Consider the following 72089-nt stretch of genomic DNA (forward strand, 5'->3'; position numbering starts at 1 on the left):
TTCACATACATTAAAATATATTGTGATTTTTTCATATATTTGGATACATGCTGGACTAAATTCTTTGGCCTGCTAAAGTTACTTGGCATAGCATTAAAGAACAGACAGATACAAAGGTATGCTAAGATGGTAAAAAGGTGGATAGAGACAGTTTGCTTTCTAGAAAGATGTGAGGGTTTTTTTTTCTTTTCTGCACTTTAAACTCAGATAGCCTTATCTAGTTTACCTTTGGCACAAATTCTAAATCAAGATATGTTGTTTTAAATCCCTTTCTCTCTACACTTTAATCTTTAATAAATCTTGATTTATAAAGAATTTGGCTGTTGGAAGTTCATGTAATTCTACCTCATCAGTCTTACACTCAAGTAACCCCAAAATGTGGCCTTTAAGGTACAGAGTTCAGGAACCTGCGGCATTCCACTCATCTTGGTAAAAAGAGCATAGAAAGAAGGCAGTGCTTAATTTGTGCCAGGGCTTGCCAGGGCTGAGCCGTGGCACCTCTAGTCTTGTCAGTTCATAGCCCTGGCATCTGTGGGCTTGCTGCATCAGTTATGAAAGTAAAAATATTGCTTGAGCTCCAGACCTCTTTCATTACAAATTAAGCAATGAAAGAAGGGTATATTCACCAAGGCTATGAGCAGCAAAAGGGGAAAGTGGGCAATTCACAGAGGGAGGCACTGAGAGACCGTAGACACAGGGGTGGACTTGTAGGTAACAGAAGGCCACTGGTGATGGATCTACTACCTCCTACACCAGCTGTCCCTCAACACACACAGTGCAAGAAGGGAGGGTGTGGGACTGGGAGATGGGGGCAGTTAAATATAGGATGTAAAAAACTGTATCTGAACATATGGCATATATTTAAAATACCAGAAAATTAAGATATTTAAAATACATAATATGGCATTAGAATCTATATATTATACTTCAAAATACATTAAACGTATAACACATAGAGCATTTAGATCCCATAAATCCAATTCAAATATATCTCAGATTGTCATGCCTATTGCACATAGCTGTACATTTAATCTTAACAAACATAATAATAGAATATTAGAGGAAATGAAAAAAATGTTTTGAACATTAATTAGATTACTTCCTAAACCTAAAAGTAAACGTTAATTGACTGGTTTTTATAGGGATCAAGTGACACATCAGTTCTCAATTCCATATTCTGTGAAAGAGTGGAGTCTGGTTTGTTGTCAAATTGAGAATTCATCCAATATTATTATATAATATTCCTGAGAAAATTAAAAGGTAATTTATAAGGTGGTATAAATTGCACATAAGTAAATGGTATTAAGGTGTACTGGGGATAGTAGAGTCTAAGGTACCTGAAATCAGATGCAGGTAGGCAGACCTTCTTCCCTCAAAAAGCTCCATTGACATCAAGAGTAGGGTCATATGTCCTGTTTTGGCCGGGGCAGACACTTTTTTAAGCCCTGTCCCAGTCGTCCTGACTTTTTTGGGAAAAGTGGACATTTGTGGACCTTTCAGCATGTAAATAACACCAATTAGAAACTGTTTGATTCTGAATTTGGCTGACTGAATCTAAGGCAATTGAAGGAAGCCTAGTTGGTGTAACTTACAAGCTTAGGTGATCAAAAGGTGTAAGTTACACCATTTTAGTCTCCCTTGGAGTTTTCTTTGAATTTGGCCCATTACCTTAATATATATATTACAAAACACAAAATTGGTCACCTTCAAAAGAAGAGTCAGTTCCCCCATCTGTAAAATGAGAATAGTGATACTGACTTCCTTTGTAAATACCTTAAAGATCTGCAGATGAAGATCTGCTGATGCAAAATTTACACAGCTATTTTTAGTGTCATTGTGCGAGCCCTGCAGGCCTGAGTCTGTCCACTAAGATGCTGAGACTTGCTGGGGGCTGCCATGCACTGTGTAGACAGACCTTTAGAGCCCAATCCTGTGTTCGTTATGTATTCCAAAATTTACTGGCTTCATTGGGAATTTTGGGTGCACAATTAATGTAGAATCAAGCCTACAGTGGACATTTGAGAATGTTTACAAAAATGTGGATTTCTTACAGTCTCGTTTACTCTCCTTACAATCTTTCAGTTTTGGGTGGGGGGAAATACCACCCAATATCTTTCAGGTATTAGAACTTATATTCATTAATTTAGTGATATAATGACCTAGGGCCCCATGCTTACTCAATCTTTAATGAGGCAAAATACCCATTTAATTCTATGGGTGGAAAAAATACCTGGGCTCACAATGAGTTAAAAAAACAAAACCCAAAAAACAATATTGAGACATTTTATACCATGTAGAATCTTATTTGTGGTATTGTTCACAGATTCTAAGACATTACATTTGTTATGTGTGGTGCATGCCCTCTAAGTGTTGTATCACAACCGTTTCAATATCAGACTGAGGCTTAGAGAGTAGTATACAAGCTGCCACTATGAGATTTGGAGTAATTCTGTAGTTTTCTAATAGAAAAAATGTGTTCTTTTCTTGACCTGCTTTAGCTTTATATGATGGCATTATTTTGCCTTGGGTGCAACCTGACAAAATAAATTGTTCAACATATACATTAGGAGCAAGAATAATATCCTATTGTGATCCAGATTAGCACAATCTAGTAGATTTCGCCTGTAACTGCTTCAGGAAACTTGTCAGTGTTTTTTTGCTTGTAACCTTAAAGAATATCTCAGCTAGTCCTACATTCTAAGTAAGTGTTTTCTGTTTGTTATTTTAAATGGCTTTGATTGAGAGGACTGTCTTCTGATTTGCTTTACCTTAGCAGTTTTGAAAAAATCTTAAATGCAGAACAAGACATATCCATGCCAAACTTAGTAATGGAATGAGAATATAGAAAGGGGTAACACTTTATTGACAACATTAGCTTCTACGTGCCTCCATAAGACTTGTTTGCGTTGAAAGGGCAAGGAATCAGCTGGATACTTGTTGAAAACAAATAAAAATAATGAGGTTCTGTGGAAGGACATTAGTATTATATTTTTGTTGCTAAGAGCTCTGAGAATGTATAAAAGAGAGACACAAGTATATAATTCCAAATGTGATTTGAAGAGAAGGAGATAGCATCAATGAGGAATTGTGAGGTAAGAAAGATGTTTTGACCAACAGGAATGGTCAACGAGAAAGCTTTCAAAGCAGCAGTGGTGAGGCTATATGCAGGCTGCAGCAGGAAAGGAAACAAAGAGAGACAATGGTACAAATCCTGTTTTTCCTATGCATGCAAGTAGTCTCAAATATAATAGGCCAAATTTTCTGCTGCTTTAAATGACAAATCTCCATTGACTTTGTTAATGACTAAGAGATGAGGAGGATTTCACCCATTGACACTGAATCTGATTCTCTCTCTGTGTTTCAAAGAGGTAATCAAACATCTGGAGAGGGCCAGTGGAAGTTCTGCCTGGTCAGGAGAACTCTTTGCTGATATAAATCAGGTGGAAGTGATTCTGCCTCCTTTTGTGTCCGCACCCTTGGTAGAAGGGCAAGGCTGTGTAAAAGAAAGAAAGAAAGTAAAAGAAAGAAAGAAAGAATTGGAGTAAAAGAAAGAAAGAAAGAATTGAATTCCAAGGGTTGGGTATGGGCAAAATAGGGAGAGGAGGATATATCCTGTCAGTTATATCTGCCTGTGAGCAGATTTAACTTGCTGTAGCCCTAGTGGCTCTTAATCAGGGAGCTGCAAATTGTTCCCTCAAGCCATCACCCTCCACTGTATTTAAGCACAGCTTGGAGGGAGTGGAGAATCAAGGCCTGGTTCTTTATCTGCACACCTCTAGACTCATTCAATGCTTCATCAATAAATGTTGTCTTTGTTCCTCCCCTCCAACTCCTTGATACTTACCAGTGTTCTACTTGCCACTGAAACTACTCTCACCAAGGTTCCCAAAGAAGAGGAGCCTCTATTTTCTCCTCAATAATCTCAGCTTCTTTTGGCACCACTGATCTTAAAAACTCAGCTTAAAGTCTTCCTCTGATCGAGTGTATAAACCCCACATTGTAAAGGAATGGATAAGGAGCTGTTCTAGGCCCAGGTGGCCAAGCCCTACCACACCTGCAAAGCCAGCACAGGCTGGAGGAGGAGTTTAAATATGGAAGCAGAGTAGCTCAGGGGCAAACAGACAGTGGAGATAAGCTCCACTGCATTCTGAGCTCCTGGGAAGAAGTGCTACACAAACATGTGCTGCTGGAGGCCTGGCGATAGTGATCTGACCAAGCCTACAAAGGAGGGATGTGTGATTCTCTGAAGGTAGAGACCGTAACTTTGTGTTTTAGTTATTTACTTTACCCTGCGAGAAAAGAGGGGACTGGAAGGAAGTGGTCCAGGGTGCAGCACAGCATTGTAGCACCCCAGGGTGTAGGACTTAGTTGCCTACCTGTGGGCTCTGGATTGCAACTCAGTGGAGCAGGTGGTCCTGGGCTCTTCTACCAACCCCTAAAGCAGAGGTGGGCCAACTACGGCCCGTGGGCCACATCCGGCCCGCAGGCCCCTCCTGCCTGGCTCCTGAGCTCCTGGCCCGGGAGGCTAGCCCCCGGCCCCTCTCCTGCTGTTCCCCCTCCCCTGCAGCCTCAACTTGCTCCACTGCTGGTGCAATGCTCTGGGCGGCGGGGCTGCGAGCTCCTGGGACAGCGCAGCTGCAGAGCCGTAGCCTGACCCTGTGCTATGAGCTGCATGGTGGTGTGGCTGGCTCCAGCCAGGCGGCGCGGGTGTAGCACCACCAGCCACCGGTGCTCCAGGCAGCGCGGTAAGGGGGCAGGGAGCGGGGGAGTTGGATAGAGGGCAGGGGAGTTTGGGTGGATGGTCAGGGGGGTTGGGTGTGGATAGGGGTCGGGGCAGTCAGAGGGCAGGGAACAGGGGGGTTTAATGGGGGCAGGGGTGCCGGGTGGCAGTCAGGAAGGAGAGGGGGGGTTTGATGGGGCAGCGGGGGTTAGTCAGGGCAGGGATTCCGGGGGCAGTCATGGGGCAGGGAGAAGGGGTGGTTGGATGGGGCAGGCGTCCTGGGCGGGGGGCAGGAAGGAGAGGGGGGTTGGATGGGGTGGCGGGGGGCAGTCAGGGGTGGAGGTTCTGGGGGCGGTCAGGGGACAAGTAGCAGGGTTGGATGGGGCAGGGGTCCTGGGGGGGCCATCAGGGAATGGGGGGGGGTTGGATGGGGCAGGAGTCCTGGGTGGGAGGTGCTGTCAGGGGGCGAGAAGTGGGGGGGGGCTATATAGGGGGCAGGGGCCCGGCCACTCCTGGCCGTTTGGGGAGGCACAGCCTTCCCCAACCGGCCCTCCATAAAATTTCCAAAACCTGATGCAGCTTCAGGCCAAAAAGTTTGCCCGCCCCTGCCCTAAAGTATGACAACAGTGGAAGTCTATGCCTTGGCAGGGAACCTAATGGGGGAAACCCTGTAGATACAAGACCCGAGGCACGAGACTCTGACCCAAGGGGGAAACCCCAATTCCTGTGCTGAATTCTGAAGACTTCCCCATTATTGGACTCTTTATACATATTCTGAAAGGGGTGAACTTGAACTTTCTCTAGGGCGAAGTCACTGAAAGGACAGATGATTGCAGGATGGAGCTGTATTTAAAAATGCAGGAGGAAGAAAACCTGTCACACTCTTGTCTGACCACTAGGTGGCACTGGCAGTGAGTGTGCTCCCATCACACTTTGGTTTTCTTTGCATCAATTTCCCTATCTGAAAAATGGGGACAATGATTCTTACCTCTTTTTTTTTAGATGCTTTGAGAACTAAAGCCCTATATAACAGCTACATATTATTTTAATAAAAATCCAAGGTGATGGTAAAAATCTTCTCATTTGATTAAGACTAGCTTTAAGTAGTGGCTGCCTGATTTAATATTTAATAACATTATTTGTCTGGCTGACAGGGGTAGGTACATAGGTAGACTGGGTGCTGTTTATCTGGTTCCAACATATGCCTCACTATGATCTACTCCTCTTGACACTTATGTATGCTTTTGTTTATTAAGCAACCTGAATGATAATTTCATCCTTCCTGCTGTATTTCTACTTTCACCAGGAAGCACCACTCTTCAAAAACTCCGTATCTGCAGTGTATGAAGGCTCCTTTCACACCATATCAAAACATTTGGTGACCCTCCAGAGGGAAATGATGTTCTTCTGGGGAGGAATCAAACATAGATTCGAAATTCCTCAGGGGGGTGGAAAGGACAAGTTCTTGAGGAGACCCAATGATAAGTGAATTTGGCAGAGGGGCTTGTATAAAATATCAGGAGATCTTCAAGCAAATCTCCTCTGACAGAAGGGAAAGAACATGTCAGGAGAAAGGAAAGAAGAAATGGAAAGATGTTTGACAGGAACTCTCATAATACACCTCTACCCCGATATAACGTTGTCCTTGGGAGCCAAAAAATCTTACCGTGTTATAGGTGAAACCGCGTTATATCGAACTTGCTTTGATCTGCCGGAGTGCGCAGCCCCCCCCCACACCCCCCGGAGCACTGCTTTACCGTGTTATATCCGAATTCATGTTATATAGGGTCGCGTTATATCGGGGTAGAGGTGTATTTACATCTCATGGGAATAAAAGATCTATCATGGGGCAAATAATGTATTCCTTACTCAGGCAAAACTCCTACCTAATATGATGGAAGTTTTGCCTGAAACTTTTCCTTGTGTTATGAGTGAATGTTTGATTCCTGAATTGGTACTCAATTTTCATTAATGCCTTTCTTTCTTTACTATGCATAGCGCATGGACCACAGCAAAAACTATTTTTCCTTCTCTTTTAGAAACAGCATGTAGCACACTTGTTTAGATTGACACCCAAGGAGAGTATTAAGAGATGCTTATCACTAAATAAGGAGTGTGCTAGACTTAGTTCTGCCAGTCTCAGAATCCCAAAATGACTTGAAAGTATTATGTCAATATGCAAAACTTCTCAAAAAGAAGTAAATCTAATTTTGGAAGTTGCTGATGGTATTTAGCATACAATTGCTATAAATATGTGTGTGAACGTCATAGACATAGGTAGTGGGTCTCGGAAAAGCTACAAATATAGCTGCAATAGTAAAATCTTGGCATTTGCAGAGCCCTAAACAGTATTTCAGTGAAGCCATAATTACTACATTCATGACTTTTAATTACAATAGAGTGTGGTTTTGTTCTGAGTCATGCAGTTATTTCCAACACTGCACTGGTCCATCTGGCACTGTTTTCCTTCTGATAATGCCCCTAATGTTGTTTACATAAACACAGTTCCAAAAAACTAGCTGGGTTAACACAATTAATACCACTTCAGGGGAGGGGGTTGTCATTTGAAGGGGCCCAAACTTTACTTTTGTGAAGTAAGCAGGATTTGGGGTCCTAACCTGTACCCACTAAGCCAAAGGAATTTGTGTCATTGACTTCAAGGGGCTTGTTGCCCTGTAAGTGTAGGACAGTGGTCACCAACTGGTCGATCGCGATCAACTGGTCAATCATAGAGGATCTCCCAGTCGATCGCGATCTCTGGCAGTGCAGTGGGGCTGCTGCTAAGACAGGCTCCCTGCCTGACCCGGCACCACACTGCTCCCGGAAGAGGCCATGCGCTCCACAGCCCCGGTGGTGGGGGGGGGGGCAGGTGTCTCCCTCTGCATGCTGCTCCTATCTGCAAGCAGAAAGGGGCAGCACTCAGAGCCACATGCCGCCCACCCCTGCCCTCCCAGGGCCACAGAGGAGCATCATGGGGCAGGAATAGGCAGGGAGCCTGACTTAGCGGCAGCCATGCTGGACTGCCAACTGGGAGCCGGGAGGCCGCACTCCAACCCTCAGCCCTGAGCCCCCTCCCGGAGCCAGCACCCTAACCCCCACCCCAAGCCCCTCCTGCACCCCAAGATACAGAATTTAGGCACTTAACTACTTAGGCACCTAATCCCAGAATGGGGTCCCACTGGGATTCTCAAAACCACTGCTCAGATGCCCCTGGACTCTGTAGGCACTTAAACTCTCCCAACACCTGTTTTTTTTTTTTCCAGTAAAAGTTCCCTATGTGCCTATGTTTCAGCCTCTGAGCATGCACACCATAACCCCACTGATCTGTGGACTACTTAATAATGTACTAATATCACAATTGTTGTAAGAATTATTACTGGTATGAATTTGTTAACTGTTTTAATACTTGCAATTCTATTATAAAAAGACAGTTCTCCCTTTTTTGACAAAGGGTATCTCCTTTAGTGATTACTTTGGTTAGTCTGTTTTTGTACCAAAAAAAACAACTTTGAGTACACACAAAGATGAGCATAAATTATGTTTTTTTTTCCTATTGACTTAAAGGAGATGTGAATCAGACCTATTTAATAGTAATAAGTCACTCCATGAAGTCACTAAAGCAAACTTTTTAGAATTACATACAAAGTTGTGCACGTCAGCATTTATGCCCACTGGAATGTGTATGTGTGTGTGTGTGTGCAAACTTTGATTTGTGCATACCTGTTGTTATAGGCATTTATAAATCAGGTTTTGCCCACATGCACTGGATTTTTTAACCCTATAACTACGGGCTTGCAAAAGTGTGTGCACAATTTAGCACAGAAACTTCTAAAAATGTGGCCCTAGCTGAGTAGTATTGACATGAATGTGTTACCATTTTTTCCCCTGAGGTTTTTTCTTCCTATTGGCCTGTGAAATCTCAAGAAACTTTTGACAATTCAGTGATTGTATAAATGGTCATGTAAATTACTCTTGGTAAATGGGTGTAAAGGGCTTGTCTATACTTCTAGCTAAATCAGCACTGCTGCGATCGATGCAGCGGTGTCGATTTAGCGGGTCTGGAGAAGACAAAATAAGTCAATGGCAGAGCACTCTCCCCTTGACATCTGTACTCCACTTTCCCAAGAGGCAAGTTGGCAGGAGAGCATCTCCTGTTGACACAGCATGGTGTTAGACACCGCTGGAAGTCGACCTAAGTTACATCAGCTTCAGTTATATAACTTAAGTAACTGAAGTAGCATAACTTGAGTCGAATTACAGCTTTAGTGTAGACCAGCCGTTAGTAAGTGTTGAGTGTGTGTCTGTGTAATTTACAGGAAGAGCTGCAGGCAGAGTGTAAGGTTTCTGAAGCTCCTCCTCCCAGCTGCAAGCAGGGCTGTCTCTACTGTTTTTTCCGCCCCAAGCAGCACGGACGGCGGGGGCAGTCCATGTGCCGTTAGGGCGGCATGTGTGTTTTCGCGGCGGTGACAATTCGGTGGCAGCTTCTGTCTTCAGCCGGAAGACAGAAGCCGCCGAATTGCCGCCGCGGGCAGCTGAACATAGAAGCTGCCACCGAATTGCTGCTACCATGGAAACGTGCGTACCGCCCTAACAGCACAAGGACTGCCCCCGCCGTCCGCGGCGGCAATTCGGCGCACTGCTTGGGACAGCAAAAACACACGGAATGCCGCCCCTTGCAGATTGCCACCCCAAGCACCTGCTTGGAATGCTGGTGCCTGGAGCCAGCCCTGGCTACAAGAGAATACCCTCAGGGCTTCTGAGGAGGCAGTCAAAGCTTCCTCTCTATGACCTCCACTGGATCGCTCATCTCTACAGTGCCTTTCAATACAAGTGGTGGGAAGTAATAGGTGGTCAACACTGTTTTTCCCTGCCCTTAGAAGCAGCAAATTCCACTCCCAACTGGCACCAAGGGCATGAGGAACAAGACCAGGGAAGTTACAAAGAAATTCAAGGAAAGAAAGAACACAGAGGGAGCAGGAGGAGAGGGGGACTGGCACATGTTGGCAAGTCAGCGCAGTGGTTGAGGGAACAAGTACAGAGTATTAAACAAGAGGAAAAAAGTGAAGAAAATAAAATAGAGAGTGAATGGGAGGATATGAAACATTATAGCTGCAAATAAAGAAAACATGGCTTTTGTAAATGCTGTACAGGCCTGGGAGTCAAAACTCCTTAGTTCCATTCCTAGCACTGCCATTGATTCCTTATATGACCTTGGAGTCCATCCCTATTTTATATCACCCATGGAGCTAATGATACTAACCTACCTCTCAAGGTGCTTTCACCCACGTGAGATCTGAGAATGGAAATATTGTCAATAATTTATTGTTATTAGATAAGGGGAAACAGGCTGAATCAGAAAAAGCTTGCTCGCTTCTCATGCTCAGAGCTGCAAAGATGTCACTTGAAGATCTATGCAGAACTTGCCAGCTATGCTTCCCAGGGAGAACAAACTGTTGGAATACAGCCTCTTACTGAAGGCAGTCATTACACTAAGTGAGAGGGAAAGTGAAAATGAAGCATCACTCCTATGATTCTCACTGCATAAAAGCTACAGCTCCCAGCATGCTATAGTCACAAATAGTCATCTAGTTTTTAAAAGACATATCTGCAGAGGAAAAAAACACACAGCATACAGAACTTACAATATTATTTGAAACCTCAAACCAAAAAGAAAAAAAACCTATCAATTTTCTTTTATCATGTTTTGTGTAGTTCAATTATACCTCACTTTACTGTCAGGATGTTGACTGAAGAGTCAGCTGTAATCTCTAACTGCATGATAACACAAAGGCATTCATCAAAAAAATCCTGGAAGTCCACTGTCAAATCAGTACAGCAATAATGTAACAGGGTGGCTTGTCCTGAAGAGTTGGAGGACCTAGGTCTAACCACCCTGATTCTGAGGGAGCCACACCTAGGTTGGATCAGATGTTGCTACTAAAAGATGCAGCAGGAAGCTGCAGTTCAAGTGGGATTTTGTGAGGGTTGCTGAGATTGCCAGAAAGAGGAGGCCTGGAAGCAAGCTGTGCAAGTGATATCCCTGAGGCCAGAACTCAAGACCAGCAGGGTAATTGTTATGATGTTTTCAATTTTGTTTTCCTGTACTGGGAAATGAAAAAGGAATAAACCTGACTGGAAGGGCCTGTGAGACTGTTTGTTTGGTGAGAGTGGAAAAAGAAAAGGAACTGTTAGAGCACCACAGAGACACATCTGGCCATGAGGGAATGCAAGGGAGGTGGTCAATCCTACTACAAATAGGCTGAAAAAAGACAGAGTATACGCTCCATGAAATCTATGGGATTCCACATGAATGCAGGTGGTCACCCACAGGCAGCAAATTGTTGGATCAGGGCCACAGTTTTTTTTTTTTTTTTTTAAAGGTGGCATTTTCTTCTGGTACTGAAATGCAATTATAACTTCCATTTCTACAGTCAAGGAAAACTGATGTGACTAAATGCAAATCAAATGGGCAGTTATCACTGTTTTCAACATTCAACTCTCTTTTTATCTAAAAATTAATATGCATCTTTTCTGGTTCATGAACAGTTCTTTAATTTATACTTCCCAATTCTTTCAGCAGAATAGCCAAAAAGATAATTGGTAATCAACTGTATCATTCTTCTATCAAATGAGCTATTCAAACTCACCATCTGTATGGGATTCATTCAACTTAATTGGAATTTTAAATACTTATGGATACCGATAGTGGTGGGATTTGTATTAAAGAAAGTGCATAAACAGGTGTCTTTAGTTCATATTTAGTACCAAGTAGAATATCCAGCCACAGTCACAACTAGATAATTGTTTTCTAGTGTTAAAAATGTAAGAACAAATCCTGTGCTCATCCTGACTAACAAAACTGAGAATTAGGGAGTGCATAAAGGGAAAGAAAGTTTCCTTCTCAAACTGCGAAGTAGCACTGGGACTGACTGGATTATAGCAGCTGCTTTGCTCCCTCTCTGTGAATACAGGAAAGAGTACCCAGTGGACCCTTATAGTTGCTTTCCTGAAATCTGGTACCTGGCACCACAACATTCTGTAAATTTATTAGTTACTAGGCTAAACTTAAGTACCTTGTGATCACAAAAATAGATCAGAACCACTTAGATCCTCTGTATCAATACCTCATAGAACCAAGATGACTTTTTTTCCAATTGGAACATATTTCTGTATCTTAACATTCTTTTTTATGTAGCTTAGGCCTAGCCTGCACTACAAAGTTAAGTCAACACAAGTCACCTTGGGTTAACCTATTTGTGCATGTGTCTCTGCTCAAATGTATCGCCTGCTGCTGTAAGAACCCCATTACGGTCATGTAGGAAAAGCACCTTCCCGAATGGTGTGGAGTCATGGTTCACCAACTGAGGTCAATGTCATGCAAGTGTAGACACTGCATTACTGTGTTGACCTTAACAGCATCATAATGTCCCACAATGCTCCATTTCTTGTGACAATGACCACTCTGGTCACAATTGTAAACGTCACATCCCTGGGAGCACAGAGAGCAGAAGCCATTATCATGCTTTAAACATCCTGAATATTTTTGAAATGCTTTTTCCTAACTGCCCACCTTGGCAAGCACACCTAGCAGCTCACCCTTGTTTTGTACAACTGTCCAGCTGACCATGCCAGCTACATGCTCTATGGAGTAGACAGGCGGTGGTGAATCTCATTGGACTCTTCAGAGAAGAGAATGTGCAAGCACAGTTATGGACCAGTCATGGAAATGTGAACATCCATGAAAAGATTGCACACGGTTCCAGGCAAAAGGCTATGACATGGATCAGCAGCAATTCCATTTAAAAGAGGAAGAACTTCATCGGGCATACCACAAGGCCAAGAAGGACAACAATCACTCTGGTGCCGAGCCACAGACCACCTAAATTTACAACAAGCTCCATGCCATACTTAATGGAGGCCCCACCAGCACCCCCTAGACCACCTTGATACCCAGAAGCCCAAGCCAGAGACACCTAATATGAACAGGGAGGAGGAGGAGAAGGGATGGAGAGTTCCAGCAATGCCAGAAGCTTGGACCTATTTGATACTCCATCACAGTCTAGACAGTCCTGCCAGCCAAGCCTGAAGGAGTCCAATTAAGGGGAAGGAACTCTGGTAAGTGTGTGAATATATTTTTCCTTATAATGTTTAAATTTAAAGATGATGCCCAGCCCATCTGCAAGTTAACAAGACACAGGTATTGACTTTTAATTGTTCATCTCATATGAAAAGAGGTAGAGATAGATGGGAGGTGGGCATATGGAGCAGTTTGTTTGTGTACATAGGGATGTCCCTTGTATCCTCCTGAGTATATCCGGGAAAGTTTAATTGAGATCTGTCTGCAATCTTTTCCCAAAGGTTTCTAGGGATGGCTGACTAATCTCTTCCTTGATGGTAGGACACTTTCCCATGCCACTCTGCGATGAGTTCAGCTGGCATCAGTGCAGTAAATAGGCTAGTGTCATGTGGGCCCAGGTGGCTTCAGGATGCCAGTAGTAGTTCTGCTCTCTGTGCCTTTGTAACCTTCAGGAGTGAGATATCCACTAAAATCACCACTGCCTATGGAAAATCATGCCAATACTCAGAGCCATTGCCTGATATTCGTATCCATGAAATAGGGACCGAAATTTTATTGTTTTATATAACTAAAATTCCTTCAACCCCTCCTCTCTTCCCCCCCCCCCCCCCCCCGCGCCTTGCTCTGGTGGGCCATATTCACTATGGCTGGGTCTAGAGAGAAGTGCTGTGCAGAAACACTCCAAAGCTGAAGTGTCAATAAGCATGTCTTACTAAAAAAATTTATGGGAAGAAGGGAAGGGAGTTGTGAAACATATATCTTTGCCTTTCTGTTATGACTGTAAATACAATAATACATCTGTCTGTTTTTTATCAGAAGCTTCTAATGTTGCAGCCTTGAGGGCTACTTCCTCAACACCTGCAGAATTCTTGATCCTGATGAGGAGGAGAAAGAACGGACTAGGGAGGGCACATTCAGCAAGATCCTGGAAGCCAGTGCTGCATCAGACTGTGAACAAAGGGGTGGTGGGCGAAAATGGCAGATGGCATGGAGAAGAAAGAGTGGACAGGAGACGGGCACAAAAGGAGATGCACCAGGACATAGTCAGTCTTCTTAGGCAAGAAGCCCATATGCCTCAGAACCTGATTGACCTACAGGTCCAAATATCCGGCACTCCTCACCCTTTGCGGTCCTTGGAGAACTCCCTCGTAGCAGCTCCCTACAGCCCTCAATATACCATGCTGAATCATGGGCTGCATCCTCACCACTACCACTCCATGCCACGGGAAGGCAAGGAAAAACACAGTTTCCCATACTTACCTGTGAGAACCATGGTTGGTGTATGCATAACCACAATGGACTATATTTACGCACTGAAATTGACAGAAGTGTTTGCTGTCTTTCCAGTTTCAAAGTCCCATGCCACATTAAGTTATAGTTAAATTTTGTATTGCATTGCTGGTTGGTTGGGGGGTTTTGCACATTGCTTTGGTAGTAAAATTTATATTTTTGGAGAATGCAACTATCTTTAGAGAATACAACTACCTGCAGCAACACTTATTATAGAATGCATAGTGGCATTCAAAGCACACAGTATTTGTACATATAGAGCAAGCACTCCATAATTCATACCTTCATGAAAACACACACATTTATAAGTGTACAGTAAGCACTACACAATTCCTAGCAGCCCCCAAGGCAGATCCAGGTTCTAGTCCCTGCATTCTTACACAGTCCTGTGTGGCAGGAAATAATTAATGGTCCTACACACTTGCATGGCAATGTGCTCTACTGTGGATTTTGAAACTCCTAAATGATTTCCCACTCACCGGTATAAACCCAGTGTTGTAAACTTCAGGAGTGCAATCACCTCTCTCTTTTCCACTGTCAATTCAGTTCTTATTCTGGTGTCCCTGGGCTGAAAGGTTGGGGTGAGCTTGGCATGTAGATCCAGGAATGTGGCCTTTCACATCTGAAAGTTCCACAGCTACTGCTTGTCATCACAAACCCACATTATAATGTGATCCCACCAGTGAGTGCTAGTTTCTCGGTCCCAAAAGCAGCACTTCACCATCTGCCTACTCTGTGAATGCCACTAACAACATGGTTTCACTCTTGCTCAGCAAACTGTCCTCTAAGAAATCATGTTCCCCACTGTTGTGGTACTTCCTGTGGGCCTGCTAATACAGAAGAATCATGCATCCAGCATTTGCAACATTCATGAGAATAGTGCAGCACTCTGTAGACTCCATGCTTCTGTCAGAGATGACAGATGCTGAAAAGTGCCACACAGATTTGTGGGAATTTTTTTAAAGGTCCAAAAGTTACAGTATATGACATTATGGAATGGAGAAAGGTGGGCTACTTCCTCAACACCTGCAGAATCCCTATCATGCCAGCTGGGGAATGCTCCGGATAATAGCAACTGTAGAAACAGTTATGGAATGGAGAAAGGTGCATGCTGGGAACTTGATTCCCAGAGATTCCTGAGTGACACATTTATACCCCACAGCACATTGCAAAAAGTTCCCAAAAGGCATTGTACCTGATCGTGAAGGGTTACCTACCTGTGGTGTGCCATATTTCGCATCAACAAAAACACTCCTGGTGAATATATGCAGTGCTGACACAAGCAGCAAACTATGCTTATGCACAAGTGATGTACAAACTTCAGCAGCTGCATGCTGTGTTGATATGGAGTGTAGACAGGTCCTTTAGAACCTTTCTGTTGCAATTCACATAAACACCACCCTATACCGGAAACCTACTGACCGCTATGCTTACCTACATGCCTCCAGCTTTCATCCAGACATCACATAATCCATTGTCTACAGGCAAGCCCTAATATACACCCACATTTGCTCCAATCCCTCAGACAGACATAAACACCTACAGGATCTCTATCAAGCATTTTTGAAACTACAGTACCCACCTGGGGAAGTGAAGAAATAGATTGACAGAGCCAGAAGGGTACTCAGAAGTCACCTATTACAGGACAGGTCCAACAAAGAAAGGAACAAATGCCACTAGCCATCACCTACAGCCCCCAACTAAAACCTCTCCAGCCATCATCAAGTATCTACAACCTATCCTGGAGGACGATCCCTCACTCTCACAGACCTTGGGAGACAGACCAGGCCTTGCTTACAGACAACCCCCCAACCTGAAGTAAATACTCACCAGCAACTACACACCACACAACAGAAACACTAACCCAGGAACCAATCCCTGTAACATACCCCATTGCCAACTCTGCCCGCATATCTATTCAAGGGACACCATCATAGGACCTAAACACATCAGCCACACCATTGGGCTCATTCACCTGCACATCTACCAATGTGATATATGCCATCATGTGCCAGCAATGCCCCTCTGCCGTGTACATTGTCCAAACCGAACAGTCTCTATGCAAAAGAATATATTGACACAAATCAGATATCAAGAATTGTAACATTACAATTGTTTCAAGGGAGAAACCTTGTTCACCTTAGCCTCTAAGGATAGAACAAGAAGCAATGGGCTTAAACTGCAGCAAGGGAGGTCTAGGTTGGACATTAGGAAAAAGTTCCTAACTGTCAGGGTGGTTAAACACTGGAATAAATTGCCTAGGGAGGTTGTGGAATCTCCATCTCTGGAGATATTTAAGAGTAGGTTAGATAAATGTCTATCAGGGATGGTCTAGACAGTATTTGGTCCTGCCATGCGGGCAGGGGACTGGACTCGATGACCTCTCGAGGTCCCTTCCAGTCCTAGAATCTATGAATCTATAAAAACCAATAGGAGAGCACTTCAATCTCCCTGGACACTCAATAACAGACTTAATAGTGGCCATTCTTCAACAAAAAAACTTCAAAAACAGACTTCAATGAGAAACTGCAAGGGATGCTCTGGCTGCCGCTTCCAGCAGACCCCATTGGCCTGGAATGGTGAACCGTGGCCAGTGGAAGCTGCGATCGGCCGAACTTGCGGACGCTGCAGGTAAACAAACCGTCCCGGCCTGCTAGCTGATTTCCTTGACGGGCCGCATGCCAAAGATCGATCCCTGATGTAAACCCTGCTGCTGAAATAGCACTAGGTAAGAGCACACTAGGGAACATGAGCACAACATCAGGGTCCACCCGGGCATTAGTGCATGCCATGCTGGAGCACTATAGTTTCATACCCCAGCTTGCTGCTCACTAACTCACCATATAGCCATGTCCTTTAAACACCTCCTTTCACCTATAGATCACTAGAAAACTTCCTTCCTGGCCACTGTGATTATGCATTTGCCATCTCCAGGCTAGATTACTGTAATTCACTGTATCTGAAGCTGAGTATGAAGACAAAGAGCAGGCACCACTGATGTAGAATGTGGATCCCCACCTTTTCCAGGGCTTAGACTACCATGAGCATATCAGGCCCATAATCAAATCCCTCCACTAGCTCCAAATCAGCTTTCTGTGCCAATTTAAGGCTTTGGTCCTAATCTTTAAAACAGTTAATGGATCATGCCTCAGCTGTGTTAAAGACTGAATTTCCAAGCTATGAATTGCTGAGATAGTTACCCTCCAGAACAATGCAGATCAAAAGCCCATGATAAATCATGTGAGAGTTGTGGACAGAGCATTTTCTGTTGATGCTATTTAGCTTGTCTTCTCAGGCTACTGAAGTGCTTTTTCATTGTACAAACATTTCCTTCAGTGTTGTTGTTTGTTTCCACATGGACTATAATAAGTAGGAATTCCCCAGAATACATTTGGATAGATAACACCTTTAGTGTGATATCATTTGCCTTGACACGTGGAGGGCAACATACACTGTACTGTACTAGTCTGTTGTCTTCTTTTAATGGGTTTCAGATGTTTCTGGCCCAGATTCCTAACTCTGGAGTCACCAATCAGTATTTCATGCCTCTTTTTTTTCTTTATGGTGACTCCCTTTCAAAGCCTACCTCTTGATCTTCAGTTTTTGAGCTCTGTTCAGTTTGTCTCAATTTTAGAGGATCACTTTTTTGTAGTTATCTAGATTAAATGGTTCTCTACATATTTCTGCCTTTCTTTTCTTCTCATAGCCTTTTTGCCTATCACTATTCATCAGTCAGCTATTGACTTTAATTTTCCATCTTTCTTTCATTTGCTGTTTATCTGAGATATTTCAATGGTCATTTAGCCCCTCTACCTTTCCTTATAGAACAGAAACCAGCTTGTAGTTAATATGCATGTTACATTGTGAATGTTACATATTAAGTTCCCTTATATATTTCAGTAGCAATTCTTTGTAGCAGATGTTACTCCTTGCTTCAGGATATCTTTTCAATCACTGAAAATGTCAAAGTCGTCTTTTGATAACTAGTTAACTTTTAAAAATATTCTGTATTTACTAGCTCCATTTCTCCTAATCACTGTCATACTTTTCCTACTCAGCTATTAACTCCTGCATAGCTACAACTCCCTTAGTATTTTGAGTCATTCTGTTGCTGTTCTATTTAAATATTGTTTGGCTCCACTTCAGCTAGCCTCTCAGATGATTAGTGGGGTGTTAATGTAACAACTGTTTTACCTGATTACAAAATAAAATAATATAAATTATATATATATATATATATATATATATATATATATATATATATATATATATATGATTATGTCTTTCATTAGTTGAAATCTGTCTGTGAGTTATTTACACACATATATAACTCAATTTAAAATGGTAAAGCTTAATTTAAAACTTTAATGAAAAAACGTAAAGTTTTAAATTAAACTTTAACATTCCCTTTTATTTCAGCAATGAAACTATTTAGGGAGTGTTAAGAAACTACCTAGAGATGTATAATTTATAAACACTTAGGGCCAGATCAATCCACTTGGGGTAAATATCAGAATTATTCTATTTTTTTACTCCTGGTTTTGCTGAAGTATTTTCTTGTGTTACAGACTCAGGAACATCCCATAAATTCCACACGAAAAGCACACTAGTGACTTCACGGAGGTGTGTTCTGCCTATTTGCTTAAATTACTTGTGGTGTAATGTCCTAGCCATGCTGCACAGCAACCAGTAACCCCCAGATAATGAATATCATCTCACCCACCATCTCACTCCAATTGGCTTCCAGTTATGAAACATACAACTCAGCAGGTTAACTCTGTTTTCCTTCCTGAACTTTAATAGAGGATGTGCAGTGAAACCAGTAGATTAATGGGAGAGACCTATCATGCCAGCTGGGGAATGCTCCGGATAATAGCAACTGTAGAAACAGCCTCTGCGAGGTGCTATTGACATCACTTAACCACTCTAGCCATGAGGCTAATACAGCCTAAAGGTGTAGTACATTGTCAGGATTTATAACTCTATAAATTACTCTGGATTTGGATGACATGATATGGTATTTCTTGGGAGCCTTTGTCCCAGCCCTTCATTTACATACACCAACCAACTTTCCAGTGTGCCCTGCAGCTAATTCTTCATGCAAGAAAACAGGAAGAAAGGGAAACCAGCAGGGACAATGCTGAGTAAGCCAGTCTGAGTGACTTACCTCTAACTTTCACAGACATTTTAGAACTTAATTTATGTCCATAATGCACAGTTTAAGCCATTGGATGCTCTAGCCCTTATATTTAACACTCAGGTTTAAACTGACAAGTTTAGTCCTCAAGTCAAGTCAAGTAGAATTATGTTCACGATCCATCCATCTCTATGTCCCCTAGGAAGTATTTTGTATTTAAACATTAAGTTTAGATTTAGAAACAAATTATTGTACCTCTTCAGGCTGACATTTCACCATTAGCTCAAGTCATCCAGGAAAAAGAAAAAAAATAACAGAGGGTGAGAGATAATAGCACCGTGTTTTGATTTAAAGAGAGAGGACACGGTTCTCCTCTCATACTGGAATCTCTAATAATTGCAGTGACATTTCTCCTCATTTACACTAGTGTATGGAAGATCAGCATCAGGGCTCAATGTCAATCTTAACTTTGAATTCCCCATCTTTTGCAAGTTTGATACTATTATGGTTGCACAAAACAAACTAGAGATTTTGGGTCTTAATTTCCCCGTTGTGCCCCAAAATCCAATATGGATCTTGAAATACATGTCCTATATCTCCAACCTCAATTTCTCAAATGCATTCATTTCTATTTACACAGCATCAATTCTGCTGACATATAAAATGTACATAGGCTTCAGGTGTATTTTGACATTCCAAAAATCCCCAAAAGGTTAATTAGATTTATATATTGCACATTTTTTGAAATTGCACTTTCATAAGGTGTATTAAATAAATATACTTGATTGTCAAAAAGGTGCTGCTGCAGCATAAATGAGTAGATAAGGAACCATTCAGAACTAGTTAACTCTAAAGTGTGCAAATGTAGAAACTTTTGCAAGCTCTTGACCAGCTCCTGCAAAAAAAAATCTCTCTTATAGCAATGGCAATGTGCATCTGTAACAAATAACTTAACTTTCAAACAACTGAACAAATGCTTCCCGAGGGACTTACTGGCCGCCACTTCCAGCAGCCCCCATTGGCCTGCAGCGGCGAACTGCGGCCAGTGGGAGCCGTGATCGTCCGGACCTGTGGACAGGGCAGGTAAACAAACCGGCCTGGCCCGCCAGGAGCTTTCCTTACACAAGCGGCAATCCCAGTTTGAGAAACACTGATCTAGATATTTGCCTAGTTTTACAACAGGTTATGTAAAAAGCACTAGAAAAATTAGTACAAACTAAAATTTCATACAGACAATGACTTGTTTATGATGGTCTATATACACTATACACTGAAATGTAAGTACAATATTTATATTCCAATCAATTTATTTTATAATGATATGGTAAAAATAGGAAAGTAAGCAATTTTTCAGTAATAGTGTGCTGTGACACTTTTGTATTTTTGTCTGATTTTGTAAGCAAGTAGTTTTTCATTGAGGTGAAACTTGGGATACACAAGACAAATAAGACTTCTGAAAGGGGTACAGTAGTCTGGAGAGGTTGAGAACCACTATAATAGACAATCTGAAGTTATTCTGCTTTCTTCCCAAGGGCACAATTTGGTTATAAATGCCCATTCTAAAAATTCTTTCAAAATTTTCACGGAAAATTCACTACATATGTTGACTGGCTCAGTTTACAAATTAAATTAGTAGGAGGTTATTGGTTTTGTTTCAGAATTGTAACTGGAGCAAACTTGGGATTGTGACTCCTTTCAAAGTTAATAATCCGTACATCCAACATCAAAATTGGCCCAATATTGTTAATTTGGTTGAGTTTCTGATACTGATGTCCAGAAGTGTTTAAATAACATCCTCTTCGGAATAATCAGATCCATACCTGTTGAAAGATCTGATCCAAATCACTTTAAAGTCAACAGAAAGACTCTCATTGACTTTAACAGGCTTTGGATGAGGACCAATATGAATACAAATTGGGGATTACTTCAGAGTATATAGTTAGTACAGTCCCCATTTATGTGAATGGAAAAAAATCACATTTTTTCTTAAACATAATATGGTCAGGGAGTACAACATTGATTACTCTACTCTTCCACTGCGGAAGATTCACAGTGACACAAACTATTTTTAAAATAGTTTCAAAAGTGCTTTTAAAATCCTTAGTCTGTACATATTTCTAAACCATTTGGAACTCATTAATATACCCATTGGCCACCTTTACATCTAATATCTAATACTCTTAATGATTTTAATCAGGTCCTTAGCAGTTTAAATTTATTAAGCATCTTTGGGAATTACAGTTTTAGTCTTGATTAGATGACAAATCATCAGATATTCTTTATATAACTTCCATTAAAATGTATAATCCAAAAAAGATGGATAACAATATAAACTACCCTCAAATTTGTTAGGGGGATTATGGGATTAGAAATGGGATTTAAGGGGTTTCTAAGAGTTTTTCATGTGTACATTATTTTTGGCTTTAGAACAGGGATCGTTCCAAGGATGGGATGGCGTGGGCCGAGGGATGTGCTGGCCACCGCTTCCTGAAGCCCATATTGGCCTGGAACGGTGAACCATGGCCAGTGGGAGCTGCGAGCGGCCGAACCTGCGGACACTGCAGGTAAACAAACCATCCCGACCCGCCAGCGGATTTCCCTGATGGCCTTGTACCAAAGGTTGCCGATCCCTGCTTTAGAATTAGGGGGATAAAAAGATTGTTTATGTAGGCAGCACCAAAAACTCAATCCAAGGGCTAAAAAATAAATTAAATCTGAATTTGTCAAGTTTAATATATATTGGTCTTTTTGGCCTTTTAATTTGCATGTTTCAATGTGAGAATAGGAAAAAATTAGACCAAAAAGAACCTTCCTGATATTTTCACTTACATTCACTTTTCACTCATTTTTCTTCTATTCTTGTTGACCAGGTATCCATTCTATTGCATCACAATAAGGCCCTACAGAGATACACTGCCCCAGTAGGACCTCCAGGAGATTTAAGATTGTGTCAGTTCCAAAAATTCCCAGAACCCCAAGATGCACCATTGCTGCAGTGTAGTTTTACAGGATGCAGCATGTGCTCCCCCATATTGGGGAGAGAAAACAATTATTCCACCCTGTGATGGTCTTAGCTTGTGCGAAGAGCTGCCTAGTGGTCAGGGGCTTAGGCCATTTGACCGACTAAGGATTTTTTTGTAGAGGACTGCAGATCCTCCCACTCTACTGGACTCTAGCCTATGGCCCTATGAGGGGTGACAAAATGATCTGACACCCTGCCTCTGGGCCACTTCTTACCAACCCGCTAATGTCCACAATTCACAGTCTGTACAAGAAAACATGAAGGGGTGTAGCTTCTGCATGGCGCCTCTTCATGGCCTGGCATGACATTGCCTCTTTGAGCAGCAGTTGACTCCTCTTGTGCTTTGGCCCTCCAGCCAGGTTAGCTCTGAGTCTCTACCCTTCAGCGTAGTCCATAAATGAAACACAGGAAATCAACACAAATGAACTGGATTAGTGTGTGAGAGGAGGAAATGCCTCCCTCTGAGGGTCTTTCAGAAGCTGGTCCTCCCTTTCCTCAGGGAGGGATCTTCAGGCAACTGTGGATGGGAGAGATTCCTAGTTTTCCTTAGTCTTTTCTTTAGGAGTTGCAAGGTTAAGGCCTTTTCTCTTCCCTATCCTTTCCACAAGTGATCTGTTCTGCTCCTTTTTAACTGCTCCTCCAGTCTGTGAATCTCTTGCAGGTGTGGTGGGGTAGAGCTGACTGAGTCCAGAGCAGTTCCTTAACCCATTTTTGCCAAATCTGGGGGTTGTATTCCCCATCACATACCTCCTCCTCAAGATGGAACCTGGGGATCCAGGGCGCACAGATTGTTCCCCCACCCCCAGAGAAAAAGTCAGCATTTTAGGGATCTTTTCCTGCTCGTGCTGAACTTGGAAGGCATAGGGGTGGAGAGACAGGTACCAGTGCATAAGCCAGGGGGCAAGGGGATGGTGTCCTTCATGGCATTTAATTACCTCACGCAGGCATGTTTGGTGACAAGCTTGAATGGATTTTCCAGGAGGTAATATCCTAGAGTCCACTGTCCATTTCACAGTGAGACCTTCCTTACCTATTATGTAATATGCCTATCCCCATGGGAACAGCTTATGGCTCAAGTAGAGTACTGGGTATTCCTCTCCATTTGTTTTCTGGGACAAGACAGCACCCAGTTCCATTTCCAAAGTGTCGGTCTGTAAAACAAAGTATTTTGAGAAGTCAGGACTGGACAGGACAGGCTCTTTACACAGGAGTTCTTTCAATTTCTGAAAGCCCTTTTCACAGGCCTCTGACCAATGCACCTTCTTGGGGCTACTGTCCTTAACTAGGTGCATGAGACATGCAGTTATTGTCGAAAACCCTGGCACAAATTGGTGGTAACCTGCAATACCCAAAAACTTTCTGACTTGCTTCTTCATGGTGGGGCATGGACATGCTTTTGAGGGACTGGACATCAACTCTGATGGCTGGACTTGGCCCTTCCCCAACGTATATTCCAGGTCAGTGGCTCTTCTTTCCCAAACTTGCACTTTGTAGGATTTGCTGTTACCCCAACCTACTGTAAGGACTGAAGTACGACAGTGACTTTTGCTAGATGTTCCTCCCACTCTTGACTGTAGATGATCAAATCATCTAAATAGTCAGCTGCATATGAGCCATGTGGTTGCAGGACTCAATCCATGAGCTGTTGAAATGTTGCTGGGACACTGTGGAGGCCAAAAATGAGATAGGCCAAATGGCATAGAAAAAAGCAGTTTTCTACTGTGATTCCTGTATGAGTGGGATCTGTCAACACTCCTGCCATTGATTCTTCAATGACTCTTGGCTCCAACATCACCTGAACTTCTTGCTTCATGGCCTCTTGCATTTTTTTTGGACGAGGGGTCAGGGATTCCCTCGGACAAGTCGACCAGGTCCCATTTGTAAGTGGCAGTGCATGAAATGGATCTGCTGCAGCCAGGAAGAGACCACCATTGAGAAAGCTTTTGTGAGGCTTCTCACATTGGCCCTCTGTTCTAGGCAGTGGTGTTCCCCCACTGGTATAGAGCCTGGGGCCAGTGAGGTGGGCACTTGGGGCCCCAATTATGGCTCAAAGCAGTAAGGGGCAATAAATAAACCTTCTTTCTCTTTCCATGACTTTATAAGGTATACATGAGAGATCTGTATGGGTTTCCTCTTTTTGGGCTGCCTAATTTCATAGTTAACTGGCCTGACTTGATGTACCACTTCATAGGGTCCTTGCCATTTGGCAAGTAACTTGGACTATGCATTTGGGAGCTGGGGCACCCAATCACCTGTCTTAAATATGTGCCCCTTTGTTGTAGGCTCATCCCTGCATCCATTGAGCATTGAGTCGGTTTTCTTTAGCAAAGACTTCTAGGTCTCGAGCCTCTCCTGGAGCTTAAGCACATATTGTAGCACATTATCTGTCTTAGGAGCTTTCCCTTCACACATTTTTTGGACCAGGCTCACAATTCCCTGGGGTTGTCTCCCATACAAGCATTCAAATGGGGAGAACCCAGTGGATGACTAGGGGACTTCCCAAATACCAAATAAATAGGGGGGTCATCTGATCCCAATGACAGAGGTCCCCAGGCATAAACTTTTTTAACATTCACTTCAGGGTCTGGTTGAATTGTTCCACCAAAAGACCGAGGTGTGTAAAGTCTTTATTTTGCAAGATCACAGACCTGCCTCAGCAGCCAAGACACGAAATTAGTGCCTTGATCCATGCGGATCTCCTTAGCTACCCCTACTTGAGCAAAGATTTTCAGCAGTTCCATGGCAATAACCTTTTCTTTGGTGTTGCACAGTGGGATTGCCTCCAGATAGTAGGTAGCATAAGTGATTATTACTAATAGTTGTTTGTACCTCACTGCACTACTTTCCAAGGGGCCAATGAGGTCTATCTCAATCCTTTCAAAGGGGATATAGACAATGGGGAGGGAGATGAGAAGGGCTTTTTCCTTTCCTCCTGTTGGTCCCACTAGTTGGCATTCAGGGCAGGAGCTGCAAAAGTTTAATTTCCTGGTGTTAATTTGGGCCAGGATCTTCTCATGTCCAAGGTGACAAGCTGAGGGGATAGCATGTGCCAGTTGCATGACTTCACACCTGTGTGGCCGGAGGATGAAGAGTTGCAACCAAACTTCCCCCATCAGTGGTCTTTCTCCAACCAGTACAGTCGCTCCCCCTGGAGAACAAACTAGGGGGTACTGCACCTCTTGTTGAGGGTCTATCACTTCACTGTTAACTACCGGCAATTCATCATACACCCAACTTAAGGTTTCATCCTTCCTCTGGCCCTTTATTAATCCCACTTCTCTGGTCAGTATGTCCCCCTCCTGTAGGGGGGTCAATATGGTCTTCTTGTATGGGTTCCTTCTGGTGGAGCTTCCTTTTGTCCAGATACCTCTTCTCAGGAGTCCAGCTCCTCACTTACACCAACCAATGTCACCAACTCTGGGCTCCCATCTCCACAAGTCTCCTCGGCTACTTTCTCTGAGGTCTATGGAGTTGGTTTAAACCCCCTCAATACTTTGGAGAAATACTCCCAATCTCAAACCAATATAGCAGGGTAGGCTGTTATTAAGGCCATCCACAATAAAAGGAATTTTGTGTTCTCCCCAATGGTCAACTGTTCTTGGGCACTGAGAGAGGGTGTAACATCTCCATGAATACATTGCAGGAAGATAGTCTCCCCGGGGGCTTCAGGGTTTGGGGCCACTTTGTCCTGGACTAGGGTCTGCCCACACCCAGAATCCAGTAGGACTGTAACCTCAGTTTTGGTTAACTGTACAGGGACTATTACTTTCGCTGGAGTGTGCTTACGTGCACAGATTTCTGGCATTCATACCTGCCTATACTCCGTACAAGGGCATTTGTGATACTGGTGACCCGGGCACTCACATGAAAAGCATGCTCCTGAAGTTGGCTTAGGAGCCGCTGGCTGGGGGCCTGATATTTGAGGGTTCCCTTCCCTAGGTGCCTTGTCTGGTTCCCTCTCCTGGCCTTCAGGTGGGGGAGCCCACAGGGGTCCCAAAGACCTTTGTCCAGGCTGGGGTTTCCTACTGGGTCCCAGTCTAAGGCTTGGTGGTTGTTTGGTGCCCTTAGAAGCTGATGCTTTGGTGGCCACCCTGTCTGTTCACCAGTTCCCCTGGCTGTGCTCTCCTTTGAGTTGAGGGACCCCTTTGGACTCTGTCAGCTATTATGGCTGTCTGTGCTGCTGAATAATTCTCCATTAGTTGGACCGCATCAGCTAGGGACCCTTGCTGGTGTTTTATGCATCCAGTCCCTATCCTGTTTGGGATATGTGGGCACCTCAACTCCAGCCTGCATCTTTGGCTTCAAAAACCACTTGTACAGGTTCCTCAGTTTCTGGATATCCACACAGGACAAGGCTCCCCAGTAGTATTTATCCCCCCATAGCCTCTTTTGGAAGGTCTCCTCCATGTTGTTGAAGTCTTCCAATATGGCAACTTTCACCTGGGCATAGTCTTGGACAGACACTGCATCCATCACCTCATACGTATCTTGCACTGGTCCCATCAGGTACGGTATCAACAGGGTGATCCACTAGTAAGGTGGTCATTGAACTGCCATTGCCACCTGTTCAAATGTTGCCAAAAAGGCCTATGGGTTTTCCTCAGGGCCCATTTTTTGTAATTGTCATGGGTATGGGCAGGATACCCAGGATCGGGGTTATTGTCTCTGGAGGGGAAGTGATAGAGGAATCCGGGCTGCATTAAGGCTATGCCTTGTTAGACTAGTCATTGCTCCTCCACCTGCTATTGTGCCCTGAAGTCCCGTACCAGCTGTTTCTGCTAGGTAGTTATTTAATGCAGGGGTTTTAGCTGCTGCTGGACTGCCTATTAATGTTTCTGGTTCTCCATCATCCATTTAAGCAGACACTCTAGGTCAGGGATCGGCAACCAGGCCAATGGGGGTGGCAGGAAGCGGCGGGAAGTGGCGGCCAGCACATCCCTGAGCCCGCGCTGCTTCCCGCAGCCCCCATTGGCCTGGAGAGGCAAACCATGGCCAGTGGGAGCCGCGATCGGCTGAACCTGCGGACATGGCAGGTAAACAAACCGGCCTGGCCTGCCAGGGTGCTTACCCTGGCGAGCCACATGCCAAAGGTTGCCGATTCCTGCTCTAAGTCCATTTAAAAACCTTGCTCCTAAGTGACCAGAGGAGCTAGAGAACAGGAGGTGCTAACAAGGGAGTTCTGTGAGGGAGTTCTCCAGGTGAAGGAGGAGCGATTATATGACCCTTGGGGTAAGTTTGTTGTCTGTAGTTTCTGTGTTTGTGTTTGTAGTGTGCTTGCTGCTTTACTGAAATATACTATGTGGTCTGTTTGTTTGGGGAACTGTGTGCTGACAGTGTGTGTGTTGAGACGAGTGGCCTGATAGGCAAGGCTGATTGCTGAGATCTTCTTAATGAGGCTTTGATCCCTAATCCTTTTAGTACCTATAAACCCTTAATGAGGGGGCGGGGCTACTCAGGAAGACCAGGGCTTTAAAAAGCCCGCTTCTAAGCGGCCAGAGGAGCTAGCGAACAGGAGCGGCTAACAGGGGAGTTTTGTGAGGGAGTTGTGAGGGGGGCGCTAGATAAATTTAACATTCTTTAAACTTAAAGCCCCAAACACCCCCTAATAAAAACAAAACAACAACAAAGGAACAAGCTTCAGGAGTAAAAAGAGAGTGCAGGCAGAAGTCCAGCAACAGAGTGGGAGGTATCCAGTTTATTGCACCCAAATGCAGCATGTATGATTACCTGCCCTATGGGCAGGTGGCTTATGTATGCATTCGATGCAAGGAGTTCCTGGCCCTTAGAGACCATCCATGTACAGGCTTTGGAGACCAGAATGGCTAAACTGGAGGAGCTCAGGGAGACAGAGAGTTACATAGATGAGACTTTCTGGGACAGAGTAGAACAGTCCCACCCCCAGTCTGGCAGTCTCTGTGCTGTTGAGGAGGATGAAAGTCTCAGGGAAGGAGACCATCGAACTGGAGCACAGAGGGAAACAATCCCATAGTTGGGACCCTCCTTCCAGATGATGTTGTGGTATCCTCTTGCATACCTCTCTGGGGGAGGGAACTCCAGTTATTAGTAATAGACAGGTATTAGTAATGGGCAATTCGATCATTAGAAACATAGATAGCTTGGTTTGCGATGACCGGGAGAACATCACGGTGACTTGCCTGCCTGGTGCGAAGGTTGCAGATCTCTCGAGATATCTAGATAGGCTTGTGCAGTGCTGGGGAGGAGCTAGTGGTCATGGTACCTGTAGGGACCAATGACATAGGGAAGGATAGAAGAGAGGTCCTGGAGGCCAAATTTAGGCTGCTACGTAAGAGATTGAAGTCCAGGACCTCCATGGTAGCATTCTCGGAAATGCTTCCAGTTCCACACACAGGGCCAGTTAGGCAGAACTGCAGAGTCTCAATGCATGCATGAGATAATGGTGTAGGGAGGAGGGGTTTAGATTTATTAGGAACTGGGGAAATTTTGGGGGAAGAAGGAGCTTATATAGGAAGGATGGGCTCCACGTAAACCGAAATGGAACCAGAATGCTTGCACTTAAAATTAAAAAGGTCGTAGGGCAGTTTTTAAACTAAGGGCTGGGAGAAAGCCAACAGGTGCAGAGGAGCATGTGGTTCGGACAGAGACATCCCTTAGGGGAGTGTCTATTAATGGAGATGCTCTATGTCCTAGTAAGGAGGAGAGGATGGAAGATGATAAAATACATGTAGAATCTGATGAGAAACAGTCAAATGAAAAAAAGTCCCATTCTATTACATCATGTAATGGCAGACAGCTAAAAAGTGACAAGTTTTTAAAGTGCTTATATACCAATGCTAGGAGTCTAAATAATGAGGTGGGTGAACTAGAGTTCCTCATATTAAAGGAGGATATTGAAATAATAGGCATCACAGAAACTTGGTGGAATGAGTATAATCAGTGGCACACAGTAATACCAGGGTACAAAATATATTGGAAGGACAGAACAGGTTGTTTTGGTGGGAGAGTGGCACTATATGTGAAAGAAAGTGTAGAATCAAATGAAATAAAAATCTTAAATGAACCAAACTGTATCATAGAATCTCTCTAGATTCCATGCTCTAATAATAAGAATATAGCACTAGGGATACATTACAGACCACCTGACCAGGCTGGTGATAGTGACTGTGAAATGTTCAGGGAGATTAAAGAGGCTATTAAAAAACGAAAACTCAATAATAATGGAGGATTTCAACTACCCCATATTGACTGGATACATGACACTTCAGGATGGAATGTAGAGATAAAGTTTCTTGACACCTTAAATGACTGCTTCTTGGAGCAGCTAGTCCTGGAACCCACAAGAAGAGAGGCAGTCAAAAAAGCAAGCAGAATGTTGGGAATCATTAAGAAAGGGGTAGATAATAAGACAAATATCATTTTGCCTCTATATAAATTCATGGTACACCCACATCTTGAATATTGCATGCAGATGTGGTCGCCCCATCTCAAAAAAGATATATTGGAACAGGAAAAGGTTCAGAAAAGGGTAACAAAAATGATTAGCGGTCTGGAACAGCTTCTGTCTGAGGAGAGACTAATAAGACTGGGACTTTTCATCTTGGAAAGGAGACGACTAAGGGAGGATATGAAAGAGGTCTATAAAACCACGACTGGTGTGGAGAAAATAAATACGGAAGTGTTATTTACTTCTTCTCATAACACAAGTACTAGGGGTCACCAAAGGAAATTAATAGACAGCAGATTTAAAACAAACAAAAGGAAGTATTTCTTCACAAAATGCACAGTCAACCTGTGGAACTCCTTGCCAGAGGATGTTGTGAAGACCAAGACTATTAAAGGGTTCAAAAAAGAACTAGATAAATTCATGGAGGATAGGCCCATCAATGGCTACTAGCCAGGATGGACAGGGATGGTGTCCTTAGCCTCTGTTTTCCAGAAGCTGGAATGGTTGACAGGGGATGGATCACTTGATGATTACCTGTTCTGTTCCTTCCCTCTGGGGCCCCTGGCATTGGCCACTGTCAGAAAACAGGATACTGGGCTAGATGGACCTTTGGTCTGACCCAGTATGGCCGTTCTTCTGGTTAATATGTGAGAGTGGGAAATGCTTCTCTCTCACGGTCTATGTGAAGCTGGTCCTCCCTTCTCTCAGGGAGAGACATTCAGGCAACTGTGGATGGGAGAGATCATGCCTTCTCTCAGACCTTTCTTCAGGAGCTGCAAGATAAAATTCCTTTCTCTTTCCTGACCTGCAAACAAGTTAGCTGTGCTGTTCCCATTTAACTCATCCAGCTTGTGCATCTCTTACAGACACGGCAGGGCACAGCTGGCTGAGCCCTGAGCAGCTCCTTAACCCTTTGTTGCCCAGTGTGGTGTTTGAATACCCTATCACACACATCCTCTGGAGAGTTTGGCACTGGTCCTGGCACTAACCTTTGTGTTATCTCTCGCCACAAAGAGAGCAGTTGTATCCAAATTCTATGTGGGTTGAGGTTGTGAGGCTTTTTGCAAGGATGAGTATGATCTAGTCCACATTCTCTCTGGGACAGATTTTGATCCCCTTACTTTTGCTGAGCAGCCTCTTATTCCATTGGACCACATATGGAATAAGGATATCACATTTTGTACCTATTTTTCCACAGAAGTGCAAATTTGCCACTGAAACCCACAGTATTCTTTGAAGGGTTTTTCATATAAATGTTGAAAAGATGAAGAATGGAATATACTGAATGGGGAAAACTCAATAGTGATATTCCCCTCAACATTTCTAATTATGACTAAACAAATTGTAGCTCTATCTTGAATAGGCCAAGATGTTGAGTAACAGCATAGAGCACATCTTGATGATATGGCATTATCACTGATGTCAAACAGCACAAAGAAAATTACAGTCTGTCTATGGATTCTTGATGTCTTAATGTGTTTCTTAGAAATTTTTTTTAGCTTTGTTAACCAGGACTGCTGCAAAAGACAGAAGAAAACTTGGATTTGACTTTTCATAGGTTTTTAAAAGTATGTGGAAATATTTTAACATTCATAGGTTTAACCCCACCATCAACCTCAGCCTGGACGAGTCCACACAAGAGATCTTCTTCCTAGACACTACAGTGCTAATAAGCAATGCTCACATAAACACCACCCTATACTGGAAACCTACTGACTGCTATACTTACCTACATGCCTCCAGCTTTCACCCAGACCTCATTACATGATCCATTGTCTACAGCAGGGGTCGGCAACCTCTGGCACGTGACTCACCAGGGTAAGCACCCTGGCGAGCCGGGCCAGTTTGTTTACCTGCCGTGACCACACGTTCAGCCAATCGTGGCTTCCACTGGCCGTGGTTTGCCACTCAAGGTCAATGGGGGCTGCGGGAAGCCGTGGCCAGCACATTGCTTGGCCTGCGCCGCTTCCCGCAGCCCCCATTGGCCTGGAGCGGCGAACTGCGCCAGTGGGAGCCGCAATCGGCTGAACCTGTGGATGCGTCAGGTAAACAAACTGGCCCGGCCCGCCAGGGTGCTTACCCTGGTGAGCCACGTGCCAGAGGTTGCCGACCCCTGGTCTACAGCCAAGCGCTAAGATACAAGCACATTTGCTCCAATCCCTCAGACAGAGACAAACACCTACAGGATCTCTATCAAGTGTTCTTAAAACTACAATACCCACCTTGTAAAGTGAAGAAACAGATTGACAGAGCCAGAAAGGTACCCAGAAGTCACCTACTACAAGATAGGTCCATCAAAGAAAGTAACAGAATGCCACTAGCTGTCACCTACAGCCCCCAAGTAAAACCTCTCCAGCGCATCATCAAGGATCTACAACCTATCTTGAAGGACAATCCCTCACTCTCACAGTCCTTGGGAAACAGGCCAGTCCTCACTTACAGACAGCCCCCCAACTTGAAGCAAATACTCACCAGCAACTACACACCACACAACAAAAACACTAATCCAGGAACCAAACCCTGCCAGAAACCCTGGTGCCAACTCTGTCCGCATATCTATTCAAGGGACACCATCATAGGACCTAAACACATCAGCCACCCCATTGGGGCTCGTTCACCTGCACATCTACCAATGTGATATATGCCATCATGTGCCAGCAATGCCCCTCTGCCATGTACATTGGCCATACTGGACAGTCTCTATGCAGAAGAATAAATGGACACAAATCTGACATCAGGAATTATAACATTCAAAAACCAATAGGAGAACACTTCAATCTCCCTGGACACTCAATAACAGACTTAAAAGTGGCAATTCTTCAACAAAAAAACTTCAAAAACAGACTCCAACGAGAAACTGCAGAATTGGAATTCATTTGCAAACTTGACACGATCAAATTATGCCTGAATAAAGACTGGGAGTGGATGGGTCACTACAAACCTAAATAAATTTGTTAGTCTCTAAGGTGTCACAAGTACTCCTCCTTGTTTTTACAAAAAACTAATTTCCCTGTGCTAAATACTCACACCTTCTTGTCAACTGTTTGAAATGGGCCACCTTGTTTACATTGGCCTCATTAGCACTACAAAAGTGATTTCCACTCCTTCTTGTCAACTGTTGAGAATAGCCCACTTCCAACTTAATTAAATTGGGTCCTTAGCACTGATCCCCCCACTTTGTAAGGCAACTCCCATCCTTTCATATGCTGTGTATTTATACCTCCCTACTGCATGTTCCACACCATGCATCTGATGAAATGGGTTTTAGCCCATGAAACCTTATGCCCAAATAAATTTGTTAGTCTCTAAGGTGCCACAAGGACTCCTTATTGTTTTTGCTGATACAGACTAACACGGCTACCACTCTGAAACCTTTTGTTAAGTAATTTATAGGGAGTATTTTAAACCTATTTTAATAGGTAATAGGTTTTTTTAAAATATCTCATTTACCAAATGAATCAATTACTAAACCTTTCAGGGAAAAAAGCAGCATAGATCATTTCAGGGTTAAAATAGGTATAATGGGGTGAAATAATTTTATTGAAAATCAAAGCTGCTTGAAATTCAAAGTTATTCAAGGTTTGTTACAAAGTTAAAAAATAGGTGACATTTTGCAGAAAATTTGGGTAATATAGACCAGTTGTTCAAGCAAAACTGAACTTTTTTTAAATCAAAAGTTGGTCCTTTTCTAGAGAAGATGACTTTCACATCAAAAAAGTGAAATTTCATATTTATACACCTTTGATGCAAAGACATCCATTTTCTTACAGATGCAAATAAACAAAAGGGTCACAAGACCCAAGCCCATAAGAAACAACATGACCAAAACTTTGGAAATTATTTTCATATGTAGATGACCGCAGTGCTCAAGAAAGATTCTCTCCACTGCATGTACATGCAGGGGAGATACTCAGATGGTATAAATTTTTCATAATTTCATTGAATTCAATGGAGTGATGATAGTTTACATCAGCTGAGATGTAATGACATTGCATGATGAGCAACCTGCATTATTCATTATTTTTTACTAGGGCTGTCGATTAATCACAGTTAACTCATGTGATTAACTCATAAAAACAATCACGATTAAAAAAATTAATTGCAGTTTTAATTGCACTGTTAAACAATAGAATACCAATTGATATTTATTAAATATGTTGGAATTTTTTTTACATTTTCATATTATTTTATTCTGTGATGTAATTAAAATCAAAGTGTGTATTATTTTTATTATAAATATTTGCACTATCAAATAATAAACAAAAGAAATAGTATTTTTCAATTCACCTCATACAAGTATTGTAGTGCAATCTCTTTGTCATGAAAGTGCAACTTACAAATGTAGACTTTTTTTGTTACATAACTGTATTCAAAAACAAAACAATGCAAAACTTCAGGGCCTACAAGTCCACTCAGTCGTACTTCTTATTCAGCCAATCACGAAGACAAACAAGTTTGTTTACATTTACAGGAGATAATGCTGCCCTCTTCTTATTTACAATGACACCAGAAACGGAGAACATGCATTTGCATGGCGCTTTTGTAGCCAGCATTGCAAGGTATTTATGGGTCAGATATGCTAAACATTCATATGCCCCTTCATGCTTCAGCCACAATTCCAGAGGACATATTTCCATGCTGATGATGCTCATTAAAAAAATAATGCATTAATTAAAATTGTGACTGAACTCCTTGGGGGAGGATTGTATGTCCCCTGCTATGTTTTACCTGCATTCTGCCATATATTTAATTTTATATCAATCTCGGATGATGACCCAGCACATTTTTTTCATTTTAAGAACACTTTCACTGCAGATTTGACAAAACGCAAAGAAGGTACCAATGTGAGATTTCTAAAGATAGTGTGACAGACCCAGACCAGTGGGGTACAGGAGTCTGGTAGAGGGCAAATATACTGGTCACTGGATGAGTAGTTTTCTGTTCCCTGAGTGACCAGAGCAGGGGCTGCACTAGAGTAATCAGGAACCTGCTAGAACCAGTTAAGGCAGGCAGGCTAATTAGGGCACCTGGAGCCAATTAAGAAGAAGCTGCTAGAATCAATTAAGGCAGGCTAATCAAGGCACCTGGGTTTTAAAAGGAGCTCACTTCAGTTTGTAGCGAGAGTGTGAGGAGCTGGGAGCAAGAGGCGCAAGGAGCTGAGAGTGAGAGGGTGTGCTGCTGGAGGACTGAGGAGCACAAGCATTATCAGACACCAGGAGGAAGGTCCTGTGGTGAGAATAAGGAAGGTGTTTGGAGGAGGCCATGGGGAAGTAGCCCAGGGAGGTGTAGCTGTCATGCAGCTGTTACAGGAGGCACTATAGACAGCTGCAGTCCACAGGGCCCTGGGCTGGAACCCGGAGTAGAGGGCGGGCCTGGGTTCCCCCCAAACCTCCCAATTGACCTGGACTGTGGGTTCTTCCAGAGGGGAAGGTCTCTGGGCTGTTCCCCAACCCACATGGTGAATCTCTGCAGCAAGAAAATCTGCCAATAAGCGCAGGACCCACCAAGATAGAGGAGGAACTTTGTCACAATAGCTACAGCACTCGACCCAAAGTTTAAGAATCAGCAGTGCCTTCCAAAATCTGAGAGGGACGAAGTGTAAAGCATGCTTTCAGAAGTCTTAAAAGAGCAACACTCTGATGCGGAAACTACAGAATCCGAACCACCAAAAAATCAATCTTCTGCTGATGGCATCTGACTCAGATAATGAAAATGAACATGCGTCGGTCCACACTGCTTTGGATTGTTATCAAGGAGAACATGTCATCAGCATGGACACATGTCCCCTGAAATGGGGGTTGAAGCATGAAAGGACATATGAATCTGGCACGTAAATATCTTGTGATGCATTAACAGTGCCATGAGAATGCCTGTTCCCACTTTCATGTGACACTGTAAACAAGAAGCGGGCAGAATTATCTACTGAATATGTAAACAAACTTGTTTATCTGAGCAATTGGCTGAACAAGAAGTAGGACTGAGTGGACTTGCAGGCTCTAAAATTTTACATTGTTTTATTTTTGAATGCAGTTTTTTGTACATAATTCTACATTTGTAAGTTCAGCTTTCATGATAAAGGGATTGCACTACAGTACTTGTATTAGGTGAATTGAAATATACTATTTCTTTTTTTTTTTTTACAGTGCAAATACTTGTAATAAAAATAATTATAATATGAGCACTGTACACTTTGTAGTCTGTGTTGTAATTGATATGAATATATTCTAAAGTCTATAAAATATCCAAAAATATTTAAATAAATGGTATTCTATGATTGTTTAATGGTGCACAATTTTTTTTTAATCGTTTGACAGACCTATTTTGTACCCTTCTCTGGATCTCAGACTTACTGGTCTTATCTAGTATGACAAATTCCATAATTCTGTGCTATGTTCTTTCTTTTGAAGATTGAAAAGATTGATAAATGTGTTTCTTTCCTTATCTGAGGTAAATACATTCTCATCTTAAATTACATATTAGGGTCAAATCCTTTAGTCATTACCCAGTCCTTTAATATATAGATATATACCTATCTCATAGAACTGGAAGGGACCCTGAAAGGTCATTGAGTCCAGCTGCCTGCCTTCACTAGCAGGACCAAGTACTGATTTTGCCCAATCCCTAAGTGGCCCCCTCAAGGATTGAACTCATAACCCTGGGTTTAGCAGACCAATGCTCAAACCACTGAGCTCTCCCTCCCCCATCCTCTCATTAGCATGTTTCCATTCAGTTATCTAGTAAGAACTGCAGTGCTTGTCTCTAAGTGCACATTTACTTAAAAAAGAAAGATGTCATCCACACAAGCCTTTTCTCTTGACACTTATAAAGATACATCCCTTTCTCTTTGTAACTTCTAAGCAGTTTCCCCATTCTTTAGAATAAGTAATTACATCCCACACTGGTCAGGAACACTAGTTTAAAGACCTCCCTATTTAAAAATGTTGAAAAGAACCTCAGTGAATTTGACATCTTCTGTACTGATTGTACGGGCTCATAAATTAAGTGGACTCAACACACAAATGTTGACATGCAGTCCTTATTATTCAGTGTTACCCACATATAATTTCATTCCTTGTTCAGTTACTCATTTAAGAGGGATTTGGCATTAAATATTGTGTAGTTCTTTAGTCTGCAATACAAGCAATAATTGTGCAAGTCATTTTAATTATATTTTATAATCTTTCCTCTTTTTGTTTGTCATACATGCAGCTAATCCCTGACTAATAATTAGCAGGTGCTATAAGTGTTTTTGGAAATCCTCTTTTTTAGCCAAGAGTTGTAAACATCTCTTACATTTTTTTTATGATTCTTTAGAAATAGACTAAAAATGAAGGTATTACTATTTTTCAAAATTGTAAGTCAGCAAATACTGCAAATGCATTCAATGTTTCTAACTTACTGGCACAAATTCTGATTGCAAAGCATCTGCTCACTGAACATTTCCAGTGCTCTTTATATCCATAATAAAATTATATAACACTACAGTTGCACCCATGTATTCATTATTTATGGCATTGTGTATGAGCCAATGCAGCAGGATCATCCATTAAGTGTTCCTATTTTGTTCCCTTTTTCCATTCTGGATCCCAATAACAAAAGCTATACATATACTTTATGCACAGTATATATGCCTATATTATGATGACATATGGTGGAGTAACTGTAGTTTGAAAGTACGTTCAGCATTCCATTATAAACCCTATTTTCAGGTTTGTTTTTCAGCTGTTTCAAATACTGTAGAATCATTTTAAAACTGAGCACATCAATTAACTTAGATTAAGCATGTGTTCAGAATTAAGCACTGAAGTGGAAATCCTTCGCTTTTCATGCTGTCCCAAATTAGCAGCCTTCTTTTATGCTGTTTAACTATTGTGATCTCAGATCGTTTTCTTGGCCATTTACATCTTCCTGTGTACCCCTCACCTTGGTGACCTTCTCTTGTAGCCATTACACTGCTCTCTACTTTTCCCTGATAAAACAATGCTTTTATTCTAGCATTATTTAGCAGGTTAGACAAACTCCTTTCTGGGATGGTTCAGATAATCATTAGTCCTGCCATGACTGCAGGGGATTGAACTAGATGACCTCTCAGGACCTTCAAGACCTAAGATTCTACTATTCTATGATTGTAATTTTATGTTTCCACAACTACCTTCAATATTCTTTTAGACATTTTGAGTCAAATACACTGCTTCTCTAGACCGCTTCAGTTTTCTCACCACTATTCCTTGTTTTTTGTTTGTTTGGTTTTTTTTAAATCGCTCCTCTTGTCATAAAGAATTTGGTGTTTAAAAATAATTCATATTTCATAACAAATACAAAATTAGCAAGATGGATGTGTGACAACACCACCTTTCCAGATTGAGTTTCAGACAGCTCACTTGTAACTCAGCTTCTTAGTTCTGATGTCAATAACTGTGACTCAGCTGTAAACTTCTTGCATCATTTTTAAAAGGCATGCCAAAAGAAACTATGTAGCCAGAGCGCCTTTGGACCATTAAGACCCTTGTGGCAACCCCTCCACTGAGCCATGTGCAGCCTTGGGGAAGGAAGAAATTCAAGGAGGGAAGAGCCAACCCTGGGGGTCACAGAAACTCAAGCTGCACTAGCAGCCACAGAAGCAGCTGCAGCAGGTTTTACAATGGGGACAGGCTGAGACTAATGATGTCATTAGAGTGGGGTGGGAAACAGAGAAATCACAAATAGGATTCTTTCCCTTTCCTGATGGTTCTCTTTCTTCCCAGCTCTTGACAGAGATGTCTCTTCCAAAACATGTTTGAATTCTTCAAGCCAAACCATTCTGAAGTAGTGAGTGGACAAGAAAAAAAATTAGATCCATTTTCAAAATGTGAAAACACATTATTTTTCCCTTGTAAGACAAAAAACATTAAAAGAGTTGGTCTAATTAAATTCAAACTTTTCTAAAAATAGTCGTCTACTGCAGAATTCTAAGCAGGCAAAATAGTAGTCTGTAAGGAAATTTTAAGCAAAAGTTTGTGTAGTGAAATTAACAGTGGACTGAGAGTTGAAATTGTCTTGCAGCTTTAACTAACAAATCTATTATATACCATGGATCTATAAGTTTTAAATAAATAAAATGATATAAACTTTGCTGCTTTGTTTGCATGCTATCACCTTATTACTGAAGAAATTAGTAAATACTTTAAACTAGTCATTAAATCATATTTCTTGTAACAGTGTATAATAGTGAAAATATTATGTTGAATTTGTTAAATTGTACAGGTTAAATTAACAAAGGGCTGCCATACTATATGGAGTTCAGGAACTAGAGAACAAAGGACAATTTATTGTCATAATTACTAGCAAATAATTACTGATTTTGCCATAATAATTTAATTGCACTCAGTCTTGGTTACTTATAATTAGTTATATGGTAATACTTGACAACTTAATTTTTATGTTGCTGCAGGGTAAATAAAAGAATCTTGTACATACAGAGATTTATTATTTCTGTCTTTAAACCAAGGTGCAGGTCACATTGTAATAAACGACTGTCATTCTCTATGCAGACCAATGCATAACTGGGAAATTAAAAACCCTGACAAGTTCTTATACATCCTTCAATCAGGGCCTTATGATCAAACCCTACAGAAAAAGCAGACCCTGCAAATAGTCTTTGTAATACAAATACAGCTGTATAGGATCTTGATTATGGGTTGTCTGGTTAGCTGACATATACCAGAGTGTGTGTGAAGATGATTCAGGTGCCTAGGTCTTAGTGAAGGGGTGCTTCTAACTAAGGATTTGAAGAAGGAGAAATTGGATGTTTGGTGGACAGGATGAGAAGGGAGTTGTGTGGAAAAGAGGCTAGATGCAGAAGTGAGGAAAGGAAATTAAAAAGTGGTTAGTTGTACTGCTTGGGCAAAGCAAAAATGGAAGGAAAAGGAGATGATTGCAAAGAAGGTAGGAAGTGGGAGTCCAAAGCCTCTTCATTGCTTTCAGGCTAAAACTGACTGAATAGTAGAAAATATTTTCAGCAAATATTTCTTCAACTGAGAAAAAATATTTCTAATCCAGAAAACTATTGTACCTGTTTTCCATAAACATGGGACTTCTTGAGTTTTATTATATTGTATAGAGCTGGGTGATTTTTTTAATTTTTTTTATAATTTTTACCACTTTTACTTTCCATGAAAAACACATTTTGTGACACTGAAATGTTCAGCAAATTTACATTGATTTTGCCAAATTGTTCACTTTGGGGGGGAAATGGGAGGGAACTAATTTCATGTCAACATTTTCAAAACAAAATGTTTTGACTTTTTGATTAAAATACGTTTTTGCTTAGAAATTTCCTTCAATTTTATTTTTAAAATGTTTAATATGCTCAAAAAATCAGAATGTTTAATTTCAGATCAAACAAAACATTAAAAATATTATTTTAGCTTAATCTATTTTTTTTTAAATTTAATGGCAGTTCCAGTGAACCAAAAAAAATCTGTGATTTGACCAGCTCTAATAATGAATATTTGAAAGAAACTGATCTTTAACATCAATAATAAACTATTTGCTGAAAATGCTGGTAAGTTACATAAGAACCTAAACATATAAAAATGTTTTAAATAATTAACTATTATACTGTAAATTAGAATCAGTAACAGACTGTTTGTGCCTGCCGAGCAGATCAATTACCATGTAGTACATAGAAGTTACATGTCCCATAGATTACTCTATAATTACCTGGTATTTGCAGTTCCTAATTCTCATAGTAACTTTTTTCCCCCTCAAATGCACACCCATAGCAACATCACGTTCTGCTTTGTGACTTGAAAGGTAAAATACTACATACAATTTTAAAAAAGAAATAAAAAGCTCTAGAAAGTTCTACACATACCTTTCACACTGAAAAAGTGAATGCACTTAGCTAACACACTAATAAACAAACAGTAAATACACAACTCTCTTCTAATCAGAGTCTGTTTGTATTGTTTGCATTTCTAGGATATCAAGGCTAAGGGAATAGCACATAAAGTATTCATCAGATATATTATGTAGTGAATTTCACTGGTATTTTTCACAGAACAGATTAATCAAGTGGTATTACATCAGCTGCAGAGCTGTTGAATACCACACAAAAGCATTAATTGAAAGCATTCATTGAGCAAATTGTCTGGTGCTCTCATTTGTGATTCCCTCTTCAAGTACTGTTGCAAAACCACATACTTGTACTGCTGTTTGCATAGGGGACACATATATGTAGGTGTAATGTCTTACAGACAGAGCTGACTGTCATGTGGGTTCACTCTGGGGGAACAGCGTCCATATTGCACAGTATAACTGAGACAGTGGGACTGTAATGTAAACACTGTCCATGCTAGTAATAACAAGTATTGGGTAGTGGCTGAAAGAGACTGCTTCTGGTATGGACCCAGAGAATGGTATTTTAATTGGACTATGCTCTATTTCACTCCTAAATTTCCTGTGGTAATAAATGGAAATATTTGTGTATTTTCTACCAGTTTTTTTTATAAAGTAATTAAACTATAAAGGCAGAGCAAAGTTATAATGTGGGATTACACCCTGGTGGGGTATACCATAGAAGGTGAGCTTGCACCTCGTAGTTCATATTTTAAGCTTAGTATTTATGGTGGTTCAAATAATTACCACTATTGTGGTCTTGGAAATGTGTTCTTAGTAATATATATATATATTTTTAAATAAGGAACTAAAGATAGGAATGTTAATACAAGTAAAGTATCAGAGGGGTAGCCGTGTTAGTCTGAATCTGTAAAAAGCAACAGAGGGTCCTGTGGCACCTTTAAGACTAACAGAAGTATTGGAGCATAAGCTTTCGTGGGTGAATGCCCACTTCATCAGACGCAAGTAATGGAAATTTCCAGAGGCAGGTATAAATCAGTATGGAGATAACAAGGTTAGTTCAATCAGGGAGGGTGAGGTGCTCTGCTAGCAGTTGAAGTGTGAACACCAAGGGAGGAGAAACTGCTTCTGTAGTTGGATAGCCATTCACAGTCTTTGTTTAATCCTGATCTGATGGTGTCAAATTTGCAAATGAACTGGAGCTCAGCAGTTTCTCCTTGGAGTCTGGTCCTGAAGTTTTTTTTGCTGTAAGATGGCTACCTTTACATCTGCTATTGTGTGGCCAGGGAGGTTGAAGTGTTCTCCTACAGGTTTTTGTATATTGCCATTCCTGATATCTGACTTGTGTCCATTTATCCTCTTGCATAGTGACTGTCCAGTTTGGCCAATGTACATAGCAGAGGGGCATTGCTGGCACATGATGGCAAATATAACATTGGTGGACGTGCAGGTGAATGAGCCGGTGATGTTGTAGCTGATCTGGTTAGGTCAGCAAAGGAAAAAGGACCGTAAGCTGTCTAAAATCCTACCTGCCACCTGGGGCCAGAACAGGGGTACCCCTAACTCACCCAGCAATATCGTCAATTTATCCAGCTACATACTCAACCCAGCAGAAGAGTCTGTCCTATCTCGGGGACTCTCTTTTTGCCCCAGCATCCCCACGAACATGATACAGTTCTGCGGTGATCTGGAAGCCTACTTTCGCCGCCTCTGACTCAACGAATACTTTCAAGATAACACCGAACAGCGCACTGATATACAGATACCCTCCCACCAACAACACAGGAAGAACAACTCCACATAGACTCCTCCTGAGGGTCGAAATGACAATCTGGACATATACATAGAATGCTTCTGCCGACGTGCACAGGCAGAAATTGTGGAAAAACAACATTGCTTGCCTCATAACCTAAGTCGTGCAGAACGCAATGCCATCCACAGCCTCAGAAACCACCCTGACATTATCATCAAAGAGGCTGATAAAGGAGGTGCTGTTGTCATCATGAACAGGTCTGACTACCAGAAGGAGGCTGCCAGACAACTCTCCAATACCAAATTCTACAGGCCACTTTCCTCAGATCCCACTGAGGAATACACTAAGAAACTGCACCATCTACTCAGGACAATCCCTACACTAACAAAGGAACAAATCAACATACCCTTAGAGCCCTGACCGGGGTTATTCTATCTACTACCCAAGATCCACAAACCTGGAAATCCTGGACGCCCCATCATCTCAGGCATTGGCACTCTCACTGAAGGACTGTCTGGATATGTGGACTCCCTACTCAGACCCTACGCCACCAGCACTCCCAGCTATCTCCGTGACACCACTGATTTCTTGAGAAAACTACAGTGCATTGGTGACCTCCCAGAAAACACCATCCTAGCCACCATGGATGTAGAAGCTCTCTACACAAACATCCCACACACAGATGGAATACAAGCTGTCAGGAACAGTATCCCTGATGATGACACAGCACAAGTTGTTGCTGAGCTCTATGACTTTATCCTCACGCACAATTATTTCAAATTTGGTGACAATATATACCTCCAGACCAGTGGCACCGCCATGGGCACCCGCATGGCCCCACGATATGCCAACATTTTTATGGCTGACCTGGAACAACGCTTCCTCAGCTCTCGTCCACTCACGCCCCTTCTCTACCTACGCTACATTGATGACATCTTCATCATCTGGACCCATGGGAAGGAGACTGTGGAAGAATTCCACCATGATTTCAACAGCTTCCACCCCACCATCAACCTCAGCCTGGACCAATCTACACGGGAGGTCCACTTCCTAGACACCACAGTACAAATAAGCGATGGCCACGTTAACACCACCCTATACCGAAAACCCGCCGACCGCTACGCCTACCTTCATGCCTCCAGCTTCCACCCCGGACACACCACACGATCCATCGTCTACAGACAAGTGCTGAGGTACAACCACATCTGCTCCAACCCCTCAGACAGAGACCAACACCTACAAGATCTTCACCAAGCATTCTCAAAACTACGATACCCACACAAGGAAATAAAGAAACAAATCAACAGAGCCAGACGTGTACCCAGAAGCCTCCTGCTACAAGACAGGCCCAAAAAAGAAACCAACAGAACTCCACTGGCCATCACCTACAGTCCTCAGCTTAAACCTCTCCAACGCATCATCAGTGATATACAACCCATCCTGGACAATGATCCCTCACTTTCACAGACCTTGGGAGGTAGGCCAGTCCTCGCCCACAGACAACCCGCCAACCGTAAGCATATTCTCACCTGCAACCACGCACCGCACCATAACAACTCTAACTCAGGAACCAACCCATGCAACAAACCTCGATGCCAACTCTGCCCACATATCTACACCAGAAACACCATCACAGGACCTAACCAGATCAGCTACAACATCACCGGCTCATTCACCTGCACGTCCACCAATGTTATATATGCCATCATGTGCCAGCAATGCCCCTCTGCTATGTACATTGGCCAAACTGGACAGTCACTACGCAAGAGGATAAATGGACACAAGTCAGATATCAGTAATGGCAATATACAAAAACCTGTAGGAGAACACTTCAACCTCCCTGGCCACACAATAGCAGATGTAAAGGTAGCCATCTTACAGCAAAAAAAACTTCAGGACCAGACTCCAAAGAGAAACTGCTGAGCTCCAGTTCATTTGCAAATTTGACACCATCAGATCAGGATTAAACAAAGACTGTGAATGGCTATCCAACTACAGAAGCAGTTTCGCCTCCCTTGGTGTTCACACCTCAACTGCTAGCAGAGCACCTCACCCTCCCTGATTGAACTAACCTCGTTATCTCCATACTGATTTATACCTGCCTCTGGAAATTTCCATTACTTGTGTCTGATGAAGTGGGCATTCACCCACGAAAGCTTATGCTCCAATACTTCTGTTAGTCTTAAAGGTGCCACAGGACCTTCTGTTGCTTAATACACGTAAAACTCCTCCAAAATTCTTCCCATTCCTATCTGCTTTGGGGCAGGAGAAAATTAGCACAAAAAACCCTCTTGCTCTCATGATGATGGTCCCAGCAACCAAATAGTCCATATAGGAATATAAAGAGAGTTTCTTGCTCCCCTTAAATCCTTGTGCAGTCATATAATCTGGGTCGCAATCTAGTCCTTGATGAATGCCAGTGATATTAAGCAAATACTGCGTTCAAATGCTATTCCACCAGCCTTACCAGAAACCTAATTTAAATGCTGCATCTGATTTTTAAATAATAAGACATAAGTATTAATGCTGCTTTGCACTTCACATTAGTTAGTTATTAACCCTCATAACATCTTTCTGAGGGACACAAGTCAGTACTATTATCCATATTTTTCAGGAGGGAAAACAGGAATAGGGGTTGAAGTGACTTGCCCAAAGTGTAAGTGTCAGAGCCATGATTAGAATCCAGGTGTTCCTAACTTCCAACCCCCACTCACCTTTCTTAACTATTCTACTTCTCAAGCAATTCAAACAGCTTCCCCATTGTGTGACACTACAAGAAGTTACTTGTGCAATAGAACTGATTTACAGAAGACTTAGGAAGACAAAGTAGTTGAAGTAATATCTTTTATTGGATCAACTTCTGTTGATGTAAGAGAGAAGCTTTCAAGCCACACAGAGCTCTTCTTCAGGTCTGGGAAAGGTAGTGAGACTGTCACAGCTAAATATTCCAGAAAACTTGGCTCACATATGAAAGGTTTGCATGGCTAATAGTTTTGTATATGCATACGTTCTGGCCATTCTCTGTAGTAACAAAAAAACCTTATGTGCATATTCTGCAAACATATGTGGTGAATGGGAGATATCATATGAGATGAGAGATTGACACAAAGAGGTATGTTATATTCCAAAGCCAACATAATAGAGTGCAAGAAAGATAACGCCTCAAACTATCATATATCATGAAAGACTTCTCATAAAAAAGTCATGAGGAGAAACTGCCTGATCGTGGAAGAAAGGGGAAAGATGGCAGTGAGTAACAACCTGTCACTTGCTCAGGATGGAGGCTGTTGACAAATAGATGCAGGAGCTCCAACCTCAGATACTGCATAACCTTTTTCTGGGTAGGTATAACCATGGAAGATCAGCCATAGGAACAGATCATAGTGCATGATGATAAGTGTAGGACAGCAGAGTTCTTCTACTTCTAAGGTGAGATAGCCAAGGCAAAAAAAAAAGAGTGTCTGTAGCCTAATCACTCTCCCTCATATTCTTGGTCAAAAGGAGGTGTCCTCTCCCAGTGAATTGTGTAGCAGAAGGCTAAGATGGACACACACACACACCCAGAGAGAAGCAAAAAGAGACAAGGAGGAAATGTAAGTAGTTGGAGGGGGTGATGGCTACAAGTATTTATCTAGCAATATTTTGAAGTTAAAAGTGGGAGTGCATATATCCAACTCTTTATTTGTTGTTCCCGAATGTACCTGGTGATTGAATGAGTATTCATTACTTGCAGAAATTAAATAGGAAGTCAAAATCAAAAGTTATTTTCTTCAGTTCTCTTCCTAAATGGTCTTCCACATCATCATCATCACCATCATCAAATGTAAACATCTAATATTTTAGAAGCCTAAAAGCTCAGACAACTTTCCAGAAACTTCCAAAATCAAATCTACCTTCACTACTTAATTTCTGACAGATTATAAATAAATAAATCTACAATGTAATGTACTTTCATTCAATTAAAAAAAAAGTTTTGAGTTCTCCCACAAATAACACTGTTCATTCTTCAACTTGATTCACCCTCCCCCCAAAGTAAGTTAGAATCAGAACTCCAGAAAATAATGATTTCATTGTGCAGTGAGTTTTTCTCCCATGATCTCCAATGATATTTCAAAAGATATACAATAGGGACATGAAAACAAATGTAACAGTTTAGGCTGGCACTTTACTGTGAATCAAATGATAGGAAGTAACATTAGGTTGGGGGGTTGTTTTTGTTTGGTTAGTTTTTTTAGTTTGTTGTGCTGCCTAAGTATCAATGCAAACAGTTTCCTCTATTTCAGTCGTTTCCATGGTTAAAATTAGGCTTTCTGCCAAAATATGAAACTTGTTGAGGTTCACAATAACAACTTCCATTTCCATAATGACATATATCATCTAAACTGAATGGGACTACATGTTTGTGCCTGGGTGCTACTCTGAAATCTGATTCCCAGATATGACTCTCTATATGAGCAATTTTTTTGGATCAGTTAAATTGGAATGTACGTGTCTCTAGCCATCTCTTTTGTCTTTAGTAATTACAGCTTTTGAAATAATATTTTGAACCAGCTGACCTAGCTAGCTAGGTCACTCATTATTTTGACTGCTTGAAGTAATTATGTCCTCTCAGATAATCATCTATTTTTCAGGGTATCACTATGTCTGAGGACCATTCAGATTAGAGAAACTGAGAGACAGAAAGAAATTTAAACTAGGAAGTTCATTTTTATTAACTACAATCAAGGTACAAATTAGCTATTATTGATGTGGTTTGTTTGGTTTTAAAAAATAAAAATAAAGACAGAACACAGAACTGAAGTAACTCCCAGACATAAATAACCTTTTAAACTAGTTAAATCAGTGTTTTTTCCTAGTGCAATACAAAAAATGTGCAATGGTACTGATTATTTTTTGTCACTTGGATTTAAGAATGTTTTATTTTTCATCATGGATTTTGGTAGAATTGGGGCCAGGTTTCTTTTTGATTTGGCATTTAGAACTTAGTACTAAAAAGTGAATGGAAATTATTTTTTTTCAGGTATCATATAAAACATTACAAGGACATATTTGCTTCATAAATTAAAATGTGTGTGTGTGTGTGTGTGGAATTTAACATCTCCATGAAATCAGCCATTTTGCTTCATGAATAGGGCCCTACCAATTTCATGGCCATGAAAAACATGTCAGGGACTGTGAAATCAACCCTTCCCATTAAAATCTGATCTCCCCTGTTGCTGGGAGACTGGGGCTCCTAGCTGCTACTCTAGCTACGCTGAGGAGGGGCAGGAGTTGTCCTTTCCCTGCATGGCTGCTCTTGGTTGGGAGATCAGATCCAAATCCAGAGGCAGAGCAGAAATGAGGGTGCTCCACCCTCACTTCTGCCTTGCAGCAGCCCAAGAGCTGGGCTTCGGGCTTTCGTTTCCACCCCCCTCCCCCCCGTGGCTCCTGCCACAGCCAGGCACCGAGCTTGCAGCTTCCTCCCACAGCAGCTTCTGCTGGGCTGGGGGGCAAGGGGGCTCTCGCTCCCAGTGGTTGCAGCTGGGGCAGCCCAGGCTTGGGCTTCTGCGCCCCGCCCTCACTGATCCTGCTGTAGCTCTGGCGTCGAGTTCAATGCTTACTCCCCTGGGGGTTTCCGCTCCTGGGAGCTGCAGCTGGGACGGGAGCAGTCCTGGTTTGGAGTTACCACCTCCCCCTCCACCACTCCAGACAGGGCTCAGTGCAGCCCGGACATGGGGCTTCCACCCCCTGCGATCCAGCTGGGGGTCAGGGCAGTCCAGGCTCAAGGCTTCTTCCCCTGTGGCTCCTGCCAAGGCTTGGGGTGGCCTGGTAGGGGCGTCTGCCCTGGAGCTTTTTCCAGGCCTGGGGCATCCATTTTTCCTGGGGAGCCCCCAAATTGGCCAGGGGCCCCTGCCTTAATCTGTCCCTGGCATGGACTAGCAGCTAGGAACCACTGGCTGGGGTGCTCTCAGCAGTATGGGGGAGATCCTACCCATCTCCACCTCTGGGAATCTTCTCTTACTACAGGAATCCGAGAGGTGCTGCCTTCAGAGCCCAGCTATGAAGGTAGCACAGAAGTAAGGGTGGCAATCTTGGAACCCCCCTACAGCAACTTTGCAATTCTCCTCCCCACTCATGGACCCATTTTGGTCATGACCCCTTAGTTACAACACCATGAAATTTCAGATATAAACATCTGAAATCGTGAAATTTACCAATTTTAAAACCCTATGGCCATGAAATTGACCAGACTGGACCATGAATTTGGTAGGGCCCTATTAATGAATAATGGAACTTTTTTCCCATGAGAAAAAAATTCAGCCTTACTCTGTCTAAAGTCAATCTCCTTTTATCCACTAGCTGTGAATTTCTGTCAGCAGGAATAACTTCTAGAAAGACTAATGAAGTAGGAAATCTTTAATAAAACCTACCCCTATTGAAACGTTTATTTATTTATATCTGCCATTTTGTTGAATCACCATCTTGGATTCTTACAAGTTGTTGTGTGGACTCCATTTTGAGTGTCCTTTTTGTTAGAACATTGGTGGCTTTTTCTCTAAACAGCAGGAAGAAAAGGGTCGGAAAAGGACATGTGACTAGACTGTATAAATACTCGGTGCGCCCAGCACAGGGTGCTGTGCATCTGAGAGGCAGCCTGTGTCCCGTTTATTTGCGCATGCATCGTGAATCAAGATCCATCGCTGTTACTTACCTGAAATACCATCTCCTGTAGCCAGATCCGTGTTCCTCCTGTGTCCCATCACAGCGCAGTTGAAGGTCCAGGTTCGACTGGTAGCTGTGGCAGATCTGAGACATGTCCAGTTGTCTGTTCATCTCCATCTATGCACCAGAAATCATCTTCCCACAAGTAAAGTTCTGTCAGTAAGCCCATAGTGGTTAAGGGTTTATAGTGGAACCATTGCTTCATCGCCTGTGAGAACAAACCTACAAGCTATTTTACTATTTTCCTGTTATACTGTTGAATTTGCTTTATCTCCTAAATTTGTTTGCCTTGTTTGTCCAATAAATCCCTTTTTGGTTTTGCACCTTAACACTGAGTATGTATTACTTACCTGCGACCAAGGTGATAGAGATAATATTCCTGAGTCCAGAACTTAGCATTTCATTCAGTTTAATTTCCCTTGATAACACTATGACTTCATGCCATGGTCTGTAAACTGCTTGTTATAAAATCAGGAACTGAAAACAACATTAACTTTTAATAATGACATAAAATAACCTTAATAAAATCAGTGCAAATGATTACATAGTGCTAATTACAATAATCTACTTTAACTTTGCATAAAATGGTATAAAATAGTGTGCATTTTCTCTTTTCATTAGTCACTTAGCTGAAGGTAGCTAAGGTGTGAACATATTATAATGTACATATAAAAGTTAATGATGCTAGAGTGAAGAGTAATAGAAATAATGAGGAAATTGGTTTGGGAATTAAAACAATATATATGAACCATAAATACTATATTTTCAAAAGGATATACTATAAAAATATGTTTTGTAAGGCTGGAGGTTAAATAGAGCTCAGCAAGTTTTGAAAATTACCACCCATAGTGCGCAGTGTGGCCTATACTAATTTTAAGCCCAAACGTCGATATGACATGAAAAAAAAAGCAAAACAAAACAAAGCACAAAACCTGAGCTAGATTAAGTCATATCACAGACTATAATGCCTAAGGGTCCACCCATATTAATGTGGCCGGTGTCTCCAATTTTGTATTATTATTATTTATTATTTTATTGTATTTCTAGACCTCATGGGTGCAAAGAAAAGCTTGAAAATATGCCCTGAGCATAACTGATATAGTGGTATCTGTCCCAACATTGCAGCATCTAGCTACTGAATAACAATAAGAAAGTGAAACTAATAAAGCTAAAACTAATAAAATAATAATAAATTATTAATAGTTTCCCCCTTTCATCTAAAATTATCAAAGTACTTTGGTCCAGATCCAAATAGGCAATAGGATATTTGGATGTGGGTCTCCCTCAATCTCTCCTATTGATGATGTTCCACTTTTTTTTAGAAAAAAATTGTTAATTTGGCCAGAACATCACTCTATAGACCAATGGTAAAACATTCACTTAAGAAAGGACAGATTGTTGTTCAAATCCCTTCTATTCACCAGGCAGAGGGAGAACTTGAACTGTGGGTGTCTTACATCTTAGGTGAGTGTGCTAACCAGGAAACTGAATGTTATAAGGGAGAGCGACCTTCTCCTCTCATCCACTGTTCTGTTTTGTGTAGAGCTAAGTGGTCTCTGAGCATGCCTACAAATTAGGTGGAGCCAGTTTGTGGTTTGCTAGTAGAAATATGTGCCTCCCTGCAGCCAGATGCCTTTGCTCAGCTAACCAGAGAGATACAAAGACCTTTTCTGCTGTGTGAGATGGGCTTTCTGAGTTGTATTCGTGTATTTCTGTTACAGTCTGAAGTTTGCCTCACTATTATGTACTGTATGTATGTGTAACTGGCATCACAAAGTCCCCTGCCAACCAGATGCTTCAGGAAGATGATTTTGACCTGTGAGTCATTGTCACTGCCCCCTACAGCCTAACAGGTTGTCACAAGCCCCCCCACTCCATGTCTAATAAGTCCTTCTATCATGGGGGTGTGGGGCAGTGTCTAACAGTCATAACCAGAGTTTTTTGGATTGTATTATCCTTCACCATTGGATCCTTTTAGTTTTTTACTACTTCCTGAAGAGCCTGTACATGTTTCCAGAGTACCCCCTAGGGACATTCTTCTGAGGTGTATCCCCCTTCATAGTTTTTCATTTCCTCACCAGTAAAACTTATCCCAGGGTGTATTGTCAAAGGGATTGAGTCCCTGTTCTTAGTAGCCTTCCTCAGACATCATAAGTAGATGAGGGCCCTATTCTTTCATATTATAGGCACTGGTACTTACAAAGGCATCTGTGTATATTTACATGGCAGCCACCTGGTCTTCCAGGTTCTTCAACTTGTTATATTCTATTTAACAACTTCCTCTGTTGAGCTTCAGTGTTATTAACCCTTATTAGGGTTGATAATCAGGAGACACCTAGATCCCCCTCAGCCAGTCTTTGGATCAATGTGGGTATCTAACCCATGGCCAGGCCAACTGGCTTAGGCTAGAGTTGCCACAGATCCAGCTCCAGCAGGCTTTGCTAATTGATTTCACTGCTGAGAGACATTGCAATCTACCAGCTCCCCATTACCAAATCGAAAGTCGAAGACTTTCTTCACCCTGCCTCCTATTCATCTTGTTGACGTCACTAGGCATCACCCTAGGTAACTTGGGAGGGTGGAAGGCCACTAAGTGTCAATGAAAGCCTTCCTGCACTAGGCCTAAGTGAACCAAACTCTATCCTTCCATGTTTAAACTCTAATCAACCTCAAAAGCCAGGTGCAATTGGAATATGTAAGCAACCAGTTATCTGTGTGCAACCCCCTGCTCAAGCGGTAATAATGAGGCCTGCATGTTTCTGGCTGAAGGGAAAAAGGACAAGATAACGGTTTAAAGAAGTTACTAACAAGCTAGGCTTATAGCTGCCAAGAATGACTTAACTGCTTAAATGTAATTGTTTGCTTAGTAACTGTTACCAGGGAAGGGAGGGGTAGAGGGGGAGGAAGGGAGGGGAGGGGGGGTGAGGCTTAACTGCAAAATGTATAAAAGAAGAAAAACTGTTTCTGTTAGTGTGCTTGATCTGAGACGTGCCTGTCTCCTAGCACCGCTTTGGGATCCCAAATAAACTTTGTTTGCTTCTCCCCCTGGTGTGTTTATTGGCGCGAAGCACACCGGGCAACGAACCCCGCTGTTGCTTTGCCTCGGGCCCTCTGTGCCGGCAACAATCTCATTGTCTCTCCTCTCAAACCTACAATCTTTGCTTGTTCTTGAGGCACATCAGTCACCTGCCCTTAAACATGTCTTCAAAACCTATCCTTAAACATGTCTGCAGAAGCAAATGTCTAACGTTAAATAGAAAAATTTCTTCCCGACAAAGTTTATAATCAATTGCTACCATTCACAAAACATCTAATTTCAGTGGCAGTGGGATATGGTCCTATATTTGATTATTCTGAATCAGTTGTATTTTCAGTGTCACCTAAAATCTTTAATTTAGACCTGATTGGAAGATACGAGAGCTGTAACACAAACATAAATTAAGAGCACTTTAACATGGTTACTAATGAAAGCTAATACATTGGAAATTAGAATTGATAGGGAATTATATTAAATCAAATAATCTGGAGATATTACTTGATTACATTTGAGGATTGTAATAAAATTGTTTTGAACTTTGCTTAAAGAGAGAAGTTGGTTCCAAAGTTATCTTTTTGAAGTTCTTCAATTGTATTTGGGCCTCCACTTTCTATCTTCCAGTTATTTTGGATTCCAATTAAACCCCTTGTATTAAATTACCTTTAGTGTAATCTCATCTATACCCATCAGTCCTGTGGTACAGTAATACTGATTTTGCCTTTGTCATTTGACAGGGAGCATGTTGTGAATGTGCTCTGGAGTTCAAAAGGGAATGTACAGTCCTTGTATGAAAAGAGCTATATTTTCTGTGACATCTTTAGATCTGCACAGAATTGCATAAGTCTTCACACTTTGAGTCTCTGTTTTTGTACTTTCAACTTCAGTATTGTTCCCTGTAAAATTAAGGGTAAACAAAGATTTTAAAATATTTTATATGTGTAATTTACAACAATGCCAGAATATACTGGCTCTGGCTCAACTAGAAATTGAATTGTTGCTGAAAACCATTCTTAGCAGTGATTCTCCTGAACCGACATTGAAAATGGTGCCAATCTAGACCAGAAAAAAAGAATTTTCAATACTATTCTTTAAAATGCGATTGAGACTGCTTTGTAACAGATGATAGAAAATAGTTTTATCTGGGCTACACTAACACTTAACGTATTTTCAGTACCAGACTGCGTGGAAATGGTTCAATGTACTATTGCAGACAGGCCTGCAATTAAACAGCAAGATTTTTCACACAAATGAAGAAGAATATGAAAGTCCTGGTGAAGATGATTAAATACCTCCTTGACCTATAAAATAGAATGTGTGTTATTTTCCCCATTAGAATACATAAAATTATTTCTGACATGCTTTCACTTGTACAAAGATTGAAATTTAACTGTAAAATATACTTAGATACCAAGGATAACTTTTTTTTTCTTTTTTAGATCAGCAAATATTGTGTTTTGGGGAATTATCTGAAATTGATTAATTTCTTATATGTGGAAGAAAATATAATATCTGTTGGTTTTCATAATTAATTTCCCCCTCACCACAGAGCAAAGCCATCTTGTTGAGCTGGACTTTGGGGAGGTGATGGACTGGGGGATATAAAGTTATATTAACCCATGTTGTGGAGAATGTGCACAGGGACTCTGAATCACTTGAGCCCTGAAATAAAATATCTTAACTCTGCCTCTATCTCAATTATATTCTGCTGGGGTTCTTTCATTATGCTCATCATCATAGTATCTGAGTGCCTTCCAGTAATGCAGTAGGCAGCATGACTAACATCTGGCACTGGTTTGTTCTCTCATCCTCACTCCAGAGGGAGAGATGCATTCAGTGGAGTGTTTTGTACTGCATTTTTTTACACTTGTAAAATTTAACAGCCACTTCATACCCTTTTACAACCCCTTCACACTTGCATAGAGGAAACCACCTAAACATACACTTTCCCTGATTCATTATTACATTGATAGATTGATCTCATATCCCACCTCACTACTGACAATACCCAAGACAAGAAGAAGCCAGTGCCCTGACACTGATACAACCTACACAATTCTGTATTGAAATGATGCAGAAAGGAATTTCAAGGTCTATATATACCTCTTTCCTTTGATAACACATATAGGGGGAATCAGACCCAGATTTCCTCATATCACAATCATAGCTCTTCTAAGCTGCTCCAACTTATTTCTCCTCCATTCCACATCTACACCTAACATAGTGAATTCAGGGGAAGTGCATTCAGATAATTTCCAGTGGTTATTGCCAGCTCCAGGCAAGGCAGAGTTAAGATTGTGTGGTCATTTATTTTTACTCTATTTCTTGGTTGTCAGAAGTTTGAGTTTTGCTGAACTCAAAGTTTTGGAAGGGCACAAGCTATCTGTGGGCAACCTTAAATCTTCATTAACAAAGGTTTTGTGGTTTTTTTTTAAGATTTCTTTTACTGTTATATAACACACACACACATCACTACGTATTTATGTTACAGAAAGCAAGGTCAAAGAAATGCTCCTTGCTCTTAGAGCAGAAGGTGGTGAGGTTTGTAATGGTTCTTAGTTCTTGTGGGAACCAGACCTCAAGAAAGTGTTGTCTCCTGTACAAACAAGCTTTACTCTTATTTACTCCTTGGGGAAGTCAGTGCCACTGCGCAATGCAGAATTTGAGCAGAATTGATGATCTCCACAGATTTCCCCCCGCCCCTGCAGAATCTGTGAATCTGAGAGGGAGGTGAAGGGAAGCTGTGGGAGGGGTCATGCACCACTCCCAGGCAGCAGTCCTGAGCAGGTGTGTCAGTTCGGGTGTCAGGAGCAGCTGGGAGAGACATAAATCACCACCTCGGGGGGAGGAAGGGCTATGTACTTATGTGAGACTGTCCCTCTTGTTCACTATCGCAATTCACCTGCTACGGAGGGGTCAGAGCCCATGGTGTTTCTGAGGCAGGCCTGAGGCAGGCCCATCCTTTGCGCTGTGTCAGGGTCGGGTGCAACCTCACCACCAAGTCTGTGTCACGGTGGGGAGCTGCAGGGTGATCCCCCCCACCTCCATGCAGCCACGTGGCCTGTGCTCCCCACTTTAAGGTGACCCCAGTGTGTGCCCCTTGCCCCTGTCACTGTGCCCGCCCTGAAGAGGTGTGGGGTTGACACAAACAGCTGTGGGGAAGCTATTGGGATACTTGACCAGCCCCTGCCCTTGTCTTTAGTCTTGCATGGTGTCAGGTTGGGATCCCCTGGCGAGCCTGGCTCACCCTGGTTGGGCAGTGGAGCAAAGGAGCCTTCTCGTCTTGCTTGTCTGAGCCAAACTGGCTAGAGCCTGAACCAGTGTAAAACCCAGCTGCATGGGGGCATACCTTGCTGAGCTGGACAGTTGCCTTTCAAATAGTGCTTGGAAGGAAGGGGAGAAAGTTCTTAGTTGACAGATAGCATTGCCCTATCTCCCTATGCTCTGCCTCCCCCATCTCCAACTTTGGGTCTCAACTATTAATAGTGTGCTTTCAAATTTAGTAACTTCATTTATTAGAGGAAAGAAGCAGGAGGCCTGAAACTAATCTGATGGAAAATTGTCCAGATTTGCTATGCTATGCTAATGTTCAACAGCATTACATGTATCTGTTGGTTAAATTGGTTTGTAGGTAGATGGAAAAATGGCTAGCAAGAATGACTGGGTTTGAGGTTCCAAAGTACCTATTTTTGCTCAAATGCTAAAAAAGAACTTGCCTGTTGAATGCCCTAAACAACACCCATTCTCAGCCATCTCCACATACTGTGAATATGGGCCTGATGTTTTCACTATTTAAAAACTATAATGTGCCAAATTCAACATGTAAGGTGACACAAATCACAGGTATTGTCTTTACATTTATTAAGTTGATTTGCTTCTGGGAATGGCCTTTCAACACTAGTACAAATAGCTTTGTAAAATTGTAATGAAAATTAATCTGCCTAGGCATGCCATATACTTGACTTTTAGCAGGAACATTCATAATGAAAAATATTTTACTTACCCATTAAAAAAAAGACTTTGAGGACAAATAAAATGTTAGAACTATTAACTTGAAGTAACTTTGATCTTTTTCCTCTTTACTTTGTAAATGTCAGTAAGACATGTTGTTTGATCTTTTCTTACTTATTATCCAGCAGCGGAGTAACTAAAGAGATGCGACCTATTCACATCCATGGAGGTTGTGTATATAAGGTGGGTGACTTTACAGGTGGAAGAACAGGGAAAATTATTCATCTTAATAAACTTGAATAACTATAAACGGTTTTCGAACTAGCTTTTCTGTAAAAGAGAAATGTAGAATCCTCATACTTACAACAGCCCTCTAAGATAACACATTCTCTCAACTGACTAATCTGCTCTCTTCCTTACTCCTCATCTCTCCTACTTTAGGGTAATTTATATCTTGATCCTGCAGTGAGGATCCATGTGGGTGTAGGAGTCTGCCCACCTAGAGTTCATGCCTTCATCAGGTCTATCATGTGTATACAGCACTTCATCTAAAGTGCACTAACATGTTTTGTGCGCATCATCTTTGGTAGGAAGAACTGAGAATTATAACTACAGTTTTGTTTGATAGTAACAAATTCCCTGACACCTGAACATATATAACTTTCAAAGGATTGTACTGAAATGCAGGACAATGATTAGGAAAGATGTATGACTTACACATGTGAAAGTGCTGAGGAATTTAAAATGACATTCTACTTTATTTTTATTTTCCTATTTGGTGTCTTGTAATGTAATTTACTGTAAATTCACGGTTCATTTTGGTCAATGTCATGGTCATAGGATTTTAAAAATTGTAAAGGTAATTATTTCAGTTATTTAAATCTGAAATTACATGGTGTTCTAATTGTAGGGTTGCTGACCCAAAAAGGAATTGTGGGGTGTGCTGACACAAAAAGGACTTGTGGGGTGGACACAAGGTTATTGTTGGGGGGTTGTGGTACTGCTACCATTACTTCTGTGCTGCTGCTGGTAGCGGCACTGCATTCAGAGCTGGGCAGCTGGAGAGTGGCAGCTGCTGGCTGGGAGCCCAGCTCTGAAGGCAGAGCTGCAGCCAGCAACAGTGCAGAAGTAAGGATGGAATGGTACGGCATAACTATCCTTACTTCTGCACTGCTGCCTGCACTGCTTGGCCTCAGTCAGCAGCCGCCACTCTCGAGCCTTCCATCCCTGAAGGCAGCAGCATAGAACTAAGAGTGGCATGGTATAGTATTGCCACGCTAACTTTTGAGCTGCTGCTGGAGGGGTGATGCCTTCAGAGCTGGGCGCCTGGCCAACAGCCACCTACCTCTGAAGGCAGGGCAGAAGTAAGGTTGGCAATACCGTGACCTCCATAAAATAACCTTGGGACCACCCTGCAACTCCCTTTTGGATCAGGACTCCCCACTTGAGAAACGCTGGTCTCCTCTCTGAAATGTGTATAGCAGGGATCGGCAACCTTTGCCCGCGGCCCGCCAGGGTAAACACTCTGGCGGGCCGGGCCGGTTTGTTTACCTGCCGCGTCTGCAGGTTCAGCTGATTGTGGATCCCACTGGCCGCGGTTCGAAGCTCCAGGCCAATGGGGGCGGCGGGAAGTGGCACGGGCCGAGTGATGTGCTGGCCGCCACTTTCCGCTGCCCCCATTGGCCTGGCGCGGCGAACCGCGGCCAGTGGGAGCCGCGATCAGTCAAACCTGCGGACGTGGCAGGTAAACAAACCGGCCTGGCTCGCCAGGGTGCTTACCCTGGTGGGCCACGTGCCAAAGGTTGCCAATCCCTGCTGTATAGTATAGGGAAGTGGTCAAACTTTTTTTCTGGTGTTCCTGTTGAAGAAAATTGTTGATGCCTGCGACCCAACAGAGCTGGGGATGAGGGGTTTGGGGTGTAGGAGGGGGCTCTGGGCTGGGGAAGGGAGTTGGAGTCGGGGAGGGATTCAGGGTTCTGGGCTGGGGGGTGCAGGCCTGGGGAGGGGCCAGTTATGAGAAGTTTGGGGTGCAGTAGGGGGATCCGAGTATTGGGTGGGGGCTCAGGGCTGGGGCAGGGGTTGGGGTGTGGGAGGGGGTAAGAGCTCTGGGCTGGGGGTGCAGGCTCTGGGTGGGGCTGGGGATAAGGGGTTTGGGGTACAGGAAGGGGCTCTGGGTTTGGGGTGGGGGCTCAGGGCTGGGGCAGGGGATTGGGGTGCAGGGTTGGGACATGGGCTTACCTTGGGTGGTTCCCGGTCAGCGGCGCAGCGGGGGTGCTAAGGTAGGCTTCCTGCCTGTCTTGGCACTGTAGACTGCACTATGCCCCAGAAGCGGCCAGCAGCAGGTCCGGCTCCTAGTCAGAGGCACACAAGCAGCTCCACACAGCTCTCACCTGCAGGCACCCCTCCTCCTCCTTGTTCCCGGCCAATGGGAATGCGGAGCTGGTGCTCGGGGTGAGGGCAGCGTGTGGAGCCCTGTTGTCCCCCTGCCTAGGAACCGGACCAGTACTGGGTCATGACCCGCATTTAAGGGAATATATTTGCCAATTGAAATATAATAAAAATAATAACATAGTTCAACGTAGATTTTTATTCTGGTCTAATGATACAAACATAGACTTGTACTTTTATTGAGGTGAAGGACCATCATGCCAGATAATAACTGTTTGAAACAAATTAAGATAAGAATTCAATGTGAAAAGAAGAGAATAATATTAAAAAAAAATTCCTATCAAAATACTGTTTTGAAGAGGTAAAATTTTGCTCTATAGAAATACTATATTGCTTAGTGAGCCATCAAATAAAACTGAAAATTCCTTTTACATTCAGCATTGAACATGAAATGGCTGATAGCAACAACAACAACAAAAAAGAAACTGAAATGCATGTACTTCATATACAAGCAACAACTGGTATAAAGTAGAAATAAAAACAACTCTGCACACAATCCATAAATAGGAGCTGTCAATTGGCAAAATCTGCAGATGCTCTATAAGAGTGGTAAAGGCAAATGGTGGGATTTATACAATTTTCTGAGCCAATCATAGAATGAGTTTATTCCTATGCTTGGATAACTCTGTTTATGTGTTTAGTACATGGTGTCTTGCTTTAACAATTCTGTCAAAATCTAGTTCAAACCACAAATGGACTAGGCTTTCTCATGCTGTTCAGATGAACCAAAAAATGACAGCAATGTATCTAACCCGTACATTAATGCATTCAAAGGCTATGAATACAGCACTGAATGAAGCTTCCAGATAACAACAAAAGAAAGAAAACAAAACATGTCCTGCAGTCCTCCCTTTTGAGAGAAGAAAATAAAGACAAAGAGATGTAGAAATTTACTTTGCTTCCTTTATGAAGTGTGATAATGCTTTAATTCTTTCTTAGTGGGAAGAATTTTTCAAAGAGGTCAGTCTATTTTACAATTGCTTTATACTTAAGTCAAAAAGAACTGCTAAAGAACCTGATCTTGCTTAAACAAATGAGAATTTTGCTACTAATTTCTTAGCATCCCATCACTGGCTCCCCCTTCTCTATCTTACATACATGAGCTACTTGTCGTCACTTTGAGGACCCTTAACAGCCTATCCTCATCCTACCTATCACCTTTCATTCAGTATCAAAAGGTCAACTCCCATCGCCAATAGGCCAATGGTGCCCATCTCCATCACCTACTTGTTACATTTTCAAACAAGCACCTTTTGTGCTTTCCCCCATGCTGTCCCTCACACCTAAGAGAAGCTCCCCATAAACATCTGCAAAACTAACTCATTATCCTCCTTCAAAACCTTCCTTAAAACTCTTCTTTACCCATGATGCCTACATAATACATGCTGACTAGTACTTTCTTCATCTGCCTCCTCCTCTGTCTGTATCCGTCTGTTGTCTTTTGTTTTATACTTAGATTCTAAGCGTTTTGGGGCAGGGACTGTCTTTTTGTTCTGTGTTTGTCCTGGTTCATTAGTAGTACCCCTAGATGATATTACAAATAATAAACAACAATAACTGCTTAAGAAAAGTGATCAGGACCAAAGGGCCTAACCCAAAGAACACTGAAGTCAATGGAAAGAATTCCATTCATTTCACTAAGCTTTGGATCAGATAAATAATTATTGCATAAAACAAACAATGTTTGGGAGGATTTGGGAGGGCAGGAGAGAGAAGGTGACTGTGGGATTTCATTCTGTAATAAAAAGGTAGAGACTGGAAAAAGATAAATTAAAATTATTTAAAGGCATCTTATTTTATTTTCCAGCTTGACTTGTTTCTTAATTGAGGAAAAAGCTTTGCTGACAGTATTTCTGAAGAAGTTATTCATTTCCTTTACTTGTAGATTCCAGCTTCTGGCTCTTTCTGGACAAAGGAGAGGGATGAATTGAGAGAAGAAATGATGATAACCACAGAACATGCAATGTTGTTAATTGTAGTTTTTAAGAAATATACCTATATTTAGGAATGGCACTCATGTGAGCACTACATTCATTGTGGCAGACATACACCTGTACCCTGATATAACGCGACCCGATATAACATGAATTCGGATATAATGCGGTAAAGCAGCGCTCCGGGGGAACGAGGCTGCGCACTCCAGCAGATCAAACCAAGTTCGATATAATGCATTTTTTGGCTCCCGAGGACAGCGTTATATCGAGGTAGAGGTGTATATTAACCCCACACCATAAAATGAGAAGTAGTCTGCTCAATAAAACAAAAATAAGATATGTACTTATTTCAGTATGTTAAGCCAGAAGAACTGCAATTACCTTAGGAAAGCTTGAGTGAAATAATGGAGTCATTTCTGGTTGTTGGTGTCACTACGCATCACCCTAGGTAACTCGGGGGGGTGGAAGACCACGAGAGTCGATGAAGCCCCCCCGCTCTAGGCCAAAGTGAACCAAAGCCCCTCCATGTTAAACTTTACTAACCTCACAGGCCAGCAGCTGGAAAGCGGTAGTGATAAGGGGAACCTACATGCTTCTAGCTGAAGGACAAAATAACTTGCAGAAGGGAACATTGCGAACAAGCTACACAGCCAAGGTCATTTAATGTAACTGCTACAGCGGAAGGTAGGGAAGGAAGAGGGGGGAGGAAGGAAAGGATAAAAAGGGAAAAACTGCTTGTATCAGCGCGCTTGATTTGAGACATGCTGGTCTCCTAGTGCCTATTCAGAGCTCTTGAATAAACTTTGTCTGCTTCTCCACCCTGGTGTGTTCATTGGCGCGAAGCACACCGGGCAATGAACCCCGCTGTTGCCACCCTCGGGCCCTCTGTGCCGGCAACATGGTGTTTAAAAAAATGGTGGATCACCTTAATCTGACTATTTTAGAGTTCAGTAAATGTACTATACTTAGGAAATGCAATGTAAGAAAAATAAATCTTTGGACTATTTTCCACAAGTCTTTCATATGATACTGCTACAATTAGATTCACCTAATATGGCACAGGGGACAAATAGATAGGACAGACAGTATTGCTTACCACCAGATGCTCTTTGTGACATTCTATACCTTGGGGGAGCATCCTGGAACCACCATATTCCTCATTTTCATATAATCATAATATTACATATAAAGCATGCCTTGTAAGGTATCAGGGGAAAGGTCATTTCTCTATCCATATATGTGTATCATTAATGCATATGAAGTTATAAGAATTGTGTTGTATTGTGGTCATTAAAACATGCTGTAAGTTGGGGAATCAGCCAGATATTAGCTCCCCAGAGGCAACAGCAAGGAAAGTAACCAGCACCCGGGCGGGATGTCAATCAACCCATCAACAACCATTGTCCAGCAAGGGAGCTACAATTCAATGACTCACCTGCATGAGGCCACACCAGGGGAATTGCTCAACCTTGCCCGGAGACTCAGCAATGCCCCCAGACATGCCTGGACTTGTGTTTTCCAGGTACATGGACTGAGGGTATAAAACAGACAGAGTGGACACATACTGGGCCATTGTTCTGCCCCCACCTATGCTGCAAGCAACTAAGACACTGAGAAGAAGACAAGACTCCAACAAAGGAGATTGGCCAGGGTTTAAGGAACAAAGCTGTGTATTAAGGACTGCAATATCCAGTGGGGTGAGAAAAACTGCTTAATCTAGATGTTGCCCAGTCTAATAGGGTTGAGAGTTTAGACTGCGAGCTTGTATTTTATTTCTTTTGGTAACTAACTCTGACTTTTTGCCTATCACTTAAAATCACTAAAAATCTACATTTTATAGTCAATAAATTTGTTAATTGTTCATCTTTACCAGTGAGTTTGTATGAAGTGTGGGGCAAATTTGCTCAGGTTTTGCAAAGGCTGGTGTATCTCCACTTTCCATTGCTGAAATGGTGAACCAATTAATAAATCTGCACTGCCCATCTTGAACAGTGCAAGACAGTATATTCCTGAAGTACAGTGCTGGGAGCTGGGGGGATTTGGTTCTGGTGCCTTTCTCTGTGTGATTCACAAGTGGCTCTGGGAGCATTGATGTAATGTAGCTGGGTGTGGGGGTCTCCACATATGGTTGTGCTGAGTGATAACAGCGCCAGGAGGGGTTTGTTGCTGGTCACTAGCAAGGCATTGTGAGAGGCAATCCAGGCGAGAGAGAGTTCAGGGGGGCACAGCGGTGCCACTGTCCCACGCTGAGCCCTGGGGATCCCCTCACACTCTTCTCCAAAGATTAGGGAAAGATAGCTTTAAAATGCATTCAAAGCCCTTGTGAATAAATTCAGACCACCATATGACCTACCTATATCTTCCCTGGCCAGTGCTTTTGGGATGCTGATCGTTGTTACCTCAAACAAATCAATTTTGGGATGCTGCTATAATAATCTGCCTATTGCCCCCTTAATCTGGTCTTCCTGAGGTAAAAGTAGAGTGATTTTTGTTTATCCAGTATAGAGATCAGCAATACAAAGTAGAGACTGGAGAATTTTCTCTGGTTGTACTCTGAGGGCCCAAACAAAGGGAAGGCCATGATCGCTTTCTGTTCCCTCAGGGAAGTTACTACTATATTGCAAAATCCAACATAGACCTTGCAAGGGGCAAGGATTACAAAAGTGTACTATAACTTTCTATAGTTTAAGTAAGAATTCATGAAACTGTCCTGCTCTCTGCAAATGGGATGGAGTCTACACTCTTTCAAAAGTAGAAGTCTAAGATCTTTGTGACTGGCTGATTCAAGTTGAGAAATAAATGCTGTTGGTAAGTGTAAAACACAAGTGAAATTAGAAGAGTGGTATGGTGCATTAGTTAGGCCATTCTACTCACTTTCAGTGCGTACAAACAATAAGCACAATGCCACTCTAGATATAAACCGTTAGGACACAGTGAGCCAGAGTCATCCCTGAAATTAATTCATTGATTGAATTTGGGGGATTTACCCTAGAGGTGAATTTGGACTGATATGTCACCAGTTAGGGGCCAGGCTGAACTCATATGAAAAAGGCTAAGGAACTTATAACATCTACTCTTACATGGAGATTTTTTTTCTTGTCATTGTGTTATAGATACCTGATGGACTAACAGACTGAATCAACAAGTAGAAATGCTTTGGGTGAACATTATTTACAAGTGACACAGGGGAATGTTCAATCAGTACAAGGCACAGGAATAGAAAAGAGTACATAGTGTAGCAAGCAGAATCCACTGAGCAGTGAAACAGGAAGAAAAGGTCAGGAAGTAATAGCAGGCAGAGAATCAGAGGGTAGTGTAGTTGATTGTTAATGTAGCAGCGGAGACATGCAGCAGATTCACAGGGAGAGAAAAATGTCTGTTTGAGATATTAACATCTTATTAGTATTCTAAATGGCCAGAGGCAGCCACAGAGGTGGGAGGGGGGAGAGCTAAAGCACTGTTACAACAGCTAATACTGTTTCTGGCACTCTTTGAACACTGGTTTGCTCCATAGTACTGGACATAAGTGATCATAATGCCCAGTGGTTTCTCAGTTTAATCCTTGTGAGTCAGGTTGGCTTCTATATAAGCCCAGGGTGCTGTAGACTCACTTTGAACTAGAGGCATGATTTTCAGCTCTAGAAGACATACCCACACTATCTCTGATTGAGTCACTGGGCTACAACAAGAGAATAGCCACCCCAAGTACCTACCTGTCCGAGACATTAGGCATGTACTCTGGATGTGTAGCCCCTCCCATCATGCATGCTACTCTGGCTGTTTTAGATTGTTTTAGCCGCTGTTATTAGTGTGCTAGCTGTATCAGAGCTCATGCGTGTATGTCTCCTCCCGTTGGGAATCACATTTTCCAGCTTGAGGTGTAAACTTTCTCACACTCCAGGATCCCCAACAAGCTGTTGAAAGGTTCAGTTGGTTCCTGATATCTGAATGTCAGGCTGTTCCGTGGGTCAGTAATCATTCTGCTTAGCAAGCATGTCCAGTTTATGACTGGGAGGAACTTAAACCTTCCTTTTCAAGAGGCCAAACAAAGGAGGTTCATAGTCAGCAGGATTCAGTGCACAGCGTCTTCCCACTAAGAATCTCAGAATGATTCAGGTGGTCTCAGGACAGTGATTGTAAGTCCAACAATGTGCTGGGCTTGGCTTCCTCAGCCCAGTCAGGTCCTCCATGGGCAGTTTGGCACAGGCTGCCTCCCGAGGCTTAGGAACCCTAGGAGAAGCAAGGGATTATGGCATTTGAGTCTGTGAGATAGGAGCTGGACATAGTAAGCTTGGCTGACATGAAACATAAGGGATATTCTTGAAACCTGCAAAAATGGGGAAGACAAAAGCCAAGACTCCTATTAATATACTGACCAGAAACATCTGGAAGAAAGAGGAGATTATAGTAGTTCTGACTAGTAGTTCTGTGATGCTGCTCAGATGGCTGAAGGATGAAGATTCCTCTGTCAGAAGTGGGTTTCTGCTCCATGCTGTAGGAGCTGAAGAGGGGAGCCAGAAATGTCATGCCATCACAGAGGGAAGCAGATGCTACTCATTTGGGAGAGGAAGTTGGGAGGTCTGGTCCAAAGAGCCCATATCAGCATTAGAAGTTTCATTAATAGCAGGGTAATAACTTAAGATGGATATCAAGCATTTTTCCCCACAAAGGATCCTCCTGGAGTCACTTGGTCAACGACTGAAATGCACCATTCTCAGGGGAAAGGGGAAATTGTAGTCAAAGACAAAAGTGCTATATTCTTATAAAAAGATAACCTTGGGATCTTTAACAGCTAGGCAAAGCAGTTACAGGACCCTGCTTTATAAAAAGCATCTCCAATCTGTAAAATGATTCTGTAATGGTAACACTAAAAGGCCCCAAGTTCATCCTCTCTTTAATTATAAATCAGATCTGTCGTCTTTACAAATATGAACAGGTTTGTTGGTTTGTTTTTTTCTACATAACGGTCAGAAGCGGCACAAATTCGTCCTTCAAACTGAGAGTTAATGTGGTACTTTCTAATATATGAGAAATCCCCAGTAACCCATGCGTGGTCAGGACTTCAGTTTGACATCTCATGCCAAGGAGAGCACTTCCAGAAGTACAGTTCCTGCTAGAACTATGCTATTATACTATTTGAACTAGTGAACTGAACTAGTGTTCAGTCCTGATTCTGGGGGAGAGAGACCAACTGATGGAGGACTGAGTTTCCTGTTTCCTTTCATACAAATACTGACTTAGACCATCCCTTGCTGAGACCTGAGGGGCATGATAGTCCCTGAAAGTCACCTTTTAACAGTGTCAGGTGCTGCTGGGTTCAGTCAGCCCTTATTTCTAGGATATGTTCAATAGTTCCTGCAAGGAATGTGAAGAGTGTGAAGTTCTGCTCCAGGATATGACCCCTCCATTATCCAGAGTATGTTAAATTATCTCTACATAGAGATGATATCACTTATAGCAGAACCTGATAAGGACATATTTGTAGCAACCAGCAGACTCTAGGTTAGGGATCTGAACACACATATTCTGGCTTCAGCAAAGGGTATTTTTTTCCAGGAGAAAGGGGGCATGGCTAAGAAATCCTTACACCAGGGAAGTCTCCAGCTGCTGGAACAGCACTTCAGGGGCTGCCATCCTGCCGCATCACATCAGGGAGTCACAAAAGTGGCTTAAAGCCACATTTGCACCACTTCATCCAAAACTGAGCAAAATGCTGAAATTAATTCCTGTAATTCTGGCCCATAATTTTCACTATACACTATTCTAGTAGCAAGAACGTTGGTACTGTATGTGACATATTCCCAATCTTATCTACAAGCATAAATCCAGAATAACTCTGTGATTTAATTATCATCTATGAAAAAGAGAACAGGATTTGGCTCATTATTAGTACCTTCGAGGTAGCATGATGCCACTTCATGTAGTTTTACTTAAGAGATATTTAGACATGCTGAGAATGTTTTCATGGGGAATAGGTAAAAGTCTATTTTGAGACAGAAATAGCAATAAATACCTTATGTTTTCCCATGTGGATTATACATAAATCAGGTGGAACCACTCATCCTTCCTTTCTTCTGCACACTGTCTTTCTTCTGAGTTTTTCCCACTAAACAATTTCCAGCAATGGTCATTAACAAAAAGTTACCTAATAGAAGAACAGCATCTTTGTTGTTATGTTATGTTATGACAACATCTTTTGTTCAAACAACAAATTGGTAAACATTTAATTGGCCAGCATGTTTCCTAACATTCTATTCGGTTCAGCGTTCCTATGCATTTAATATTCACCTGGCTATTCAGAAAACACAACACTAACATTATTTAAAATATATTTCAGTGCCCATATTGCCCTCAGCAATGTTCTGAATACTAAAGTTCTCTGGGCTGTTCCATTATAGTCAGTTCAAACAAATGATCTGGCAGCACATGATTGTCTTAGGCTAGGTCTACACTACCCGCCTGAATCGGCGGGTAGAAATCGACCTCTCGGGGATCGATTTATCGCGTCCCGTCGGGACGCGACAATCGATCCCCGAATCGACGCTCTTACTCCACCAGCGAAGGTGGGAGTAAGAGCCGTCGACGGGAAGCCGCGGAGGTTGATTTTGCCACCGTCCTTACAGCGGGGTAAGTCGGCTGCGATACGTTGAATTCAGCTACGCTATTCGCATAGCTGAATTTGCGTATCTTAAATCGACCCCCCCCTGTAGTGAAGACATAGCCTTAGTGTAATCTGGTATTTAGCAACACTGAGGACAGATGCTGGCATCCTTTCTTTTGAAACAGCATTTGATTTAACACTGAGCTAGCTTCATTCGCAAGTTTAGTGAAGTAATGGGGAGAGCATTTGGGCCCCAGACAGCACCCAGAATCTGGATGTCCTCCAAAAAGCTCAAAAGAACAAACATCTCATACCTTGTGGTGGAATATATTGGGATAGCTGCTGGTGAGGAGGGTGTTTTCCTCTAGCAGATCTCTGAGTACTTGGGAGGAAAGTATTGTGTCTAAGTGGGCTCCCTTTGAGCTCTCTAGTGGCTAGACCAGGGGTAGACAACCTATGGCACACGTGCCAAAAGCGGCACACGAGCTGATTTTCAGTGGCACTTACACTGCCTGGTGGCCATCGGTCCGGGGGGCTCTGCATTTTAATTTAATTTAAATTAAGCTTCTTAAACATTTTAAAAACCTTATTTACTTTACATAAAACAATAGTTTAGTTATATATTATAGACTTATAGAAAGAGACCTTCTAAAAACGTTAAAATGCATTACTGGCACGTGAAACCTTAAATCAGAGTGAATAAATGAAGACTTCTGAAAGGTTGCTGACCCCTGGGATAGACTCTGTTGGGACCAGAGTATGACCCTGAGAGGGGAAAAAAAGTTTCATGGCTACAAAAATCAACTCAAGATTACCAAAAAAAAAAAAATCTGTAAAGTATGATGAAATAATAGATGCAGGTTTTTAAGACATAATGTCTACAATATACCAGCAACAAATATCTGGTCTGGATGATACTTCATCCATAAAGAATGCCAAAGGCATACACCACCAAATTAGACTCAAAGATCTGAAGTCCAAAAGATCTACATGTGACTCACAATCACTGGCAATTTGCTTTCATGTTTTCTTTTTGCTTGTTTATGTACCAATTCTATTTTCATTTCTGCATGGCTAATTATAACACAGAGTGGATGCACATGTATCTAAACACAAATACTTCACGGTATCATATGTACATGCAAGAGTGCTAAATACTATTAAGGCATGATTTTTATCAAAGAATGTTAATCAAATCATTTAAAACTAAATGCATGGCAGACAGGGGCGGCTCTATGTTTTTTGCCTCCCCAAGCACGGCAGGCAGGAGGCTTTCGGCGGCTCGCCTGTGGGAGGTTCACTGGTAACGCGGATTAGGCGGCATACCTGCGGGAGGTCCGCCGGTCCCACAGGCATGCCCCCGAAAGCCGCCTGCCTGCCACCCTCACAGCCACCGGCAGGCCGCCCCCCCCGCCCCCGCGGCTTGCCGCCCCAGGCACGCGCTTGGTGCGCTGGTGCCTGGAGCCGCCCCTGATGGTAGAAGAGCCTGGTTTGTCCACTCTCTGTTAAGCCTTGGGACAACCTGAGGCTGAAGAATACATTCTAAGGCCAGTAGGGACCACTATTATCTTCTAGTTTGCCCTGCTGTATAATGCAGTTTGGAGAACATACATTTATAGACTACTTCTGAAATGAAAAATATTTCAGGAGGATGTCAATGAAGTTATTTTTGTTGTTGTGTTATATGTTTGTGGAATACTGTCTACGTTCCAACTACATAATTATCTTGTAGTGCTTATACAATATTTACTAGCTCTTGTGTTAATATTAGGAGTAATAATCATTTCAGAGAATTGATTTCTAGAAATATGAATATGGAAAAATAGGCAATGTCATACAGACAGAAGTTGTATGAAGTCAAGGAAATCTCATTTTCCTTTAAAAATATTTATTGGGATTATGAATAAGTAAAACAAGAAGAGCTGGTAGCAAAACTTGTTCATAGGGATGGTATATATTTGCAAGGTTTGCATTTCATAATGACTGCATCACTTGAATTTCCAAAAGGCAAACATTGGTTTTAAAAAATGAACTTGATCAGAGGAAATGTATGCAGAGCTCATTTTACAGTTTCATTAACTATTTGGAACATATTACCAAGAGATACTACATAAAAAGTTAGCACTAGGTACTGAAATTTACATTGGGTTAATAGAAAAATATTCCTGAACATTGTTTACAATCAGTAGTGTACAACTTGACTTGCTTGCTTTCCAGTTAGCTGTAAGAAATGTAGGGGTATGTCACAGAACTGTACATGAAGGAGACAGATTGGACAAAGATTTTATGCTGTAGAAAGGCTGCATCATATACAGAGGGGGCAAAATTATGGTTTGATGGGCTACCATAATATGACATTTTTTTTATTTTCAAGTGCTTGTCTTTGCAATTTAAATAATGTACTTTTAACATAGATTTTTATATGTAACTTCCTAGGTACCTTAAAAAAAGGTCAAATCAAATTATATTACATGCAGCTATAACAACCCCTCCTCATGCATCATCATGATTGAAACTCTAAACCTTCAGCATTGAAACACAAACTGCTACTACTTGAGTTACAGAATTAACTACAACAAGGGTCAGCAGGAGAAGACTTTATCCCAGGGTGTATTTTTAAAAACGGATTGGGGCCATGTTCTGGGTCTAGGGAATAGGGATAATCTATCCCAGTTCCCCCCTCTCTCCCTTGGCATAGCTTCTTTAGCAACAGACAGGTTGTCTGCTTCTGTGATTCCTCGTGCAGTATGTAGTCACCCCAGGCCCAGCCCTTAGAAAGTACACATTCCAGCTCCCCCATAATTGAATATTTACATGATACAAAGTTATCATTTCCCACATAAACAGTGACTCATTGACTGTGCATTGAAGTGGATGAAATATGTACAGTCTTATACGAAGACAGTAACCAGTAGACAAACTACTGTAACTGATTTAGTTAAACAAAAATACATAACAATTAAAACACAAAAGGTTTTGGGGTCACAAATATTTATGATCTGTGTGGGCCTTTCACCTTTTTTTCAATGTGGCTTTTTAAGTGGTTCAAAAAGTTATGTATTAGATGCAGTATTTTGTGTTATATAGTTACTTCATGTCTTTTATTGCAACTAGCAATGATGATACGCATTGTGACAGACCCAGACCAGTGGGGTACAGGAGTCTGGTAGAGAGCAAATATACTGGTCACTGGATGAGTAGTTTTCTGTTCCCTGAGTGACCAGAGCAGGGGCTGCACTAGAGTAATCAGGAACCTGCTAGAACCAGTTAAGGCAGGCAGGCTAATTAGGACACCTGGAGCCAATTAAAAAGAAGCTGCTAGAATCAATTAAGGCAGGCTAATGAGGGCACCTGGGTTTTAAAAGGAGCTCACTTCAGTTTGTGGTGCGAGTGTGAGGAGCTGGGAGCAAGAGGCGCAAGGAGCTGAGAGCTGCTGGAGGACTGAGGAGCACAAGCGTTATCAGACACCAGGAGGAAGGTCCTGTGGTGAGAATAAGGAAGGTGTTTGGAGGAGGCAATGGGGTAATAGCCCAGGGAGTTGTAGCTGTCATGCAGCTGTTACAGGAGGCACTATAGACAGCTACAGTCCACAGGGCCCTGGGCTGGAACCCGGAGTAGAGGGTGGGCCCGGGTTCCCCCCAAACCTCCCAATTGACCTGGACTATGGGTTCTTCCAGAGGAGAAGGTCTCTGGGCTGTTCCCCAACCCACATGGTGAATCTCTGAGGCAAGAAAATCCGCCAATAAGCGCAGGACCTGCCAAGATAGAGGAGGAACTTTGTCACAGCATATACTGCAATATTATATTTATTCTGTGATATCCAATACAATGCACTTTACTGCAGTACAAACCAAGTAAAGCATATTATTTATTTATTCCAGTATGTAAGTCTTCACTGATAAAAAGCTAATATATGTACAGGAAAAATGATATGTTGTGCAATGCACCACCTACATCACATTGTGGAGTCATTCCCAGGATACCAGCAATCCTATACACTCTCAGAAAAAATCAATGAAGCTAGAGCTTCCAGAATTAGTCTACATGTACTCAGAGGGAAAATCTATAACATATGGAATTGGGAGGGTCTCTATAAGTAGAGCAGCCATGCTTTATCATCTTCAGCCTGGCCCAGGAAGATGATGAGAAAAGTTCTGTCTGAGATCGGTTAAATGCTGGAAAAGGATGTAGAGGGCAATGACAGCTCCTTGATAAACTGCCATCTACCATAGCGATTCATGGATGATCTCTACCATGGATTTACATATGGGTCCTGAGATGACTCAGGAGTCTGATCCCAGAACCGCAAATCCATTCACAATAGGCACAGACATTTTGTGGCAGGCCTGCTGCCTGTTGGGAGAATGTTCTTTCTTTTTCCTTCCTTCTCTCTCTCTTTTCATTTTCGAGGGCAAGGCGATTCTCCTCGAAGCGGGCCACTGCCTGATAGAGGATATGGCGCCATTGGGGTCGGTTGGTGGCTTGCTCCTCCCAGCTTGTGATGTCCACATCAGTTTCTTAAGATACACTTTCAGTTGTGTCTTTGTAGCGTTTCCTCTGACCACCACAGAATCTCTGACCATGGGTGAGCTGAGAGCAGAGGACTTGTTTTGGGGGGTGAGAGTCTGACATCCGCACACAATGTCCAGCTCCGTGAAGTTGGTGCATGAGAATCATTGCTTCAATGCCGGTGACATTGGCTTCAGCAAGGATGCTGGCGTTAGTGCGGCAATCTTGCCACTTCATGTGAAGAATCTTCCAGAGGCATTGTTGGTGGTACCTCTCCAGACTCTTGAGGTACTGTCGATAGATCACCCAGATTTCACATCCATAGAGGAGTGTAGGAACAGCAATTGTCTTATAGACCTGGATCTTGGTGTCCTGCCATAAGTCATGGTCCGTGAAAATGTGTCGGAGCAATTTCCCAAAGGAAGCACCTGCGCACTGGATCCTGTGCTGGATCTCACTGTCGATTTTTGCATTTTGAGAAAGTTAGCTACCGGGGTAGCAAAAGTGCTCAACTATCTCCAAAGTCTGACCCTCAATGGTGATTTGTAGTTGGTCATATGCAAAGCCTGAAGCAGGTTGATAGTCTTCCCAATATTGAGTGAGAGTCCTAGGTTTCAGTAAGCTTGTGCAAGAAAATCCAATATGGACT

Source organism: Emys orbicularis, chromosome 1, assembly GCF_028017835.1.
Source record: "Emys orbicularis isolate rEmyOrb1 chromosome 1, rEmyOrb1.hap1, whole genome shotgun sequence".
Taxonomy (NCBI): Eukaryota; Metazoa; Chordata; order Testudines; family Emydidae; genus Emys; species Emys orbicularis.